The sequence below is a fragment of the Pleurodeles waltl genome, chromosome 7 (assembly GCF_031143425.1).
Source record: "Pleurodeles waltl isolate 20211129_DDA chromosome 7, aPleWal1.hap1.20221129, whole genome shotgun sequence".
In the NCBI taxonomy this organism is placed as follows: Eukaryota; Metazoa; Chordata; class Amphibia; order Caudata; family Salamandridae; genus Pleurodeles; species Pleurodeles waltl.
In genome coordinates, this window is record NC_090446.1 from 282,749,532 (window position 1) to 282,821,620 (window position 72,089).

Consider the following 72,089-nt stretch of genomic DNA (forward strand, 5'->3'; position numbering starts at 1 on the left):
TTTTGATTAAAGGATGTTTGTGAAGTTAGTGCAGTGATGATTGTTTTAGTTGTGATGATTAGTAGAAAGTGTTCAAATAAAGCCTGCCACACAAATGGAATAGTTGAAACTCTTTTACATAATTATAAATGTACAAATGGCATTAAGAGGAAGCTTGTGAAAAGGTCAAAACTACATGTTATGTGATTTTCCTAACACACCTTTTGAAGATTCATAACAGAAAATCTCCCCCACTAATGTGGCAAGAGGTTTTAATAATATTAAAGACACTGAGGCGAGAATTATGTCTTATAGTTTTTTACTGAAATCTTTAGCAGCAAAGAAAAAATATACAATTAAACAGAAAAATCCAACATGGATGACACAATACTAGTACACTTAAACCAGAGGTTAGCAGTCTGTAGTCTATATGACCTCGCTGTAAGGCCACCAATCATAGAGCATGACCTAGTATATCATACTCTGCAGAGAAGTACATTCCCCGTTCATTGCTCTAAACCAAATTTCCATCGAAGTAAACCTCTGGTAATCAAAGGCTTGAGCACATCCTTGAAGTAACTGGAAACCACAAACTGAGATGGAAAAGTAGAATCCATATAGAAAAAATGGCAGCCAAGGGTGAAGATTCCCCTCTGGGAAATGAACTCCAGATCAGACTGAAAAGAAAAACAAAAAATGTAAACACAGGGTGGTGTAGAGTGGGATTATTTGTCACATTAGTGCAGAGGATTTTCCATTTCCATTGTATTGCAAATTTAGAGGCTCAATTATATGACTTCAAAGCTTTGTAATGATATCGCAAAAACACGCTGTACAGGTTTGTAGTAAAACGTTTTTAAAGTAGATTTAAAATGTCCTGCAGTAGTCCTGACGCATTATAAATTTTAGGCCCCAGAGTTCCCCATGCTGGTTTACCTCCAAAACAGTTATGTCAGGACCTGCTTCACCCATAATCTATCTGACCTATCTGACTCGAGTAAAAAAAGATACTGGATTGAACTGCTTCTTAAACAAAATCAAAAATTGTGAAGCTGAAGGAAGATGTAAAGCAGAAGTTTGTAACTCATAAAAAATAAACACGTAGTAACATATAGCTTATTACACCACAGAAAAGCAGGATTAAAAAAAGAAAAGGATAGAGTCTATGTGTATATACTGGCATAAAAAATACAACTCCTTGTGGAATAAACAACCATTTATCCACACCCAGTGCTCTCACATCTGATACTCTTCTGAATAAACTCAAATAACATGTTCAATTTAGCAGATAAATGTTTCAAAGAAATAAACTCATTATAAATCCAAGTTAAAATAAATCCAGTGCTACCTTCACATGCCAAAAAGATGAATACTTGGGTTTGGGAGGAAGTTTGAAATGGATTGATCTTAATGCCTTGCACACTAGAATATATTTACCAACACATCACACCAGAATATTTTTGCGTTTTCGCCTAGAAGGAGGGATTATGTTTCAGGTGGAATATCTCCTGGGTTGGCAACTTCAGCCAAGGTCGTAATCAGGCCCAACATCTTATTTAGAATCCAATTTTCAGTGAAAGTATTATAACCAATGTGTAATTCCAGTCTACAAAGTTAGAAAAGGAAGATTCACTAAGAATAATATGTACTATAATGGAAATGGGAGGAGGTGCAATACGAGGAATCTCCTCAGGCCACAGATAATGACCACCAGATGAGGGAGGGAGTGCAAAAAAGTTGAACAGTTGAAAAAAAAAAACACACGCTCCTGAAGGGAAGATGGAAGCTGAAAATGTAATATTGTTTTCGGAGTCTCCAATCTGACAGAAGCATCATACTTCAGGTTTACAATGTCCTGCCTGTGAGACAGTTTATTTTTTGTGGTGAGATCACATCCCTAACATGCTTTGCCTTCTTCCCTTGAAAACAGCAGGCTCGCAAATGCCATCACACAAGAATTAAAACGTGGCCCTTTGGGAGGATATGTTGCCTTCTCTAAACAGACCAGCTATTGGGGAATGTCTACCATTTTTAGGTGTGGTAGCCTTTTTCTTATTCTATTCCAAAGCATGCTCACAGTGAGCGCGCACACACAGACACACACACCCAGTCCGAACCACCCCGCACACACACACAAATAGAATTCAGTACAAGACTGCAAGAGAGAGGTCTCATTTCACTGTGTGCATCTTCACATTTGATGTTACAAGACATTGAAACAAGGCATAGCAACAATAGGTTTGCCAAATGGACAAACGTTTGAAGTCTTGGAAGCATGCATCACTCTTGTCCCCCTTTATGAAAATGCTGAAAATGGTGAGGCTAGCTAGCAGTGCTTTAAAAACAACCAAATAATCCGATTGTGGTTTTGTTGGAGATTATGACCTCTTCATTGCACTGTTAGAAAGATGTGTTTCTGTTCGAAGAATGAGAGTGCGAATGCATTATGGATTATGCATGCTGTTTGTCACCTATACTAACCTATTTAAAAAAAGTCATGTGGCATTGACAGTAGTATAAGCACTTCTGAGATGTCCGTGAATGTCAGTAATGCACAATACACATAGCTATGTACCTTCAGGGGCTTTGTAGTTGCTGGTGATATCTTCACGTGTAGCGGAGCCCACACTTTTAGTACTTATCTTTTGACCAACAATTCTGGAGTTACTGTCCGCTCTTTCCTTCTTCGATGTGTTCGAATCGATGACCCAAGAGATTACATTTGCATTAACTTCTGCATACACAAAACGTCCATCGTACTTAAAGTCCACTTTTCCTCCCTTTATCGCGCGGACGGAGGATGGGCCACAGCAAAATATTCCTGTTGGGCAGTTAAGAAAAACTTAGTTTTCTAGAGGAGGTCCAAAGAATCAGGTGCTTTAAGACGTATCAAAAACATGTTTTAAGAAAAATGTGATTATTATTGATATTTTAATTACCACCACTAGACTCTTGAGGAGTTGAATCCACCACCTGCCATCCGTCAAAACCCGATCGAAGATCTTTTCGGACCATCCAGCATTCATCCCACACATGAAAATTCCTGCAGAAATGTAGTACGTAAATTATAATATTCTTATGGCTGTAGTTGGTCTGATGTTGAATTCTATTCAAAAAGGGTTATTTCATACTATATGTAAAAGATCAAGGAAAAATAATGAAAATATAAGAAATCGATCATTCTTTTTTCAGGTTTATTTACTGCACTGGCTCCTTTACATGAGAGCTAACAGGCCCTGGCTCCTATTTTATCAAGGAGATGCTGTCACCTTCTTCAATCAAAGTACTGCCATTTAGTTCTTGTCCATTAATTCTAAGGCACGGGGAAGTATAGATTTTTCCAATTTTTAGGGAATGCCTCCCTTGCAAATTTTTTCTCACCAGATCTCACTTGTCCTTGTTGTGGCCACAACCAGACGTGGCTACTGTAGATACATCCGAAGGCCTTCAGACTAATGCTTCTAGATTAATTTGCAGTCTTCGACCCCATGGTGATTACAGAGATAACAGGGACTGCCCCGATCCTAACAGAAGAGATCAAGCAATCTTTGAACCAGGAACTCCAACACCCACTGGGGAGGAAGGAGGGTATCTCAACAAACCACTGCTACTTAAGACAGAGAAAGCCATGTCAAACTTTGCAGAGAATTAAGGGCCTGATTTATGAAAAGTTAGCGCCACCTTTGCGTCATTTTTTGATGCAAAAGTGGCGCAAACTTACAAAATATAATTTGTAAGTTTGCACCGCTTTTGCATCAAAACATTATGCAAAGGCGGCGCTAACTTTTCATAAATCAGGCCCTAAGTGTTTGGGCCAGTTGGCTTTCCCTGTCAATTTTCTGTAGCATTTCACAAAGTTTTTAGTGCCATATGTCAGAAATTACAAGGAAACACTAAAGCGAGAGCATCTGCGCCGAACACCTAGAGAAACCCAGATAATTGCGCTTCTGAAAGCATGCAAACTGGCCAGCATCGTTTTTTGTATGAACTTCTGTGCCTAATTGTTAGACCTGACAGCCTTAGAGTGGTCACACTAGATACTGTTTTTGCTGGTTTTAGGACTCTGCACTTTACCACTGCTAACCAGTGCTAAAGTGCATATGCTCTCTCACTTTAAACATGGTAACCTTGGATCATACCCAATTGGACTTTTTAATTTACTTATAAGTTCCTAGTAGGTTGCACTATATGTGCCCAGGGCCTGTAGATTAAATGCTACTAGTGGTCCTGCAGCACGGATTCTGCCACCAACTTAAGTAGCCCCTTAACCTTGTCTCAGGCATGCCAGTGCAAGGCCTGTGTGTGCAGTTTCACTGCCAATTCGACTTGGCATTTAAAAGTACTTGCCAAGCCTAAATCTCCCCTTTTTCTAACTCCTAAGGTATGCCCTAGGTAACCCATAGAGCAGGTCGCTGTGTAGGCAAAAGGCTGGACATGTACCTGTGTAGTTTACATGTCCTGGTAGTGTAAAACTCCTAAATTCGTTTTTACAGTACTGCGAGGCCTGCTCCCTTCATAGGCTAACATTGGGGCTGCCCATATACATTGTTTGGGTGGTAGCTGCTGATCTGAAAGGAGTAGGAAGGTCATATTTAGAATGGCCAGAATGGTGATACAAAACCTTGCTGACTGGTGAAGTTGGATTTAATATTACTATTTTCGAAATGCCACTCTTAAAAAGTGAGCATTTCTCGGCACTTAAATCCTTCTGTGTCTTACAATCCATGCCTGGCTAGGCTTAGTTGACAGCTCCCTTGTGCATTTACTCAGACACACCCCAAACACAGGATACTCAGCCTGACATGCATACATCTGCATTTTGAATCGGTCTTCCTGGGCTGGGAGGGTGGAGGGCCTGACACTTGCATTTCAAAGGACAGTAGCCTGCCCTCACACAAAGGACTGCCATACCCCCTACTGGGACTCTGGCGGACAGGATTGAACTGAAAGGGGACATTGTGCATTTCTAAACCACTCTGAAGTTTCCCCCACTTAAAAGGCACATTTGGGTATTTAAACAGAGCCTCTGCCCCCACCAACTCAGACACTTCCTGGAGAAGAGAACCTGAACCAGAACCTGCATCCTGCCAAGAAGACCTGCCTGGCTGCTCAAAGGACTCACCTGTCTGCTTTCTGTGAAGGACTGCTGCCTTGCTGTTGCCCTGCTGCCTTGTTTCTCTCTGGCTGTGGTGAAGAAGTGCTCTTCAAGGGCTTGGGTAGAGCTTGCCTCTTGTTTCCTGAAGTCTCAAGCCCAAAAAGACTTCATCTCCACAAGAAGGACTCCTTGTGCGGTGAAATTCGATGCACAGCCTGCCAGAAACGACGCACAGCCTGCACCGTGGTGAAAATTTCACTGCACGCCGAACCGGAACGACGCAGCCCGACTTTGCAACAAGAAGATCGATGCAGTGCCAGCGTAGCGACTGGAAATTCGGCGCACGGACTCACCGTATCAACGCACAGCTGAGCCGGAATGACGCAGCCCAACCTCCAGAGAGGAATCGACGCAGTGCCTGCTGTACGGTAGAATATTCAACACAACGCTTACCAGATCGACGCAGCCTCTGTGACTTCGTCTTAGCAGCGTCGGAAATCCATGCATCATCCCTGATGCATCTGAAAACCTCGCAACCCGAAGAGGATCCACGGGCGAGCACTGGAAATCGACGCACAGCCATCCCTGTGTGAAAACTAAACGACGCATCGCCGTGTGCGGCCTGAGAAATCGACGCACACCCTTTTGTTTCCGCGCATCTCCTCCTCTGCGGTTCTTTGCAAGGATTTTTCACGCAAAACGTACTTTGTGCTTGAAAGAGACTTTGTTTGCTTTTAAAAAGACTTAAGACACTTTATATCACTTTTCAGTGATATCTCAACATATCCTTATTGCATTTTAATCGTTTTGACCTGCATCTTACCAAATAAATATTATATAGTTTTCTAAACAATGTGTGGTGTATTTTTGAGGTGCTATATTGTGTTATTGTATGATTTATTGCACAAATACTCTACACATTGCCTTCTAAGTTAAGCCTGACTGCTCACTGCCAAACTACCAGAGGGAGGGCACAGGATAGTTTGGATTGTGTGTGACTTATCCTGACTAGAGTGAGGGTCCTTGCTTGGACAGGGGGTAACCTGACTGCCAACCAGAGACCACATTTCTAACACTAATAAACTTAAAAAGTATGTTGTTTCCAAAGTATTAGTCTTTAGAGTGCTCCCTCTTATACCACTACTTGTCAATCCAGTCCAGTCCACATTTATCCCTGGCCGCATGACCTTGCATTACTTGAGATGGGTCTTTGCAACGTGCCACAATGACAACTCAGAGGTCAAGAAGGAGCCATGTAAGTAGAGGAATTAGCACAGAGAAAGACTGGAATATGTGTTTTTAATCAGGGCTATACATAACATTGTCCAAATGACTCCCACTGACTGATAACACCGATATTGTGGACCAACATCTAGGCTTGGAATGGATAAGAAATTAAAATAAATATCTGGGCATGAGTATTACCCGAAGCCTAGATGTGCTAGTTAGGAGTAAAATAAAAAATGATCATAAATTGATTTGCAATGTTGGTCGAGATATTGACCCAGCCAGTGTATCTTAATGAATGTCTTCTGTCTTGAGGATGGTTGCCTTTCCCAGGATCTTGTATTTCTTCTCAGATATTTCCAATGTGCCGCATGGATGAGCTTATTTCTAGACTGAGTATGGCTTGCAATGGCCTGGTCTGGTGAATGAGAGAGCTGGCGCTGGAGCACGACATATATAACCTTGTGGCTCATGGTCAGTTGGCCTCATACTGTTTTACACTGAGCTGACCTCCTGCATGTTTGCACAAAGCAAGCATTAGTGTTCTCAGTGATGGAGCACTTTCAGGGAAGTCACAGATGCCAAAGACAGATAGTAATATGTGAAGCATGAGAGGAGAGGGATGAAGAAGATGAGTAGCTCAGGAGGATCTTAAAATAGCACAGTCCCTCAAATTACCCTACTTAATCTTCTCTAGTTTCCTGGTTACATTATAATATGAGCAGCACCACCTTACAACCAAATTTCCATTAAAACTGTAGGTTATTTCTTCAGGCATAAAGCCTATTTTACACTGGAGAGGTCCAATGATGTTGAGGTAGTAAGTGCACTGGAAATATTTATTTATATACATCTCAAACAGCTCAAATATACAATGTCCAAAAGAAGTCCCTTAATCCGGCCATTTTATAGCAAGCACACTGGGATTTTAGATCTATTAGTAAATAACAAACTAAAACATGCTGAGGGGCCTATGGACAATATACAGAATCTGGGATTTGGCTAGCTTAGTCCATCAACACAACACATCACACACATACCTTTTACTCACATTGGAGAAGACAAAGGTCCCAATATCATGGTTGGATAATTTCCAGAAAACTGTATGTAGCAGTCTTAAACTAAGTATTATCAATGTTTCGCAGAGTGTTGGCAGGAGAAGCACTCTGTGCAGCGCTGGACCCGAAACCAAAATCAATCTTGGCAAAATTGTTCAAACCAGCCAAAACTGCAGAAAGGCCACAACTGAAAAATTTTATCGTTCACTCACGGCCAAAACTACTGGAATTATGCAGCAATTAAGGAAAAATGGAAGGGGTTGACTAAATAATGCAGCAAGGATAGACAATTTCATGGTGTGATAAGTCAAAAAATGGGGCAACATTATGCCACAAAGTCATTTTAGCACAAATTGTGCTAGCTGGGCAACAGTTTGACCTTAATTTCAACAGTTTAATGTGAATATAGCAAAATTGGTAAACAGTCAAGTTAAAGATAGGGCGCACTATTCCTATTTGCACCTCATAGCACCTTTAGCAGGATGAAACGGGCATAACCAGAGATAGTGCAGCCTATCATAGAAAATGCACTGCCCACCCAGCAGAATAGAGCTTGCTGCTGCCTTCTGGGCACCTCATTAGTGAAAGGCACAGCAGTTGTTTGAAGCAGCCATTCAGTCTTTGATAGTGCAGTCTGGGCCAAACCTACACTGGAAAGGGGGGGGGGGCAGAAATCCCCCTGAGGGAGAGTGCAGTGAGTGACTACACATGCCTGCATGACAATGTTGTGGGGTTACATGACACCCCTTTTAGTCCCCTTGCAGTGGCATGAGAGTTTAGCATTGATTCAATAATAATTACTCAGATGTCTGAGTATCTTTTGTTGCCTGTGCACTTTGCTAGAATTTAGTCATTTTGATACTGCTTTACAGTGGGAATCTACTCCAGTATTGGAATCTTACGAGGAACATCAATCTCACCATATGCTATCATGGGTTTCTTTCTCAAGTTCTTTCCCATCTTTGTCGTAGAAAATGTCTACATCCAGATTTCCATCTGTGTCATGGGCGGATTCAAAATTGGTCACCACTCGTGTTGGAATTCCCAGGCACCTCATTACTGCAAAGGAAAAGTAGAATGTTACATCAGTAGTTGAGTCACTCATTTGATCCAAAACACTTGATATGCCCATGGTTAGGACAAGATGCTGGTTTTGGAGAGGGCTCCTGCTTACTCGTGCATCATTTATGAACTTAGAGTATGAGTAGATAAAGCTTTTGATTAATTACATTTGACCAAACAAGCCAGTAATATACCAGTATGACTTAAAACTGTAAATTGCAAATGAAACATTTTCTGTTCTCTTGATTTAAGGTTGATAATTATATTGAATTTGCTTTAGGATATCATTTTTACTGCTATATTGCTAGTTTTAAAGTTTTTCAAGTTTAATATTGTTAATGGTTTTGTCCCATCTAGTCCTAAGAAAGTGAATGAATATTTTGTCTCTAGTTCCTGGTATGTAGCTCTGACAGTTATGGAAGGTTTGAGATGTATAATTCCTTGCATTACAAGAAGTAATTGGAAATTAACTTTATATATAGTCCTAGACATGCCTATGACATCGTCAACCAATCATGGTCTTCTAAAACTCTATCATTTCCATGACTCTTTTCTTCATTATATTGAGTTTAGTAAACGAAAACTAGTGAGTGAGATCCAGACGTTTTCTGTCTCTCCCTGATGCACTGTGTTCCATCAGCAGGCATGTCAACTCACTCACTGTCATAGTGTATCACATAATACAGACTTTCTTTAAATGGCCTCCCGGTGAAATGCAAATATTTCACAATGGTAGGGAAAGTGAGTTGGAAACCCCTGCACTTAGTGGGTTTTCAGCTTGTTTTTGCATTCTTTAATCTGCTGATGTTTATTAAAGGGGTGTGAAAACACCCAAGGACTTCGGCAGCAGCCTGGGCAAGCTTTTTAAGTTTTTTCGAAAGGGGGATCGGTACCCCCCCTCCCCCCATGCACATGTATAGGGCAGTTCGTGTTCCAGTGGTGCAGATTGACAATGTGGAAATGATATTACAAAAAAATCATGTAGAGAAACTGCAATATGGAGACGAGTAGACCTCTGAAATACAAATACACAGTTAGTCAGGACATTTGGACAGAATGCTGTTGGAAAAGGCTTTCTTCAAAAATAAATTTGCAGGTTTTATGTTCATAACATAGATACTCTTGAGCCTGTCTCTGAGAGTTTAGAAGCTCCCTTTAACAGTTCTATAGCAACTTACCAGTGATTTCATTATATAGGTTTCCCTTGTACATGTGCTAAACTGCCTCTGTGCCTTCAGTTCAGCCTTTAACCAAATAATACAGTTTGGCTTCTGATCCCATGGCTAGTTACAGAGATTCAGGACAGAACCTTAAAACATTTCAAGTTAAACTCAAAATTATTTCTCTTCACTGTGTAAAATGTCATCCTTTACAGTAGTCTTTTGACACGCTTGTTGCCTTCAGTGTTCAGCTAGTCGATTAAAGTTATGATTAGAACTGGTTTACTGGTTGTTTTCTGACATTGAGAGAGAGTTTGATTAAACTCGTCCCTTGGCATTGGAAAGGTGTGTGGAATAGAGTTCCAGTTCATCGTGACCTTTATCTTACTGGCATCTTTTCCCTTAGCAGGGAATAGATTATATAACATTGTAAAGAACAGAAAGGGTGTTTATGTGATAGACTTTAGAGAAATGTAAAATATCCTCTCACGTTTATCCTTACTCAAGTAGTAATGTCCTACATTTTATGTTATGTTTTAATAATGCATGTCTTCATACAGGTTATGGTAAACCCTGCACACAATTCCTTGCACATGATTGGTTTAAGGCTTTTTTTGTTGACAAAAGGACAACATTGGCTCATTTTGAACACCATGAATACTTTTCTAATTGTTGCCTAGTCTTTCAAGAGGGATCCCAACATATGTTTAAAATCCTAGGATACACTTTTCGTCAAGCTTTAAGCACATTATTCTTAACATATCTCACTTCAAATGTCTGGCTTCCTCCTGTTTGTCAGTACATAATACAGGTAAATTAACCTTCAAGTCTAAATAATGTCAATGATAGATAATGCCAGATAGAAACAGGTTGATATTATGAACATACAGTAATTCATGACTTCATTGTCATCAAAACTGCATCTTAATCACTAGATTGTCCTACCAATCTTCTCCCCCGTGTTTTATGCACACTTTACTGAAATTACCTTGCATGACCTTGTTGAATTGAGGTCCACCAGCTTCACATTTAATACACAAATACACCAAGAAAGTTTCTTTCGTTATTCATGAACTTACATGGTTCTTCTTAAAGTTAATCATACTTTCAAAACAATTTTCCCCTGAAAGATACTTCAATAATATATTTGCGATCATCAAATCTGTGAGAGAGAAATCCAGACTATTCCCCCAGAGCAAAAAAATAGCATAAGTGCCATTCTAAAATATTGCTATTAGAGAAACGAACAGGTAGCTTACCTTGGGCATTCTCAACTTCATCTGTAGACCTTAGTCTCAGAATGTAAGATGGCGAACCGGTGATTGGTTTTCCCAGGCTTATGTCTTTTCCACTCACACCTGGTTTGGCCTATATTCTTTAAACTTTGTAAATGTGGTTTAACTTTCTATCCTGGTTTGAAATTCTACTTCTCTTAACATCCTCACTCCTTATGATTCACAATGTCTTCCTGCATCTCTAAATGTAATTAATATGTGTTCCATCCAGTGGTCTGTCTTATTTAGAAACATACTTGAAGGGCACATGCAGCGGAAGGGATTGAAATGTACATGTTTTGAAATGGAAGTACTTTATTTAGTTGAGAAACCTAAGTTGTCAAAAGATGATTGTTCCCTTTTTTGAATGCATCTATGAAGTGACATATATCTAAGTGTGTAACTTGTGTCCAGTGGAGTACAGCAGGTGTGTGTCTTGCATCTAGTATTGTGCTGTACTAGGGTATCGCGTTTATTTGAGCTCCACTGTTTTCTGTGGTGTGTCTAGTAGAATACTAAAGTGGTCTATGATGTCTACCCTGGTGTCCCATGAATGTAGGAAAAATAGAAAAAATGTGCATGGAAATCTTAAACTAATCTCAGCTACTGACAATTACCAGTCCATTTTGCCCGCTATACTATCCTGGATGGGACCAGATATATATAGGGCTGTCCACACCCAAACTGATATGCCACACTGGTCTGTGCTGAGATCAGTAAAATTCTATTGATGACATTTTGAACTTAGAATGATGGTAAATTGTGAAATTACAGCTGGAGTTTTAGTATTGTCAGGTAGTTCTGCAAAGGCAATTTATCTGATTATCAGAGAATCACAGCATCCGCTGTTTAATGAAGTCCTGCAGGGTATGTTGCTAGTGTTTGTCCATAGTTTGCTCTTTGAAGCACATAACAGATATTTCCAGGAGTGGCAAATTGGCAGAAAAAAGTGTCTCAAAGAGTTAATAGTGTTGAAACTGCAGTGAATTCTGACAAATACAGTAAGGTGGACAGAAATTTCATTTAGATGTAGGTCCGAGTAAAATTACAATTCAACCAGTGTAATTCACATAATTTTTTTGAAATTCATACGTGAAATTCCTGAAATTACACCAAGTCACGCAATTATAGGGGCATATTTAAACTATGTTTGTGCTGAATTAGCGTCATTTTTTAATGCAAATTCAGCGCAAACATAACTCCATATTTATATTTTGACTCTAGACCCATCTAGCCTCAAAATATTGGAGTTAATGTAATTTTTGGAATGCGTGAAACCTCCTTGCGTCATTGAGATGCAAGGTAGGCGTTCCCATCCAAATAATTACTCAAAGCCACTAACGCCTTATTTATCCTCCTGTGCAAAATTGGTGCATGGGGGGAGGCGGGCATAAATAATGGCGCTAAACCTGCTTAGTGCCATTAATTAATGCCTGGGTCATAGCAGGCGTTAGGGGACCTATGGACCCATTTCATGGTCAATACCATGGAAAGAGCCCACAGGTGCCCTCCCCAAGCCCCAGGAACACCCCACCCACACCAGAGGAACACCAGAGAATGAGGGGACCCCATCCCAGGTAAGTAGGGTAATTGGTCCCCCCGACATAGGACTGGGTGCAATGGCCATGCCCAGAGGACACTTGACCCCTGTGCTGGCCATTGGTGATGGTGGACATGACTCCTGTCTTTTATAAGACAGGAGTCATATGGAATGGATGGTTTTGCATCAGGAAATGATGCTAGGCTGGTTAACGGCATTTTTTTTCCCTCTAACCGTCCTAGTGTCATTTTTTGTGGTAAAACCCCCTTCCCTCGTACCGCCACGCCCACCCGGCTAATGTCTTTTTCCCAGGCGCTAGCCCACCCTTTGCGCCGGCGTGTGGGATTCCATAAATTTGACTCCCGGCTGGCGCTCTGGATTGACACAAGCCGGCGCTATACTTTTAGATACAAAACTGCGTTTGCGCAGTTTTGCATCAAAAAGTATAAATATGGGCCATAGTGTGTTTGCTGCAAAGTTATAGTGTTTGAGTTCAGAAATAATTTGAACAACGAGAGTGGCTGTTTTTACGACACTTGTGTAGTAAGTGCTATTTTTTAGCTAGAAGTGCAACCTCTGGTCCAAAACGGACACAAGAGCGCATTTCAAGATAAAAAACGTTGCTCTAATTGCTAGATTTGCATCATTCCACGTTATTTATCCTAGTTTTCCTGAAATTCCACGTAATTATACAATAGAAAATTACACGAATTTCACAGGCTGCTATGTAGAAGGTAAAATATATTTTTATTAGCAAACATTCCTTTTAAAAGAAGGAATGCTGTAATATTCTTTTAGAGCTTGATTAGCTAACCCTGGACTCGTAGGTTCAGTTTTGTGATACACCAATAACACTGGACAAAAGCCCAAGGACAAAGAGAGTGGGGACAAGGGCAGTACAGGAACATTATGGATAGTATTGTTTGTACAAAAAGAAGTCTGAAAGCCAAGGAATGTTACCAACTAGCAAAGGTGGCGCCTACTAATGAATCTCCTTTCATAATTTTCAGCCATTCTGCATTGCCTCAACTTTGGGGTTTAATTGAGGTGAAACACTTAACATTCAAGTTAGTTACTGTAGGGCAAGTGGTTGCATATAAAGGTGGCATCTTTCGTATCCCACCATAGGCTTAGTTTAAAAATGTTCACTTAGATCATCCAGATGCAAAACAGAGCCTGAATCGATTCTCATTTATGCATTTCTTTCTTATCGGCACAAAGGTTCTTTAGCCCATAAAATGGAACCTCTCAATGGTCTAAAAACAAAGCTAGTACCTGTACACAAGACGGATGCAAATACCCAGCACTGTCCATATTTCACTCCCTGGAATCCCGACGAGGCCCACTGTCGCAATATGGCCACACTGCTGTTCCAATCTGTTGGGTTTTTTCCATCTTTGTACTCTCCACTCCAATTGCCTTCAACCACCCCATTGTCATCATTAGCATTTACCTGGAGAGTGAAAAATTAAGAACTTAGGCAGAGGGAAAAGGTGACAGAAAAATGAAAAAAAAAACTACTGTTGTTAATCATATAATATTGCAGAATTTACGCAGAGCGCCATACTCCTGATGAGACCACAAAGTTCATTTTATACATTTTGATAAATTTGTAGATTTTTTTGCATAGCCCCAGGCTATCCAAGGTTAGTTCTCGAGGGCCAGATTCTTTAGAGCATTTTCAGTATAGTCACGTAAGTTTATACGTAGAAGTCATCTAAATGGAAATGATATAGTTGGTGGTTGTCCTGAAAAATGTGGTATGGATCCAGCCCTCTTGATCCAAAGATATAGTCCACTCCTTTCTCCCTTATTCTTCTGCAGAATGTTTAATTGGACTACAAACACTCATTGGAAATGGCAATAGCTATTGCTTCAAAGGAATGGTGTATGGTAATATGAAGCATTGCAAACCAGACCTAAAAATCCATGTAGGTTATTGATGGCCCTCCTCCTAACTGTACCTCAGCCAGAGAAAAACAACGTAAATGATTTAGTTATCTAAGACACTGGAACAGCATTCCAATGTCATGTGTGTGCACCCAAAGTTGAATATATATACAAAATGATGAGAGCTATGTAGATGGGGGGGGAGGGGCAAGCACGTTTTTTGTGGAAGCACACAACTTCTGCCCAATCAAAACATGTACTTCTGGCTCCCAACATGCGGACGGAGGCAAAGCCCCTATCTTTCTATTCGTTTGGAGAAAGCTGCACTGTCCTTTAACAGGAATGTTTTGCTGACAATATAGAAATAGTTTCCGAACATTCCAAGCAAGGCAGTATTAAATCTGTTTTTAGGAATAATAGGCAGCAATAATTAACTTTCTTCTGCAAATCAAGTTCTAAGAGATGGAACGTGTTTGTTGGTAACTATAATTGATACCTGTTATTGTTTTAAATTGTTTAAATTTAAACTGCTTTCCTACTATGATAATATGGGAATTTCCCTTCATTACCTGTTGTTAATTTCAAAATGGATAGAACGTGTGCATGTGCCCTTTTTTGTCAATCTGGTAAATTTTAGGGATGTGCCAATCCCCCTTTGCCCATGCACAAATTGTAGTTGCTAACACACCTTATTTGCTCATGCCGTGCAAGCCACTAAGCATATCTGAATTTCCAGTGTGGGTGCCATTTTGCATTTTGTTTATAGAAGTAGGCATACGGACCGTCTCTTTCGGTGCTCATGATTCCTTATTTTCCAGTGAGTGTGATGAAAAGAGGCACACACACCTGTTTTGACTCCCAAACATTGACATTTAAGTATAACATTTTTGAATGATCTATAATTGGAATGAACGCTATGTTGTAGACAGTTTATGGAAACTATCAGCTTTCCTTTTAGCTGCAGATGTACACTATACTTAAATACAGTTATTCAAGCTTCTGATAACTTATGTTGTTTGGAATGTTTGGAAACTATTTCTATATTTATATTTCTCCTCGTTTTTTGATTTTTCTATGTGTGCTGCATTCTGCAACACACATAGAAAGAACAAATTGTCACTGAAGATTGTTTTGTGCAGGAAGGATCCCCTTCCTGCCCAAAAACAATCTCCCCTGCAATGCAGCCATCCATGCACCATGGCACAAGGGTGGCTGGCGTTGGCGCTAGGCAGCTAATTTAGTAGCGGCGCAGGGGGAAACAGAGGGATGTGCCATATTTTTGTAAATACAGTGCATCCCTGCATTTCAGATCTGACGCAGTACGGTGCTACCAATTTTGGCACTGCGCTGCGCCAGTTGTTTGTAAATATGACCCTTGGTTTTAAGAAATCTGATCTACGATCGATTTATGGTGCTTTTAACCATAAATAAACATGGCACACAAGAGGATGACAGGGTAAATATTGCTGCAATAATATTGCATCAGAAATGTACCTGGTTTTGATTATTTTGATTTAATACAAATTCAGTAAATTCAGTCTCTGAAAAAGTTAGCTTCTCAACGTCACGCGCAAAGAGTCCAGTTTGTAGTGGAGGAGGCCACGAGGAGGAGAGAGAGAGTCACACATTGTCATCGCTGTAGTGCAAAGAGCAGGCCAGATGTTGTGCATGGTCATCGCTGTAGCACGATGGTCCTGTTGGGTATCGCAGACGTTTTTTTGCTGGAGTTCTGCATTGGTGGTCACAGCAGACTGTCGATGCTGTAGCACGCAGTGCAGAACTCGCATTGCCAGTCATCGCTGGTGGTCACTGTAGTGCAAAGAGTTGGGTTCACCGGAGCTTCATGTTGGTGGTCGACATGGGCAACAAGATCTTGGTGCAAAAGGGAATGTTTGCAGTCACAAGGAGCCCAGAACTTTAGGATTTCTCCTTTCCTTCCAGGAGGAGCTCAACTGATGCCACTTCAAGGGCCCAATACCTTTTGAGACACATCTTGGGGATCAGGAATTCACTCCAGCAGAGACCAGCAGAGCTCAGGCAGGTCCAGATGCAGGTCCAGGCAGGGCCAGTGCAGGAGGTCAGCTGGACAGTTGCAAGGAGGCCTCTGGACCTTGTTGTGTCCCTGTAGCTCAGAACAGAAGGCCAGATAACTAGCCCTTGGAATCACTCAGGTAGGCTGGGACGAAGCGCAAAGTGCCAATCACACTTATCTGGTCATGCAAAACTGGGTGAAAGTCACATGGTCAAGCCCACTGCATTGGAGCATGGGCTGGATGCAGGGGCCGGGTTAGTCCCTCTGAAAAAGTTACCTTCTCAAAGACAGGCGTGAAGAGTCCAGTTTGTGGTGGAGAAGGCAGAGAGGAGAAGGGAATCACAAATGGTCATTGCTGTAGTGGAAAGAGCCAGCCAGGTGTTGCAAATGGGCCCAGAACTTCAGGATTTCTCCTTTTCTTCTAGGAGGAGGTCAACTGATGCCACACCAAGGGCCCCGTACCTGAGAGACACCTCTTGGGGCTCATAAATTCACTCTAGCAGAGGTCTGGACAGCTCAGGCAGGTCGAGTGGCAGGCCAGGCAGTTCTAATGCAGCAGGGCAGCTGGGAAGGTGCAGGAAGGCCTCTGGAGCTTGTTGTGTCCCTGTAGCTCGGAACAGGAGGCCAGCTAACTAGCCCTTGGCTGGGATGAAGGGAGGAGGTTCTGTCTTCCATCTCAGACAGCAGACAGGCCTCAAGCAGCAGGGAAGTCCTCTGGCAGCAGGGTGGTCCTTCTTCTGTACTGTCGACAGGTCCAGGAGTGCACTTAAGAGTGAGTCTGAAAGTCTCATTTTTACACCTGATGACAGCTTTGAAGTTGGAGAAGTTTCTGGTGTTTCCTTCCAGAGAAGTCTCTGGAATTTTCTGTATCTCTGCCCTGGTCTCTGACTGCAGTCACAATAGACTAGAAGGAAGTCCTTTATGCGTGAGCTGAGACAGTATCTTTGAAGTGCAGGTGTGACCAGTGAGAGCTCCATGCCTCTCACCAAGTCAGAGTGGACCATCCTATCAACACTCATATCCTTTGTTGTGATACTGTCTGCAAGAAATACACAAAGCCCAACTGCCAACTACATGTAGTCATGTGACCAGTATACAGGCTGCAGGCACCAAATAGTTAGGACAAGAAAATGCCAACTAACTAAATGTGGCATTTTCCGGACTGGAAGTTGGAAATTGACTTTACCATTAAAGACTCTTTTTAAATTACAATTTCTCAGACACCAAATATCAAATTCATATCTGCTTCCAAAAATAAGCCATCACATATTCGACATAATAAGGTATCCCAATGTTAACCAATGGGAGAGGAAGGGCTTGACATAGTGAAAAAACAATTTGAGAGTGTTTCAGTACCAGGACATGTAAAACTTAAAAGTACATGTCTAAATCATTAAATACAATGCACCCTACCCTAAGGGCTGTTTAGGGGCTACTTTAGGGGTGATGTGTATGTATTAAAGAGGATGGTTTAGGCATGGCAAAAGGTTTATTGTACTCAATCAAATTCAGTTTAAAACTGAACACACAGGCTACAATGGCAGGCCTGAGGCATGTTTTAAATGGCTACTTAATTGGGTCGCAGTGCTGCAGGCCCACTAGTGCCGTTAAATTTACAAGCCCTGGGCATCTGTAGTACTACTTTAGTAGGAACTTACAAGTAAACTAAATATACTAATTGGGTGTCAGACAATTTTTCCATGTTTAGAGGAGAGACCATAGGCCTTTAAGCAGTGGTTAGAAGGAGTAAAGTGAGCAGAGCCCTAAAGCTGACAAAATGGGTTTCAGAAAACAGGAGAGGACCATGTCTAACAAACTGCAAAACCACAGCATAGCCCCTGTCCTCACCTCCAGTGCCCCATCCATACACATGGACAAAGCTAAATATCATGGACTATGTTGATGTAGGGAACCTGCAACAAGGTTTTAACCAGTAGCACCACCTTCCACACCTATACATGCACAATTTTAGAAAGAAGAGGTGAGCACATAGGAAAAAACAATTCAAAATAAAGAACACAATAAAGAACAATACCTGCTGTGAAAGTATTTAGAGTTTCAGACACAATAGTGAAGCCATGAACAATCCACCTCGTATTCAAGAACAAAAGGCCTCACATCACGGCTATGGAGACCATGCTACTGAGTGTACCGTACTACTCTATCAAGATGCACCTGTTAAGAGACATCAGAGGTTTAATAGATATCTCACAACCATGTCTGCAGAGCTAAATGGCAAATAAATGATATATTTCATCCTGTAGAACAGGTTATGTCACCACAGGAGATCTCATAATTTAAATGACTTTCATTCACTATAATTGTTATTGTTCGTTGACTGACATGAACGTCAAAGAGGCACCCTTTCATTTACTTCAGGTGTGAAGGATAAACCAGACTTAATATTTAGCATATGATGCTGGCCTATCCCTTGCTGCACATTCTAAGTGCTGCCAGGGTTTAAGGCATGATTTTACATCTCAAGAAATGCAGGCATTTGGATTATATACTCCATGTAAATTGATGAGCACAATTTGTAGCATGGTAATTTAAAACTTTTGTTCTCAAGCAGCTACTGACTGGAGGATTTTTTCAAAATCCTCATAGGATCGTCATTTGAAACACTCAGAATTGATGTCCAAAGTTCAATTGCACTATATTTCCACCAGCATCTTCAATGCAGTAAAGTTCAACTCTAGGCTGTAGTATGCTTTATTGGAGATCTTTAAAAGTATTACAGGACTACCCTTACCCTCAAAGAACCATATTAGCTCCTAGTGGCTGAATGAAACATGTTCAAGAGATGTTGCACCATCTTCATGATAGTTAGCTATGCCACTCTGCCATACCTGACAACCAAGATTAAGATGACCAGTAGAACATTGATGAGATGCAGTAGCAGCACAACCATCCACTGGAAGGCTACTTAGTTCAAATGTCCTTTCACAGTTTAACAGCTACGACTTAGTTGTGATATCTTTGACTCCTGTGGATGGCATACCCTAGCTTGATATGCTAACCATTCCAGCATGATGTCAAAGATGGAGTTTGTATGTATCCAATGTGTAGTTAAATATGACATAATAATCAACAATGCATTTGCTTACCATGGCACTGACGACTCTGCTCACATAGACCGGGTTCTTTCTATTGGAAATGTCTGCAGATGGGTTGTTACGGTAATTCAAACTTTTGTCAAGGAGCTGCAGGCAGATTTCCAAAATACCTTCTTCAAACTAGAATGGAAGATGGAGGAAACAACACAGATGTTTAAAATACAGGCACTCAAGTATAGATAATGAAAGCACATGGCCAGCTGATGCAGTGTGCATCCACATCACAACAATGATAGATCAATATAAATTGGTACGCTGTCTTTCTCCTTTAGTCTCTTCCCTCGGGTTCTACAGAAACATTTTAGTCCCATCATCCCCTAAGGGACCAAGTTTGTTGCATAATTGAAACTACAATAAAAAACAAAAATGCAGAGGAAAAAAAGAGCTTCAATTTAAGGGTAAAGACAGAGGTAGGGTTGCTAGAAGAAATATATTTTAATTTTATGTAATCTGCTGGAGGGTGGGGGCTAGTTGAATCTGAAATAGTCAAACTGACCATAAGTAAACAATATCCACAAAAAGTGTAGAAAATGAATCTAGAATGAATAACATTCATGACATGAGCATAACATTATTACAGGCTACTGTAACCTTAAGGTATCAAATATTCAGAAACTTTTCTAAAATCAAAGACAGGTGAATCAGTGATACATGTGTCATCTGTGAATTTTGTTTCCTCTTGTTCTTTGTACTGAAGATGAATCTTGCAGCATTATAAGGAATTAATGTGGACTCTGATGTCAATGGAAAACGGTCGTTAAGCAGTCTTGAGAACTGTTAAAATAATGTCTGTATTCAGAAAGCCTTGGCAGAAGACTAGTTCTACTTGATACAGAATTACCTATTTGTCTCTAAATATTCATTTATGTCCAAGGTACTTAGATATGCAGCTGTATAGTTAAGAATAGTAAATGTATACTGACCTATGTTTATTACCTTGATAATATAGTGGTAATTGATATTTAGGGTTCAATATTGGTGTAGGTTAATGTAAAAACTCAGGGGTCTAGTCACAAAGGTAACTTACATTGTGAGTAATTTACATGTGTAATTTACTCTTACACATTTGATTAGCTTTACTATTTTTGGCTATTCACAAACTCAGAGTGTAACGTTACTCAAAAGTGTAGATTTACAGGGGTCCACCACCTGAAAAAGGGGTAGAACCAAATGTACATAGTACGTTACTACTGCCAAAATGAAACAGTAATAAGTACAAACCATTACACATGGCCAGCTACTGTTTCTACAACACCCTACCAAAGAAAATTACAAAGATGGGAACTTAAAATAAAACCCCATAGATTTTTTTTTTAGTTAATGTATAAATAAATATGATTATATATATATATATATATATATATACATATATATATATATATATATATATATATATATATATATATATATATATATATAAATTTATATATGTCATATATTATATATTATATATATATGAAGCATAAATTGTTTAGCTGTAAAGTATTTTAGCAACTTTTTTATAAAAAGTGTTCATTGTTTACTTTTACTTTAAGTTGGAATTTATTTTATAATTTAAACTCCAGCAAAATAATAATTATTTAATTTTATGTGTTAAAAGTAACTAAAATTATGATTCCAAGCTAAGGCCCTGATTACCAGTACTGCTATCCTGGGTCCTTCAGACGCCTGGTGGTGGTCCGCCTCCTCCTCGGCAGTCCGACCATCAGATTACGAAGATGGCGGTCGGACTGCCACAAGACCGTAGCAAAGGGCAGGATCCTCCTGTGGCTGTCGTAGGGAAAGCCGTGATCAATCGCAGTGGTGCCGGCTTCACAACCTGCCTTTCCACCAAGCTTTTCATGGCGGGGACCTCGCCATGAAAAGCTCTACTAAAAGGCAGGGAAGGGGACCCAAGCAGGGCCCTGGGGCCATTTTAAGCCCATTTGACAGTGTGGCTGGAGGCACATGTTGTGCCCCCCTATGCCTGCACTATCGGTGCAAACCATTTGCCATGCATAATATTGTGCATGGCAACAGTGCGGCCGAGGTTCATCTGGCTCTGCACTGTGGCGGCACGTGCTTTAGGCACGCTTTATGAGGTGAAGCATGCCACTGCAGTGCCATAGACACACTGCCAGCCCTGCGATAGCATTGTAATGCGGCGGTCGGGATGGTGCCGGCTTGGCGCCTTTCTCCTGACCGCTGCAACAGTGGTATGGCGGCAGGACCACCAAAATCGTAACCGGGCCCTAAGTTACTAGTGCTGTAACATTTTTTCCTTTTGTTCTACATTTACAATACATAAATGAAATTAATTTGCAATATAATTTTAATATGAATATATTTTACTACCTTTGTTGAAGTTTAATAAACTTTTTTAGTTTTCCCTGTATTTCACCGAAGAGGATTTTCATCACAACTGCTGAGTCTCCCTACTGTAAAGTATACAGACGTGTTTAAAAGTTTATTTAAACCAAATTATTACAAATAATCTTAGGTTAAATAATCTTAGTGCTTTTGTTCTGCTTACACTTGAAGTGCAGGCACTGTTGCCCAGATAGAGCAGCCCCACTCCAGACTGCTTTCACCCAGAATCTTTGTCCCCGCTCTTTGCCCTGGAGACTAGATCGTGTCTGGTGAGCCCTCTACATTACCCCAGCCACCTGTGCATATAGAGTGCTTTAGGTACTGTATCACTTGGTGAGAGCTGTATCATTTCAGCACATGGTGAGCGCTTTTTAGGGTCGAGCCTGCGTTGCATGCGCTCGCGCATGCGTATCGCAGCGAGACGCTTTAGTTATTAGAAAAGGGCTCGGAGCCCTGTCCATGTCACGTCAGTGTGTTTGATTGGTTCATGGGCTTGCCTAGTAAAATCGACTTGCTTTCATTAGTGGAAGGCATGCACACGTCATGCCTTTTCCGGTGGTTAGCCCTCCTGGAGCGTAGTGACCAAGTACCGAAAACATGCGAGGCTCGCTGTTTTCTATCCGGCTCGTGGACTACTTTTTCTCTATTTTCCTAGCGCGATTTCGCTTGGCAGAAGTCGAGCTTTTACACAGTTAAACACTTTTGCCGATAGATGAAAAGTCGGGTTAGGAGTTTACAACGCGATCAGCTCTAACATGAGCAAACGCGAGACCCGTTGCATTGCAAATGCTTGTTCACTTTGGAACCAGATCAGCCTGTGTTGAATGCTTTTGTCAAGCAAAGCCTCTGTTGCCTGCAATACTGCCCTCCCGGCTGGGGAGACTGTGACATGCGACCACTGACGGGGATGCACTGTGCAAGGCAACATCCACCTGCCAGAGAAGGTCGTCAGTTGCCGGCCATTCAAGACCCTCCAGTGGGACCCCTTCTGCGGGAAAGCTGCCGTGCTGGGAGAGAATCACACTTGTTAAAGCCTTCTGCTCCTGCCACTGCTGTTGGCCCAGATACCGCAGGTCTCCAGGGAAGCGAGGACCGCTCTCATCATACCAGAAGTACTGAAGGTCAGCCGGGCCCTGGGTTTTTTTTTGTAGCTGACCCGCAATTCCTACTTGAGCAGTGATTTCCAGCATTGTTTCTGATGCTGCTGTAGTTGTCTGAGAGGCCCAGGAGGACTTCGGACTTGCTGTACTTGGGGGCCTTAGCTTCACTGACTACATCATGGGGTTTGACCTCGACAACGGCCCCCTCGAATGCTAGGAACTTGTCCTAATTAGTTCCCCAGTGGTTACAGTGTCACCTACAAAAGGCAAGCAGATGCCCCTGTTGCCGCATCTGGACTGCAGTGCTGGGCCCTATATTCTGATGGTGTCACGGGATTTCTGATTGAGTTGACATGTATTACATTATCTGTTCATTAGGTGTGGTGACCTGAGGTAATTTATGTGTTTATTTTAATATTCCGGGATCTATGTGGTCCCTAACCTAATTGCTGCATTTAATACCCTGGCGTTGTAATGTTTGATTCTGGCACATTCATGATAGTGAGTACTATATCAGGATTACATATGGTACACAGTACTTATGACTCATGCTGTTTTTATTCTATGATTTGTATTACAATGTAGACTATATATTTTATGCACCCAGTGTGGAGTCTCCTTTGTGGTGTATTTATTGTGTCACTGGTGCGAATGTGTTGCACAAACGCTTTACACATTGCCTCTGGGGATAAGCTTGACTGCCCTGTGCCAAGCGACCAGGGGGTGAGCACAGGTTATTTTTGGTGTGTAACTTACGTGCCCTGAATAGGGTGATGGGTTTTGCCTGGATTAGGTGCATACATAAATATATGCGACCACTTCCTTTGTATTTTGGAGGAGTTGGTGTGTTATATATATGGATTGCTGGATCCACGCTCGGACCGCCACCATTTTGAGCTTCGGGATTCCGGCATTTGAGTTAGGGGATATATATATCACCTATATTTATATCTATACACACAAATACTTGTACGTGTATTTGTTTAAAAAGTCAAAATTAATTTAATTGTTTATCATTATTTCCTATGGTGTTTAAGTATAGGTAACTGCCTACATTATTTTCTATGGATGGTGTTGCAGTACTTCTGGGTGGTGTTAGACCTACTCCAGGTATGAGCTGGAGAACATTTACTACTCTTTTGGGGCCTTTTTAGCACTAATAGATGTAAAAGCGCAGTTTATGAATAGCAATGGGCTTACTCTGTGGGTGGGTGTCTGTCTCTTCTTAAACCCTTCCTTACTATTCCCTAAACCCCACCTATTTAGCAGTAAGAACGACTTATTTTCCAACCTCTCCCCCGTCCCTTGGACATTTACTACTAAGGAGTAAACATACATGTTACAACATAGGAGTGAAGGGAGATGAAGGTAGAGATTTACACTCGTAGGTTTGTGAGTAGCATTTTATAGTACTCTAGTAATACTATTGTAGTACTACCAAACACACTACAAAATGCAGTTTGTTAATATGCCCCTTGGTATTTTGATATACAACCATCAAAAAACAGTCTGCTAATTCTGCAGCATACTGTATCACTGAATCATTGTGTCCCACATCTCTCTCCCGGCGCCACAGATCAAGTCAGATAGCCAAAGCAAAGGGCCTGGTAGTCATGAAAACGGTCCCACAGACCTGACACTGAATCAATAGACCACAATGAGAAACTTTGCTGCAAAATCACACATTGGATCACTGAGTGAAATAAACCCAGCCCCACACTTTGGCAAATGATTAATAAAGCTGAACTCAGAGCTTTCCAGTTCATCCATGAAACTGACGCTCTATACATAAGTTTGAGGACCTGGAAGCTGGACTAGTTAGTGCCCACTCCTTGTCCCTTTCTCAGTTTCTTATAGGGGAACCTGACATTCATGTATTCAGCTAGAAATGTAGAAATGCCTCTTTAGAATCTAACATACAAACACTTTGCAACAAACAAACCCTTTCTGCGCTTTATGTATTAGAATTTAGGGTAGCGCACTGTTTCCATATATTAGAGGTGTGAGGCACGGGTTCCGAATAATTTGATCCATGCCAGAATTTCAGGATAGCAACATAGGATACATTTACAGTCAGAGAATATCAATTGCACTCACTTGCATAGTCAGAACTAATTCTTCAAACTCTGTCATAGATCCAGCATTCATATTTCTTGTTGGCGCTCATAGTAAATATCCATGTGATATGAATATTGGTGATTTTTTATTACCCTTAGAGAAAACCACAATTTATTCTTCCAGATTCTGAAGGTACAGTTGGAATGCCAGGCAAATGAGTGATTCAAAAGAAGCCAATAAAAACATTTTGGAAAAGGCACCTTACCTGTCCAAAAATCCATGAACGAGCTGTAATATACTTGGAGTGTCCAGTGAACAAGATACCATTTTCGTTTAGGACATATTCGGACCGCTCAGCTTGATTGTTCAGAAAGACATCATCAGCTGAGTAAAATTGAAACGCAGAAGTGAGTAGGTGCTCATCAACAGATTGTATCCAAGGACAGTGTGTTATATTTTGTGCATAAATATGTTGTTTTGCTATATTCAGATGCTGGGGGTGTAATCCTCTCAATGAGGATGCTGATGTCTGAACTCAATCACTAGTGCAATGCAGTGTGAGCCATATCATATCTACTTTGAAGTACAAATGTAATCATCCACATACTGGAGTGGGAAGCCTGATCTTGGTGTTCTGGAGTGGGATGATATTTTTCACATTCATGGGCATAAAACAATCCCTTTCACGTGTCTGGAAAAAGAAACATTCTTCTACATTCAAAGATGCAAAACATATTTTTCTTCTTCTCAAACATGAAACCATTCATCCACATTGATGACGACGAAATCGTGTGTCTCCATTTACAAATACAGAACTATTTTCCACATTCATTAAATTAGATATATTCATTCAGATTCATGAACATTTTTTGTTCTCCTTCATTCATCGACAGACAACCATTCTTACAGAATCATGGCACAGAACCATTCAGCCAGATTAATAGAAACATAACCTTTATCCCTCACTCATCTTGAAGACCCAGTCTTCTTCATTGAGGAACAATCTTCCACATTCAAGTACTGAAAACCATTCTTTCATGTTCATGGGCACGGAACAACTACACTTCACTCATGGCCACTGAACCATTCTTCAAACTTTATTGGAGAAAGAACCATTCATCCAGATTCATGGAAGGATAACAGATCTCCCCATTCATAGACACTGAACCACCCTTCCACATTCCTAGTCAGAGAACTAATCATTCACATAAATACGCTTAGTGTTTTTTTCCATATTTTCTATTCTTTTCACATACACATACGTTCTTCGGAACCCTATCAGAATAGTTTATGATATTCATTATACCTATGCCCACTTTTATCTCAAAAACATGGTTAATTCGGTTCTACCTGGACACCAAGGGTTGAAGAGCAAGATGAAGTCCCCAAGCTTGTGAGAAGAATTCCGATTCTTGCTGGTGATCTCAAGTGACAAAGAGTACCATCCTATGATGGCATTGCCTGGCGTGAACAGTGAGACTTCCAGGGAACTGCCATTGCTGCTTTTCACAGTTGCACCCCAGTTATTGGTTGGTTTCTGCGTCGAGAGTGAAGCCTTTGCCTTTACTCCAGGTCCTTCGGAAGAAAAACTGGATTAGTCTGATGAAGCGTATTTAACTTTAAGCTTAAAACTTGAATTGTATGCATGATTGATTTATTTTAATTGTTTCGTTTTGCAAATATCAATTGTTTAGATACATGCTTAATCTTCTGTACTTAAAATGTCAATAAATTAAACTGAAACAACCTACAGAAGGAGACATTGTGGTATAAACCCAGCACTCTGCTGCATGAGAGATTGAAACTTCCTTGAATCAGTCAAGGTTACAAAATAGGTAAATGTATTTTGAGTTGCATGAGTTGCAGGAGGTTGATGACGGATTAACTAGCACATGCTTTATACCTTGTTTGACAATTGTCTTTTGGGTAAAGGCGTTTGACAGGGTTAGTTTCACTATACTGGAGTTAGAAATGATTATGCTGTAGCCATCGCAGGAGTGTGAATATTTTGAAAAGCATGTTGTATTGTGCGAGAATGTTTGTCTTTAGAAGTGTAATTTTAGTAAGAAAGCTGACTTTAAGAAACAGCAAATGTTGCCAAACTTACCACTAAATTGTGAATTTAAAATATGAGTTGACACCAAGCAATGAAGGGAACAAGCTTTAAAGGGCCAAACACTGTACGAAACTCTGATTAGATGGGTGGATGAGAAGGATAAACCTCGTGCATCTGTGCTGTTGAATTGGTGGTGGTAGATCTCCTGCTCAGTCATGCATTCGATTTAGCATGATTTGGTTTTATAACATTGTCTTGTTTGATATTCACATTTGTTTAGCAATTTGTTTGAGGTGTCTTGTTTATTTTTGTTAAGTGTTTGATGTTAAGAATCTCATGCAAATGAACAGAGTTAAATATACAAATTTGAAAAGTACATTTAAACAAAAACAAGACTAGTACACAGTCGCTGCTCTGCTATTTATTCTTGTAATTCTTTTCTTTGATTTCTAAGAGCTGCCTGTTGTGGTTGTATGTTAGAATATCTTCAACATTAGTAATATTATGTCTCAAACCTGGCTAGTCAAATACGTTTACTGTGCTATTAGTGCTGGGACACCCTTCTAGGATAGCTGTTGCATATTATAAAAACATATCAACCTCATCACCTTTACCAAATATAGGGCCAGATTTACAAGGCCTTAGCTCCTCCTTGTGCCACACTAGCAGTTTTTTTACGCTATTGTGGCTCAAGGAGGAAATGTTAATCGCACCATATTTGCAAAGTGGCACAATGCATGCATTGTGTCACTTTGCAACAACTAGCGTCACAGTATGCCTGCATCAGGCATAATGTATGCATGGATGGAGTTCCAGCATTAGGAGGCCCACAAAAATGGTGCAGTGAAATTTACAAGATTTCATCATTTTTGGCATCATTTTTGGTCAGTTTTAACACCTACTCAGATCAGGCGTTAAAATGAAGCACCCATTGAAATCAATGGGCCTTCTTGCACTTTACTGCACTAGCGTCAACATTTTTGACGCTAGTGTGGCAATGCACCACACTAGTGCGCCATATGATAAATACGGTGCACACGTTATTCTTAGGTGGGGCAAGAGCCATGCAAGAACAGTGTTGCATCAGTACTGTACTTGTAAATCTGGCGTATAGTTTCTGAAAATATCGTCCCATTGGGTGTATAGTTACATCATTAACTCCAATGGAACAACATTTTATGTGCCTGACAATATACTCGGACATTATTATGGTACTATATCACCTGATGTTGATGATTCTTAGCTCGTTTGAAAGATTTGGAATAATATACGGACAATATAATCTGTGTGATTTGTATTACGGCTCTCCGTGGAACACATACTTCTATGAAAAGTTTTATTTTCCTGCAGAAATGGATGTATTCCGACAAGTGTGCTTGTTTAATACATGTGATGTGAATAACAGCCACATAAAGACAATGAACCTTGTACTCAAAGCATCACTATAAAGTGGTCCTTCAATTGCAACTCTCCGCGAAGAGATGCTCACGTTTCCTCTTTGATATATTCACATCATTCCAGTGAGATTCGCAGTGTGCCATTTACTGTTATTGGTCTAGTTGACCCAGCCCCCTCCCCTTTGTCAGTGTCATTGCGCCTCTTCTTTGATGGGACCCTTGTGTATGAATCATTCTTTAATTGAATGCTTTATCTTCCTCTCGTGTCTCCTTGAAATTGTTCTTCAGAAGGATACACCAGCTGTGAAATGCCCGACCTTAGTGGCAGCCACGCTGAGCACAACAATCTCCTGCAGTTCTGAATTCTCAGGCAGCTGTGCTGTACTTACAACACAACAGGCTGCATTTGTGCCTACACACCACTGCGTGCAGCAGTGCAGATGCATGTGCTCGCTGCTAACAGCACCCCTGCCCCAAATGCTAGAACCTTTCATGCCCTGTTATCTCTCTATATTTTCGGAAAGCATACATTTCCGTTTGTGTAGTGCATTCTTCTGAGAGTCTACATCTTCTGATCGATTACCCGACTAAACTGGCAAATTACACGCATCTAGGTTTTGACCTATATATTCAAATTACGTAGACGCTCACTTTAAAGAGCATCAGAAGTAAACAAGGTAGAGTGAAACGTGCTGCCAGCCAATTACTACAGATTTAATAAGTTTTTGCAACTTAAAGCAGCACTCTATAGTCTATTTATTACTCAGGATAGTTCGAGTGTAAAGGTCCTTGTATGTTAGTAAAATTGCTTGTGGGGTGTTTTTAGGGGGGCGGGGGGGGGGGGGGGGGTGAACCACTGCTATTCCTAACATTTCAGTCATGTGAGTTACAGAACTAACGACGTCAAAATGTGTGTTAGAGGAGGCTCAGCCTCCGACGGGGCGGGGTTTTGTGCGGAGCTCGGCATAAACCCCACCTCTGCTGCCTCCCACTCTTTCTTTCCCACAGCACTCCACACCCCACATAAAACACACAAAACACACAATCTTGCTAAGGGTGCCACCCATATCTTCGGGTGTTTACAAAACTCATAATGGACAACAGCTGGCAGATCCTCCAAAGCGGAGGTGGAAACCAACTTCAGAGCAGAGATTCCCGGATCGCCTCCCCTTTCAGCATCTGACATCGACCCTTCACCGAGGACCCTGCTAAGGGAGACAATATTGTGTGACGCACGAGGCAATCATGTATGTTTCACAGGTTTCGAGTGGCTTCACCGTTAAAAACATCGTTGTGTCCAATATGCTCGCTTGCCCACATAGTTAAGGATCACAAAATATAATGTTCTTCAGGCAGTCTTGCAGAGAGGTTCTATAAAGTAATCTTGAGTCAAGGCACAAGAATCCTTCGAGCCCCAAGACGTTTCGCGAAGCATTTAATTTGCAAGGAAAATTAATACGTACATGGGCCAAAGTTTGACTGGAGAACCTGCCATAGACACTGCCATAAGCCAGTATTGCCGGATACCAAGTCTGCCCAGTTTTGATTCCACCTTGTACTGCTTTCTTTCACCATCCCAGGCGCTCTCGCGAGCTCCTTTTCATCCCCGATTTCTACGCGTGCTCCTGTTATCCTAACGTGTCCTCCACCCTTATCTCCTCTTTCTGCCTTTCTTTCTATTTCTTTTTGTCAAAGTCTGGTCATTAAAAATAGGTCATGATTCCAAGCTCCACAAGTTAAGCGCTGGTTTCCTGAGTTCTTAGAATATTTTAGACTGTTAGAAAAGTGAAAAACGTAGTTACAAGCATAAACTCTGCAGTGTGTGAATATGTTGTTAATCCTAGACGTGGTAAAAGTTGTTTTTCTTTGCCTTGACCATTTCGTTTTTTAAAAGCCTTTCTAGCTTCGTTCACTTCATCAAGTTAAAAAAACAAAGAGAAATCACTGTTTGCTACAGGAAGAAAAGAAAACCCGTATTCAAAGACAATGTTTCTACAAAATAAAAGGTTTTGCAGGAATAACTCCCTGCGGTCGAGTTGGTGTAAAGTCTGCAAACTTTCCAACTTTATGAGGTTGAAATTATGAACGATGAATCACTCCACATGCAGGTTTTAAATTCTTTATAGCTCTAGAAGATTATACTTACCGGTGAAGTGTGCTCCATGGAAAGCAGAGTAGAAGAGGTTGTAAGAAGTACTTTGTTGATTTGTGGGCCTGTGGAAGACATTATCTGTATCTGATGAGGATGTGCTGGAGTTCCACGTGCACCCTAATAAAGCATTATAGCCTGATCCTAAAAGCCATTCCTATTATTAAATATTATTCTTCCCAAGCCTCACGGATAATGAAGCAGAAGGGATTAAATACTGGTAAAGCTAAGACAGAAGGACTGTAATTCAAATATAATATTCTACCCACTGAGGGTACACTATTCCAAAGTAAACAATGAGATACAGAAATACAGATAGTGGAGCAGATCTATATCAGCCATTATTTGCCCTTTGCCACTCCTTTGTCTTCAAAGGAGTCCCCAACATTCCAATTTTCTGATCCCATTGGCAACATTTCTTTTTAGCAATTACCGGTCTCCATGATGAACGTGAGCCGATCCACATCATCTTGGAGTCCTCTACTTAACTGAAGGCCGATGGCAAATTCTTGTCCTCTTCTCAGTATCAGGTTCTTGGTGTTAATTTCATGGGTGGAATGTGCCTTGCCATTAAGGCTGATTTTAAAGTCTGCAGATTTGAATTCCAGTGCTGAAAGTTAAAAGAGAGGATGTGGTTACTAAACATTCACAGTTAAGATGCTATTTTATTTACCCCTTTATTTCTATAACTAAACATCAACATATCTGACAAGTTGGCAGGATGTGCACCATACTATTTGCAAAGAAGTTGGTTATGGACATATTAATTGCATTTAAACCTTGTTAAAACTTAGATTTTTAAAACCTGTAATTAATATTTTTTTGGATTTGTTATAGGTGCTGAAGTTAATCTGATTCATGGATAAATCATAGAAAGGTTAACATACAATTTAAGATCGTATCTACTGTCAAATTATTTTCTTACTTGTTTGAGAATTGATACATAAAGTTTAAAGTGACAACAGATTAAAGACCAAGATCTCAAGGTCAATTGAGGGAGATGCTTAGGTCATACATTTTCAATTCCATCCTCTCAAGCTTGTAAATTTACCTGCACTTACATAATGGGCAAAAAGGACCTACTAGGCTTGATCACAGCTCTTGCGATAATGTAACAAAGTAGAAGCATTGTCAGCCACAGCAGATATATCTTATTGTGAAATAAGAATTTGCTATGTAATATGTCTTGCATTTGCTTGAGTTATAGCTACTGGCACTGTAAATGCATAACTGGACTTTTCTTGCCACATAAATTGGTCAACCCTGCTGCATAATTTTGTCCTCTCTAACACATAATTCCAGTGGCCCTGCATAAAACTAAAGCACTTCCAATGAACTTCTTCCTTTATCTGCGTGTATTCCGAAAATGGGAAACACATGAAATACATCAAAACATCGGCAGGAAAATCTACTTAAGGGCATATTTATTCTAAGCAGCAGGAACAAGTTTAAGAAATGCTATATTCGGTTAGTGTGTGCATAGTGGTGCTAATGCGACACCTGAAACAGTAAAGGACAGACATTGATCATAGGTCAACTTACAAGCTTGAGAGGATGGAATTGAAAATGTATGACCTATGCATCTCCCTCAATTGACCTTGAGATCTTGGTCTATAGGAGTTCCTTAGACCAGTAAGCAAACAAAGAAGAAGTTGAAGTTCTAGAATGTCATCAGTCATACACTACTAAACTCAGATATCTATGTAATTAAGTTTGTTAGGTGACCAAGAAGACAAGGTGTAATGGCTCAGTGAACTGATATACTACAAGGATATATGTTTGACCTGACAGTCACAAGTACAAATTCTGGTGGGTCTACTTAGGCTTTCATACTTCTGAAGTTGATAAAATGCACATTAACTCTGATGGTCCATCTTCTAGACCATAAATTATGTTGTCAAAGGGTCAGCAGTGGGAGCTCAGCCCTTCTCACCTAAGCAACTGGTCCATGAGTCTAACCCGGCCCTTATCTAGGTGCATCTTGCACCGTTATTACTAATAATATCTTAAGGAATGAAGTGGGGTCACATCTGATTTGCTACAAAAATGTGCAAAACATTTCCCTCTGCATAATGATACATAGGCTTAGGCTTCGGAACCTCATACTACTTTTCCTCTCTTCCTTCCAAGACAGACTTCTACCAGCTCCTCTTTGCTTGCATCCACAGTTAGAACATGCAAAAGAGTGGTGAGAAGGTTTCCTTCTCTCTGTCTTGTTAATGTACGTGTCAGGAAACATGGAGTTTCTAAGCTGAAAGCATTGTAAACAGGTACTTTATCTCTCAGTTTGTCTCCTTTTCTAGGCTCTAAGACTATTACAAACATTGTTTAATATTAAATGCTGTCATGTTTACATTACATCAGTATTGCGTGTAACATTGATTGTTATTAAACGACACCACCACATATGACAATAGTTCTGTGCTTCCTTTTTAATTCTTTAGGTTATGACAAGTTGCTTTTATTATATGTATCCTGACATTTCTGGTTACGTGCTATAAATGCAAATATGCTAGTCTATCCTAAGGTCTCCATTCGGATTCCTTTGGTATTGGTGCAATATTAATCACACTTGGAATATAATGATACCCCAGGGATTGCTACTATTTTAATGGGATAAATAGTAACAATTACGAACTTTCCCAAAATAATCGGCAATATCATGAGGATTTTAGTGTTTACTGCTCCAAACTCCTCATGTCTCAGTATTTTTCAAGTGTTTTTCTCCCAATAAGTATTGTCAGGTTTCATCAGCTATTTTGTTCTGGAAAACTCCAAAGGGCCAAAGACTCCTGTGAAAACATGGATTTGCACAGGAACCTCAATTTAACACAGCACTCATAACTGAGGCTGAAGAGGTGTAGTTCACCTATCCGCATCATAGCATATTTCTGCTCCCTTGTTCACACACAGCGCTGTGCAGCTAGATAGTGAAGTCGACTGTATATTTGCCTAGAGCCACAATATCTTGGTGCTTACCCTCCATGCAGTGTACTTGTCGGTCGGAAAGTATTTTTCTTGGCCTACCTCCAGTGCCTTTTATCTTGATCTGTGGGTTACTTGGACAATTTGAACAGAGATCCATCACCATAACAACATGGAAAATAGGGGCAGGAAAATAGATTCCCAGGGACATTTCAGGAGATGACAAAATCACTAAAGGTGCTGAGTTGTCCTTTGCTGGAACCTTTCATGGTCATGGTTAACAAAAGACTGTAGCGGGTCTGGTTGTGGGGGGTGAGCCTTGCATGGGTCTCAAGAAGTAATACTTGAAAGTGTAGATTACAGACAAAAGGAGTGTTTTAGCAGGAAACTTCAATCAATCTGATTAACTCTTTTGGGACTGTCTAGGACAACACCCAAACTTCATTAAAGAATGTAGACCTATAGTTAAAGGAAGAGGTTCAATTTGTGAAATTACTTCTGACAAGCAAGGAGAAGAAGGAAGAGTCAGACACAGTAGCTCTACAGGAAACAGGAGAGTTTTCAGGACATGATGGTTCTGCTGCCACCTGATAGAGATGCAGCAGGGTTATTCTACATCTAGTAGGAAGATTAGAGATTACAGCAAATGAAGGGGCCTTTGAAGGACCTGGAGGGACTGCAACACAGTCAGACATGGGAGGCCTGTAGGATGCTGGAAGCGTAGGGTATGGTGGTGCTTCTGCATACTGTCTTTACAGGGTACGTGCCCAGTGTATCCAGCAATCTTCGTATGAGAGTACATCCTGAGCCACCATCACTGAGACAAACCTACACCCTCATCCGCATTCAGTGAAAGACAAGCAGAGACAGGAGCAGCTATTTACATTCACATTGTAGATAGATGGATGTGTGTAACCTAGTCTTTCACACAGTGGTAATACCCTGAGCATCACTCATGCCATTCTCTTCAATGTAAGAAGCACTGGGTATTTTCATGCTGAGCACTACTGCTACGGGATGTTTTCCTATTAGCCGCACACACAATCTTTGCCAGCGATGCTTCCAAAAACGGTGTGACCCCTTCTAACAGTAGGAGTGGAGGCTAGACAGAATAATAGTGAGGGAGTAATTGTTCAACTACTAAAATAGGCAGTGTCAGTAAAAATATTATTCATGTGAGTACGCTGAATATAAATACCAAATACTGACTCATATTGACACATGTTGATGGAAATGAAATACGTTCTTGAAAGAATTCTAATTGATATTCTGCGGTGGTGAAACAATATTGTTCAAATATCGGTTATAGCAGATCATTAAAAATGTGATGCATGCTCACTGTATCATATCGTGGTCGGAGATGTACTCCATGCATAGGGCGTAGTACCTCTATTCCAGAGTGGAAAGGAGAATCAGTCACCTCCAAACCTGTTGGGGTTATAGAGAAGTGGGTTGTTCCCGCTGAGAAATATTTTCCCATGCTGAACAACAAGAAAATAAAATAAATAGGCATTTGCACAGCAGCTCAGTGTTTCTAATGTATACACTATGTGCAATTGGGCACTGTGGATGTAGGATCACAGAAAATATGTCAGATAAAATTCTACTAGCATGTCAGGAAAACTGTGACTCGCACAGGTGTTGAGGCCTACTAAAAGGGCCAGCCTGGAAATCAGAACTAGCCACACACTCTGAAAGGAGGCTTTTACATGGGGAAATGGATAGATGGATCATGGTAGCCCATCTTGCTCTGAAAGCACCCCCCTAGCCTGCAACCTACCAGGGAATTGTCAGAGTGGCAGTATAGCCACGTCTCCTCTGAAATTGTGAACAAACAACTTCGCAGTGCTCTAAAATGGCTGCTGGAATTGTCCCTCTATGCAGGGTCACCCCCAAACATTTTGACTTTACCCTCCACTATTTGCTGAAATTCCTTTTTGTTGGCCTTAGGACTCTGTCCAATTTACCATGGCTAACCACTGCTAAAGTGCTTGGGCTCTCCCCTCTAAGCATGGTAAAATTGGTTTATACCTGATTGCCATCTTTAATTTACTTATAAGTCGTTTGTAGAGTTGTATAACATATACCCAGGGCCTGGAAATTAAATGCACTTATTCTGCCACCCGCTTACGTAGCCCATTAAAACATGTCACTGGCATGCCATTGCAGCCTGAATGCAGTTTTAAACTGCCAATTCGAGTTAGCAAATATCTCTCTTGCCAAGCCTTAAATTCCTCTTTTATTGCGTATAGGTCACCCCTTGGGTTGGCGGTAGGTACCCAGTGGGGCAGCGTGCATTGTGTTTCATTGATTGGACATGGACTTTCACGTTCTACATGTCCTGGTAATAAAAAAAACTCCTCAATTCGTTTATCACTACTGTGATGCCTACCTTTCCTTTATGACATTTAGTAAGTGCCAACTTTTGATTGGGAACAGGTGAACATTTTGCAATTGGTGTCTTAAAAATTGTAATTATAAATTGTCTTTAATGGTAAAGTGGGATTTTTGGTTACAGTTTTTAAAATGTCACTTATAGACAGTTGACATTTTCCTGCTGTAACTATTTTGTACCTGTATCATGTTCCTGGGTCACATAACTGGGTATAATTGGCTTTGTTTATTTATCAAGGACAGCCACACAATAGAGGGACTAGGTGTGCCTGGATAGGCCATCAGCCTGCAGGATGGGGAGGCGGAGCTAGGTACAGCCCCACTTGCAACTGAATAGGCTGTTCTCTGCCTTCACAGAAAGAACTTGTCACCCCTCCCTTGTCATGCAGTCAGCTTGAAGCCAGGGCAAAGGAAGCAGGAAACTTCAAGCACTTCAATGCGAATCCTCTATAAATGTCTCGTACTTCAAAGAAGGCACCATGAGTAAAAAGGGGAACCGCAGACCCACTCTACAGTTTACTTTCTGGAGCTGCGGAACAACTCTCAGAGGACTGCTTTCTGCTGTGGCCTACTGTGTACTTCAGAAGATTGCCATGCTTCACCTAGAAGGGCTGCTTTGCTGCCTGAAGTCTTCCTTGAGCCCTCAGTTGCCTGCAGTGCTGTTGGAGCCCTGCTACTGTTCAATGACTACCAGAATGACTCCAAGAGCTAGTTGGCTGGCCTCCTGATCAGAGGGTCAGAGACAGTAAAGGATCCAACCATCTTGAACCCACACCTGAGCCTAGCCTGAGTGAGTCCTAACCCCCGCAAGTGGTACCCCTCCAGCCCTGGGTCCTTGTTGGTGGTGATAAAGGTGACCAGTTAGCCAAATTCAAACTATGGGATGTACAATTTTTGGCATAAAAAATAACTAGTCTGAGAAATGAGAGAAGACTGTGACCAATCTCCTTGTCTATCTGCCCAGGATGCATTGCTGATCGCCAGAAGTTCATGGCAACTCCCATAGTGTTCCTCTCCACAGCAGCAAATCCTTTTCAGCATTCCTTTGGCAAAGGGCTATCCAGTCTCCTGAAAGTCTCGTTGACTACAGCCTCCAGCTTTGTCCCACTGGAGAGTTTTGACTTCCAAAAAAGTGACTTCCTACTTGGACATTGCATGTAACCTAGCCTCGATGAACTTTACCTCCCAAGAACATTTTTCTCAGAATTTCTTCTAAGCCAAAGGTAAGTGCAGACCAGACCCACGCTCCATCACGGTTGGCCATATATTCTAACTTTGACCTGGTTTCGCGCAATTAGATGTCCGAGGCTGGGTCTTTATTCTTTAAGGTGCTAATTTTTACCTTAAATTTAAAAAAATCATAACTTTGGTTCTAGTAATTAGATTTTTGTTATTTTGGTTTCAAATCATTTATTAAAATGTACTCTATTTTTCCAAATTGTTGGGGGGGTTATTCTTGTGTTGCGTTTTCACTTTATTACTTTTTGTGTGTTGCATAAATAATTTATGTAGTGCCTCTAAGTTAAGCCTGACTGCTATTGTGCCAATCTACCAGACGGTTAAGCACAGGTTAATTTATTGATTTTTGTGGTTCTTCCAGACAGGGATTGTGGCTGTTGCGTAAACAGGGGTCACTCCCATAAATTCAACCAGCAACCGCATGTCTCCCATTGACTGTGTTATTGTACAAAATAAAGGTTAATGGTTACTCTACAGAATTGTAGACAGATATGGCAGTTAGGGTATGCACCGTTTGTGCTGTGTTCCTGACTGTAGGAAAGTGCCCTTTTCTGCACGGTCACCCTCCCACTTTTTGTCCCAGTGTAGATGTTTATGAATCTGTTAGTGCACTGGAGCCTGCTAACCACGCCCCAGTGGTTGTGCTCTCTCCCAAACTTTTTTGTGCTCTGGCGCCCGCGCTTCCCCTTGCCTGCCCCAGCCAAGACAGTGTTCTGACCTCCTGCCAGGTAGTGTGGGGACTCTCAGGACTCAGAGACAAAGCCTGAGGCAGGAAGGAGGTCACACCTCTTGACCCCCAGCCGGGCTGGTAAATAGGCACTTCATGGCAGTGAACTTCAAGGGCTTCACCTCCTGTGATAGCCATCTGTTCTGTCTTCCAGAGAAGATAGCAACCCTCCTGCTTCTCCCAGCCACATTTGCTTGTGGCCAGGCAGTAAATTAGTTATGTAGGGCAGTGCAAACCCCCAGCACGCTGACCAGACCTCTAGGGTGGCAGCCTGGTCTGTGCACTAAATTTTGATTTGTGCCAGTTTTGGAGTGGCAGAACAGAGGGTTCTAGGTAGCAAAAGGTGATCCACCCCACCGGATGTGGTCACCTCAGAGGTGGATTAGATGCCCATGGGCCACTAGCCTCCACACCCTTAACTCCCCTAAATCCAGGATTTAAGGGACACCCCTGACACCAGAACCTCAGATCTGAAAAACTGACTTCAAACAAGAACCAAGAGGAGCCCTGTGCTTCCAATAACTAGATTTTGCTCACTGCATCAAAGCAAAAGAGGCATAATCTGTCCCTGAGGCAACAGACTGGGACCTGCACAAATGACCCATGTCCTTGGCTCAGACTCGGCACTCCTGACTAGAAGAATCCCTGTGGATGCCAAAAGCACCCCAAGTCTCCCTTGGCCTAGAAGCACTAGTCCTCTGGAAGCTGCAGGTAAAAACCCTCAAAGGAACCGAAGATTCACTTCCTATCGGGCCCTCCTTTGGATCACCCAAATAAGGTGGTCCAGTGTCTTCTCAGAGCTGTAGTCTAGCCTGCCTTGAAGTTTAAAGTCACTACATCACTCCCCCGGACCTGGTGAAGTTCCCAAAGCTTTTCGTCACCTTTACCACTGCCAAAGCTTGTTGGTTGTCAGTCTAGTAACTGACCCCCAAAATTGGTGCTACAACTACAGGGCACACCATGCAGTCTGCATCTGGCATTGTCAACCCAGCTGTTCTTTTGCATCCCCTTTTCTGCAACATTGTGTAAGCGCCACTGAGAGTCTTGTTCAGCACCACGGACAGCCAGGACAACTCTACACCAGATGCCACAAGTTAGGTAAACCTGAACTGACTGTTGTGGCCTGGTCCTAGGACATGTTAAGGGTTCCACATAACTCGAGCTCCGAGTGGTCTTTTTTGTTATTCGTTTTTTTTTTGCCATTGACTGAAATGCAGTGTTTAAATGCCATTTTTCTGTAATTTAATTTTGCTTCAAAAATCCATAACTCCGGTTGTACTCATCCAATTCTGTTTTGTGTTTTAATGTCTAAATTAAGAGAAAATAAGCTCTATTTTTATAATTTGGTTTTGGATTTATCTCGAGCTGTGTCAATTACTTATTTTCCATGTTAGTGCTCTGAAATGATTAACACGTGTTCCTCTAGTAAAGCCTGACTGCTCTTTGCTACTCTACCAGAAATGAGCTAAGAATTTATTAGTGTGAATTCAAAGATCATCTCTGGGGTGTTGTGAGAGTATTACATGGTGAGCACTAACCCCCTCACCACATAATACTCCATTTTCCTACATTGGCGTACTACATAATTAAACAGCATTACACATGCAGGGGGTGAAATGCTATGGCAGGGTGTCAAGAAGAAGCATAGGCATGGTGGACACTCCTGTTAAAGCAAAAATAAAAAAGAACAGGCGAAGTGGAAGAGGTGGCAAAATCACCCGGGTCTAGTGCACCCGTGTTTGTTTCATGGTGAAATATCTGCAAATTCTGTTTTGGTACTCAAGTAGCCATGTACAGCTCCTGCTCCACTCATTTCATCCAAAGTTCAGGGCAACTAATGGAAATGGCTTGTTCTGGGTACAAGGGCATCCAGATACATTCACTTAGATTAAGCTTTCTTAGACTTGATTGAATAACCCTCTTTTCCTTTGGTGGTCCAAGTTCTACCTTCTTGAGGCATCTCTTCCTTCATGCTCAACAATGCTGGACTGATAAGTGCTTACAATTTACTGATCAGACCATCCCTTTTGATATCACCTCATAACTTCCATTCACAAAGATTTTTCTCACATTTTCTCCTTTTGTGTAAATGTATACAATATTTAATTTAAATTTCCATTCACAAAGATTTTTCTCACATTTTCTCCTTTTGTGTAAATGTATACAATATGTAATTTAAATGTTTTAATGATACTCAAATGTGTCTGATCTACACTTTATAAAAGACTAAATGAACATGCGAATAGAAGAAGAACATTTATTCAGTATGGAATAAATCAACCCTTACAAAACATAAATAACAATAAATAAGTCATAATAACAATACCATAGTAAACATCAATGATCATAATATTAAAAACAGATAAAACCGCATTACCTAAAATAACAATCGAAAAGTTTCCTTAAAAAAACTCTACCTTGCTGCGCCAAGTAATGGCTCCCCTCAGGAACAGTCCCACTCCCCTCCATATCAATGCATCTGAAGCCATTTGCAGCCACAGAAAAGCCGGACAGTATTGCATGAAACCCTTTGGCCTCAGCAGGGGTAATAAATAACGACTTCTAAAAGGTGCATAAAAGACACAAAACAGTATAAAATGGAGCAAGGTCTGCAGGGACACCCCGTCACAAGGGCAAGGCCTGATAGATTTTTCACCATACTGACCTAACGGGAAACAGAGTAATTAGAGTCCTTTCTCTTAGATCATTTATTGCTAAATAGTAGGGCTCAGGACCCGCCCCCATCTTTAACATAACAAAGTCCCTGACTTTTTTTTTAGTTCCATCCCCTCTCTTTTAGCCCCCCGGATTCTTAAGAAATTCTCCTTGACCCAATATTTATCCCGGCTAGTCAGCCCCTCAGGAGTGTTAAACAGATCCGGCCGCCCCAATTCCTGAGCTACCTTTCTTATATACATCAGCCAGGGGATATATTTAGCATTATCACAGGCCAAACAGTCCTTTAAGATCTCTCTATTAAAGGAGGCATATTCATTACTCCAAATCGAGATCCATAACAAGAGGGGAGCCAGCTGGATAGTGTCTTACACACACTCAAGATCTAGTTCTAAATGTAGGCAAAAACCAGAGGTACTTTGGCCAACACCCAATAATCTTCTGCAAAAATGATTTTCTTCAACGTGGGGGGCGCGGGTATCCCTGTCCCCCCAGAGTGCTGCACTGTACAAGAGGACAGGGAGACATTTCGCCTGTAGATTTCAAGCATGGTGAATAAATAAAGAAATAAATAAGACTTCTGTCATTCCATCTCTGGTCAAAGGTTGCGAGATTGAGAACCATTAATTTGCGGAATGTATCAGTCCTCAAGTCACCTTCTCTTCATCCTCATAACTTTTTTGTCAAATTCTCCCTTTGTCCTCTTTTCAGTGTAAAATGAGATGGCATATTTTGTTTTGTTGACAGATGAAAGGACTCATCAAAAATAATCCTATATGTCTTGATTATCTTTCATTTGCTTCAAATGCCTTTCTGTAAATTGTCACACAGGTTCTTAATATTGGGCTTCTACATGCTTCACTTCCTGTGGCATAGAGCAGAGGGCATTGTATTTCACCATGTTTATATAAGCATTTTTAATTATTTGGAAGTTGCCACCTGATGATGACTTGGACAAATATTTTATTGAATCTAAGCATTAAGCACATTTAGGCAAAGTATGAGGGACGCTACAACTGCTCCCCTTAGTAGGATCCAGCCCTTCACTGGACCACCACTTTCTCATATCGCTTAAATTCCGCTACCCACCCCCTGGGGAACAGCAGCCCAGGATTATGGAAGGGCCTATGTGCAACCAAATGCATAATTCGAGAGCAGAAGAAAAAATTCCCCTGCACTACATTACCTTCTTCTGACCTTTTGGCTTCCACACCCGATCCCAACCAACTCTCCTGACGAATTTGGTGCCAACTCTGAGCAGGTGGAATAAGTAAGTGGATTTGTCCTCGGAATCAGGGATAAACACATATAAATAACTCTGTCCATGTTGTTATCCCACAGTTGGGGGGCAAAGCATTAAACTGCCAGATTTTGATGCAGATTTACTAGCCAGAATTGGAGATTCTAGCCTCCTGTTGACCCAGCACCAAAATCTAACAAACTCATGATCAGGGCCTATGATGTTGTTTTGGTATTCTACCAGAATTTTGACTAGCAACATTGTGGGGCCCAAAATATTGTAGCAAAGATACCAAGGGCCAAAATATTGTGAGTTTAAAGTAAGCATAGATCTACAATATATATATTGTCAAGGTATGTAGATGTTGAGGTAAGAACAGGAAATCTATACTTACAAATATGCACTTACCTTTTCTATATTTTGGTCTTTGGTATTTTTGCCATGATATTTTGGCCCCACAATATTTTTGTCCTCAGTATACTGTTTTGAACCTTTGCCTTTGTATATGTTGCACACTTTACCAAATTGATTCTATGTTCTCCCAAAATTGACATTCAGTAAAAAGGTGTATTGTAGATCAAACTGACTTTAAATCATACATATTGCTTACTAGCTAAACTAATATTTGAACCTACGTTTTATAGTCACGCAGTCTGCAATTCAGCTTCAGTCAATCTATCCGCTTCTCATATTTTACAAAATAGAACAAACCTTCTATTTTCTTCTCTTTCAACAGCTAATTCAATATGCTTTTTTCAATAAACTGAACTTTACATTCTGATACTATATATATTTTTTCTAGATACTAGTTAGATAAAGCAACTATGGTTTAGTCTTAATTTCATAAATTGCAAGATAATGAATAATGGAACATACAAAGGATCCATAACATTCAAGATGCATCTCTGTTGTTTTCTTAAATTCTAAAGAAATTGAGAGTATGGCAGATTCTTCTGACATGTATTATTATATCTATGGATGCCCCTAATTTCACAAACCAAAATATTTCAGGAGATGTCTAGCATTTTAGGGACTGATTTAGATATTGCCAGACAGGTTTCTCTGTCACAAAGGTGACGGATATCCCATCTGCTGAAATCTAAATCCCATAGGAACTAATGTAGTTTCGGTGGATGGGATATCTGTCACTGTTGTGACGTAGTAACCCATCTGCCAATATCTAAATCAGGTCCTAAGATGCTAGTTACAATTTTTATTAACTGTATCACTGAAATGCAGCTCTAATCTGTATGAATATCACCACAAGTGTCTGTCTGATATCGTCCTTGTAATCATAATATATATATATATATATATATTGTTTTTTTCACTAAGAAAAACAAAGGTTACAAAAACGTTATAGTAAGGTTCTGAATTTACTCACTTAAAATCACAAAAATTCAGCAGTTAACTAACTATAACTCACACCCTAAGGTACCTATAACGTGCGCCCCCGCCATTCACAGTTTTATCATCAATAATTTTATTACAAATGTTGCTGTGATAATATCAACTATGCCATAGAAGGTGTCATAAATGATGTAATACGTGGAGTAATTAGCTGTGCATTCCAAAGGCATGAGTTATAGTTACCTTAGGGCGCAAGTTATTGATACTTGAGTTAACCATAACTATAAATGCTGAATTTGTGTGGTTTGTGTGAGTAAATTCTGAACCTAACAATAACGTCCCTGTAACCTTTGTTTTTTTCGGTGAATTTCTATGCAAACATGTAATTTTAACCAGCACTGCACACAGCCTTTGCCCCTGCAGAGCAGGGGTTGACCGAAGGCCTGGCCTATGGCCGGGCCTATTGCCAAACCCTCCTGTAGGCACCCAAATCCTAGCTGCACGTGGAGGTTGGATGCTGTGGGTGTTTTTTTTCAACTTTTCTCTGGATCCACTTGTGGATCCGCGATCGGATTGTAAAATTGGGCAATTATTTGCCCATGAGGGAGGGACCCCTCTATGGGTCCTTTGGGGTCAGCATACATGTATCCTAACCCCTTATGTGTTTTTGCTCTCTTTTTTCCTGCCCTCCAGCTGATGAGACAAACAAAATGGTGGCCACAACTTTTCTGTCAGGTTATGACCAGCCAATAAGGGCCTTGCTTTTAAACCTGGATCCACAAATGCAAGTCCAGATTCATAGATCAAGATCCACTGAGAATCCGCATCCCTATATCTATATTTTTAAACTCTATTATCTCAGAAACTACTGAAATACTAAATCACAAAAAGTATGCTTTGTGGACCAAGAGCTATCTTTTTGCCACATCTGGAGTAATTCCGTCCAGTGGTTCAGGCTGTAGTCGTGTTCAAAATTCCTGTTGGAAAATGCGTTTGGGACCTCCCTCCTACTTGTTATCCTCCCCAGCTTGACGGATCATCCCAAAACCTTCAAGGAAGCAGCTGAACCGACTGTCATATTCGTTTTGAAAATGTTTCGAATGTTCATTGAGCAGCACCAAAGTTATATGCAAAACAAAAACACTCTTCCTATGGAAAGTATGTCCTGACTATAACTACCTACCAGCGACTGTCAGTAGGTAACATATATATATATATGTATATATATATATATATATATATATATATATATATATATATATGTGTGTGTGTGTGTGTGTGTTTATATATATATATATGTGTGTGTGTGTGTGTATATATATATATATATATATATATATATATATATATATGTAAATGTATTATGTTCTCATTCAAAAAGAAGGGTGGCTTAGAGGGAACACAACCTGCTAATAATAAGTGCAGTCCACTCCACTAAACAACCATATTCCCAGCTGTCCTGCCTTAAACAGCCCAATTATTTAACAGTTCTGTCTGCTCTCCTCGCCCTGCCATCAGTAATTTTCTTCATGTACTTATTATGGCACAAGTGATTTTCAGTGTACCGGAAGTAAATAGACCTACCTTTTTCCTATTTTTGAAAATCGATTATTAACAGGTATATTGGGAACTGGGTGTCTAGCACGGGCTTTACTTTGGATAGCGAGCTGGATTAAAGTCCCCAAAAATAGCTTTCCATTGGCCTCTATGTCAACTGTAATAGAGGACGACTGATTTGAACCCACCAGTGAGAAGTCAGATCGAGTCTTCATCACGGAGTGCAAAGAGCATGCATCGTATGAATTGCAGCACAGCAGAGAAGTGCTGGTAGTCTCAGTTTAAAAAAAAAAGGAGCACAGGTACTCAATACCTGACAGTACCAGCCCACTTAAAGCATCGAAGACGGCAAATTATACTGTTGCACACATAAGAATGCAGTTACACACGCACTGACACTGAAAGCAACACCTGCCTAGCGTTAGGATGTATTTCAGACGTGAAAGAGCGCGCAGACACTGACCTGAAAGAGACAGTTCCCCAACGATCAGAACGCCGGTGTTACCATGAATAGAAGAGACAGAGCCTGCAGGCGGAGGACAAGCTTTTAAATTAGAAGATAGATCACGCTGGAGCGAACACCCCGGATACAGAGCTTTCCAGCGGCTAGAAACCAGAGATCGAAGTGTGTTTGCAAAGAGTAGAGGGGCAGCGCCCTAATGCTGACAGTGAAGGTCCTGAGGCAAGTAGAGGCGACATTCCTATTCTTCAGAGTTATGGCAGGCGCCTTGAAGTTATCGAAATGCACAAAATATTATGAAGAGAGAAAACGGGGGTTGGCACTGGAATCAATAATATTCCTAGTCTGAAAACACAATTCCAAAGAAGAGAAAGAGACCAAGTCTGAATAGAAGAGACAGGATAGGACCAAGGACAAGGTGTGGTGGCTGCAATCGGCAGGATGGCGTCACTGCCAGGATTAAGGGCAGAGGTGTTGAGATGTGAAGAGACAGGGTAGCACGAGAATTGAGAGCACTGAGGCTGAGACTGAAAGAGACAGGGTGGTGCCATGGCTTACAATGTAAATGCTGAGCCTGGAAGAGAGAAGATGGCTCGAGGGCTGAGACTGCAGGTGCTGATGATGGAAGAGACAGGGTGGTGCCGGGGCCGACAGCGTGAGTGCTGAGAGTGGAACTGGCAGGGTGTCTCGAGAGCTGAGACTGCAAGTGCTGAGTCTGGAACAGACAGGATGGTACCAAGGCTAAGAATGTATGTTTTGAAACCGGAAGCGATGAAGTGACTCGAGAGCTGAGACTGCCGGTACAGAAACTGGTAGTAGAGACAGGACGAGAGAGGGTGGCGCTGGCGAGAAGGACCCAGGTACTGTCACTGAAAGAGACAAATCCAGGAGAAAGTGCAGGCGCTTCTTCTCTCTATGCTTGGGCAATTCATTCTAATGCAACTGCTAAAACTCTTAGAGGATGTGCAATTCGTCTGAGGTAGCCTTTCCCCCTACAGGTGCTGTTTAACACATAATCTTTAAATTACTAATTGACACCGGCACGTGGTTTCTTCGAGTGACACATACTTAGAGAAAATAATTGGCTCTAATTATTTGTACAATCACGCCGTTGCACCACAGCTTAGAGGAAATGCATGGAGTAATTACAGAAACGTGGCTTCAGACGACACAGTAATGCGTTTAGTAATGTGACACCAGCCATTAGAAACGGTAAGTACACGCCCATTTAAACATTTTCCATTTTGTTTCCAAAATTCCTGTTTCAAAAATATAGAACTACTTTGAGTTATTAGCATTACATTTTTTAAATATATTCTAGTGTTTGTATAGCATGGATCTCACGAGGTGCTTTATTTATCCCTGTCCTTGACTATACATATGCTCTCCTCTGTTCTCTTACCACAGGTTGTTGCTACTTTTTCAGCTCCTTCTCAGTACTCACCGTCAGCCATAGATAGATTGCCTCGCAGTCTTGTTGTGCAAGCTTATTTGGTCCCCGGGCCTTCTTCCCAGATGGTCAGATCAGATCGTACCCGAAGTAGGTTAAGTGTGACAGTAATTGAGTGTCCTCTTATATGCCTTAGGCTGGACCTACTGTGAGGGAGGAGCCCTTCTCGGGTGCTTCCTCCTCGCATTCTTGAGAAGTGACTGTCCAAGGTGGATTTCCCGCATACATGTTACATCTACTCCTCTTCCAAATACTAGCAAGGCCACATCACAACCTGGTCACTCACACATCATAGGCAAAAACATTTTCCAAATGTGAAAATGTAGTCCTTGCTCTACAATTAAAATTTTGCAGCTCTCAAATAAAAATCTTGATTTTTGGCTTTTCGCTGGAACCTTTCTACATTTCATTATTTCTAGCCACAGTTCCTATGAGTACTCCTAGCCACCTTCAACAGGTCTCAAAGCCTCTCCTTCTAAGAATGGATGACAACCCATTTCCTCTCTCAGTTCACCGTGGCATGGCAGTTCATTGGCCCCACCTTGGACGAAATTTCCTGGTAATACGTGGTTCTGTTTCTGTCTCCCCTGCTTCAGCGATTAGTTGACATTACCAGCCATTGCTATTCTTTTCTTTCAAAAATGTACTACCTATTGTATAAGAGGACCATTACAGTTTTTTCTGTGCAACATTTCTGTTCTGAAGCCACCATTACAAATAAATTAAAGGAAAAAGTATTGTTCTTTTGGCCCTATCATCAGTTTTTCCATTTGCCAGCTGTTGATAAGGACTTAATATCAGGCTGAGAACATCATGGGCTTCCAGTACCAATTTTAAAACACGTCATTCTGACATTCTCGGGGCTGCCTCTAGGCACATACAAGTGAGAAGCGCATCCAGCCGGCCAAAATCGTTGCTGTCAGGATTTGCCTCTGGCCGTGGTCAACAGATCTTATCCTGAAGTTTGGCTTACTGAAAAATAGTGAACCGACAGGATAGAATGCCACAAGTTGCTCTTTGATAAACGAAGCCTCAATCCATTTTAACAACGCTGTTAATAATAATAGTATTAGTAAAATTATTTTTGGATTACTCCATAAAAAATAACTTGCAACATTCCTTTTAATCCTTGACATATTGGGGTAGTTTTTAAAGCACATCTAAGATTCATTGATCTCATTAGATACCTGAACAGTACTTTAACATTAGAAGAATCTACAAGGAATTTAAAGTCCAGAAAAATTGTGGGTATAAAAATAGCTTTTATCCTCATTGCTATTCATCTCACGTATTAAATCTACTTCTACAATTACTATTACCATACTACCACCAATAGCACTACAGTTGCCACAATTACTATATTACTTCAATTATGACTACTATTTTACTATAGCCATTACTACTATATTATTAGTACTATTAGAATTAGTACAACGATTACAATTTCCACTACTACAACTCCATATTATTATTACAATTTGCAGTACTACTATACTACGGCCATCTACATCTGCTACTACAATTGCTACAACTATACTACTACTACTACAACTACTATACTAGTACACTATCTACTACAATGATTACTACTGCTACAATGATTACTGCTGCTATAACACTACTACTACAATTACTACTACTAGACTGCTACTAAAATTACTATACTACCACCACAACAACTACTAATATACTACTACTAATAACAGCAATCAGAATATCAAGAACTACAGCCTTTTCTCTTCACAGTTCCGTGTTTCCTAGGCCCTGCAAATAGTATGTGCAGTGTTGTGTGTATGGATGATTAAATCTTCTCACTACGATTCTGGATCCCCTTTCATCCTAATAAGCGGAAGGGTGAGCTGCCCCAGTCAGGCGCAGCCATGTGCTTGGCTTTACATAGAGCCAATGCCCATAATTCCCAATAATTGTTCAGGATGTCCAAATTCCTTAAATGATCTGTCTATTCTCCTCCACACCACAGTTGTGAGCCATGGGAAGTTAATGGCGACCATAAGCTAATCTCCAATATATGTTGTAAGCTTTTATTTTATTTTTAATGCCATTTAGAGAACAATTTAGTGTTAGGGGTTGACCTTGGCTGTTGTCAGTACCACCAAACATACCTGGAACTTCCTCTGCCATCACACTCAGGAACAAATATGTTTATCCCTTGTCATCAGACTTGTTACTAAGGGTTAGCTACACCCTGGTACCAAAATACCCCTTGCCACTAGACTGTACTGCTACATCCTGGCACCACAGTCTGGTGACAAGGGGTAAACATATTCAATTATGAATGTGTTAGGGAGAGTATAGATAAAATAAGCAGTGCCACAAATAAGCATGACAACTGGGTTGAAAGAGGGACCGATTTGTAGTGTGAAGAAAACACTATAAGAAGACTACTTTATTGGTTGTAGGCTGGTGGGTTCGGTCCCAGTGAATGAGCTTGAAATCCCACTGCACAAACAGGAGAGTAAGAAATAACACATAGAGGATTTACAGAAAAGGGAAGGTTTTTAACAAGTTCCTCCGTGTTAATAGATGATGGGGTTTCCAGATAGATATGGGGGTAAACGTATTGAAGGTATCACAACCAATAAAGCTTCCGAAGTAGTTTAATTAAAAACAAATTTTATTGGTTTTATGACATACAAAGCCAGAGGTCCGACAGTCTAAAGTCGTTTTGGACACTTGGTTTTCATTGATTGTGAGCCTGGCTGAAAATGGAATATTCTCAAATGTTGATTAGATGGAAAATCACTTTGGATGTGCCGATGAACCAGTTCATGTTGGGGTGGGACCAGCCATTGAGAGGCTACTTCAGACTTCACCTTGCACTCACAGAACAAACCTAGCTGCAGCAGCTGCTCGGGATATTTTCTCATAACCCAGCTTCTTTAGTATCACTGTGGCATAGTAATGTTTTTAAACGGCACCAACATCTAGTGGGAGTGCCAGACTGAATATTCTCCAAAGATAGATGCATTTTTAAAAAACTGCCCAAGTCATGCATTTAAGACTGTTGCGAATGAACTACAATTTCCTTAAGTGAGAGCTCTTAAAGGAAAAAGAAAAGCATTCATTTGGTAAATATGTTTCAGGCCCAAGAGACATGATACTTGCACAGCAAAAAGGTGACTGATGGAAGTGCTTCAAACATTTAGAACTATTCCTTTCCATTGTATGTAGCCTATCTATGACCCAAGAAACGTGCCATTCAGATTTTGCCTTATGCCAGAGGGGAACAGTCCTGCGCAGACTGCTCGGTCCACCATCACTTTTATGCTGTGAAGTTGCTTCCTAAATCTAAAAGGGCAAATGAAGGTGTGGGTTCCTACCTTGCTATGCCACAATGACTCAAAGTTCACCCAACAAATGAGGCTGAGCAAGGGTGAGACTTTTTCGGGCTGCTTGTGTTCTCGTTCAGCGTAGACATGCGTTGTTAGTTAAGAAGGCTTTAAGCGGGCACGCAGTGATCAAAGCGTTGGGAACTATTACATAGACTTACCCATTTGAAAGTCTGTGGGCACACCACATAGTTGCACAGCGCCAATGTTTTACGTGGAAAATCCTTAGTAAACAACCCCGAGGTCTAGCAGTTTGTGTTGTACTGTCCCTTTAATGGTGTATCAAGACTTATTTGCATATGTTTGTTCCGTCTGTGGAAATTTCATTTACAAGTTGAAATGACATGCATCCAATTAAGTTCCAGAGGAACTGGCTGATTCAATCATCTCTTTCAATAATTATTATTTCTGACTGACGATAAGGTAGATCCTTACTTGCCACTTGGTCTAGAACAAAAAACAGCAACAATTAGCCTGTCTTCTAAGTTTGATTACTTTGGGAGCCTCAGTCATAGATAGAGCTTGAACCTGGATATTACCATCAACTATACAGGCGCACAGAGAGCTGGGAAAAGAAGCTCAACTAATTGGTTTTAATAAAATAAAGTATCTTGGGAATGGGGCACATTGTATTGCATTTAATGTTGAGTAAGTAGCTCTATTAAATATGGATTTGTATTCTGACATATTTGGAGTGATATTTAACAAAAAGCTGATAATTGTTAGGGTTATAAATTAGTTTACTTGTGCAGTCCATCTACATGCACTTCACAACAGATGATGTGCACGCCTATTTCAAACTCTTATCAAACATCTGAGAAAAGGCGGAATTTAGAACAAGATAAAAAAAGCAGAAAAAGTAACTCCCCCAAATTGTAGATGGATCGGCCAAAATAAACCTAAACCACATAATGGGCATTCCTGCCAAAACAGAGAAAATTATGGTAAAATTACAACTCATCATCTGGGACAGCTCATGAGAAATCACTGATGAGTGATCTCTGTAAGGGATCCACCCAGACTTCTGAGGACTGAGCAACAATGTGCACACCATGGCAGCAGACACTTGAGCTTGGGAGGGAATTTAATGTCAGTGAGAGGCCCAGTGCAGGCAAATTATGGGGGATTTATACTACCTTTCTGGGGTGTTGAAGGTCTGTTTTCTTTGCCACAGCTCCTATGACATTGTTGCAACATTCATCTGAACAGTAATAGTTTTGTGCCTTTCACTGAGATACTTGACCTATGAGCACACCTTTATGTTTTTACTGTTATATAAGCAAATATAATATGAAAAAAGAACACATTTGCTTTTTGTGCAGGGTTTCACTTTCTTGTCTGGAAAATTTAAGGTTAATGAGAAAAAAGCCTTTGCAGTTATTAAAAAAAGATGAATTGTACTGGACATCACAGCCAGAAAATTTCAATTTTAATGTCTACCTTATTTTACTTTCATCAGCACTCAATGTGAGCATATTATAGACGCCCGAGAGTGTAAGATAGACCCCTGAAAGGAAATCAAACACTGAAAAGTTGTACGGGCTGTATGAACTCACTGAAGACATACTTTTAAGACTGAAGAAGCTTCACTCCACGGAACCAGAGCAGGGTCGGATTGCTAGCCAAAACCAGGCCATGCATGTTTTTCAAACTAGCCCTGAGTTGCACCACATAAGAGAGGGGTGTGTTAACTCAAAAAGGATATATTTTTTAAACTGCTCCATACAGTGCATATTTCAACACATTTTCAAAATTATTGCCTAAAAAAAACCATGATTTAACCCCTTCGCTGCCAGGCCTTTTCCCCCTCCTGTGCCGAGCCTTTTTTTTGGCTATTTGGGGCAGTTCGCGCTTAGGCCCTCATAACTTTTTGTTCACATAAGCTACCCATGCCAAATTTGCGTCCTTTTTTTCCAACATCCTAGGGATTCGAGAGGTACCCAGACTTTGTGGGTTCCCCTGAAGGAGACCAAGAAATTAGCCAAAATACAGTGAAAAGTTTTTTATTTATTTTTTTAAATGGGAAAAAAGGGCTGCAGAAGGCAGCTCGTGTTTTCTTTCCCTGAAAATGGCATCAACAAAGGGTTTGCGGTGGCAAGATCACCATCTTCCCAGCTTTCAGGAACAGGCAGACTTGAATTAGAAAACCCAATTTTCAATACAATTTTGACATTTTACTGGGACATACCCCATTTTTACTATTTTTTGTGCGTTCAGCCTCCTTCCAGTTAGTGACCAAAATGGGTAAGAAACCAATGCTGGATCCCAGAAAGCTAAACATTTCTGAAAAGTAGACAACATTCTGAATTCAGCAAGGGGTCATTTGTGTACATCCTACAAGTGTTCCCTACAGAAAAAAAACAGCTGAAATAATCAAATATTGAAATTGAGGTGAAAAAAAAAGCAATTTTTCTCCACGTTTTACTCTGTAACTTTTTCCTGCGATGTCAGTACGTCAGTTGGACTATTCTTGTTCGGGATATATAGGGCTTGTAGGTTCATCAAGAACTCTAGGTACCCAGAGCCAATAAATTAGCTGCACCTTGCAATGGGTTTTTATTCTATACCGGGTATGCAGCAATTCATTTGCTGAAATATAAAAAGTGAAAAATAGGAATCAAGAAAACCTTTGTATTTCCAAAATGGCCACAAGATAAGGTGTTGAGAAGCAGTGGTTATTTGCACATCTCTGAATTCCTGGGTGCCCATACTAGCATGTGAATTACAGGGCATTTCTCAAATAGGCGTCTTTTTTACACACTGCCTTACATTTGGAAGGAAAAAATGTAGAAAAAGACAAGGGGCAATAACACTTGTTTTGCTATTCTGTGTTCCCCTAAGTATCCTGATAAAAATGGTACCTCACTTGTGTGGGTAGGCCTAGCGCCCACGAAAGGAAATGGCTCAAAACACAACGTGGACACATCACATTTTTTCACAGAAAACAGAGGTGTTTTTTGCAAAGTGCCTACCTGTGGATTTTGGCCTCTAGCTCAGTCGGCACCTGGGAAAACCTAGCAAACCAGTGCATTTTTGAAAACTAGCACCTAGGGGAATCCAAGATAGGGTGACTTGTGGGGATCTGACCAGGTTCTGTTACCCAGAATCCTTTGCAAACCTCAAAATGTTGACAAAAAAACACTTTTTCCTCTCATCTTGGTGACAGAAAGTTCTGGAATCAGAGAGGAGCCACAAATTTCCTTCCACCCAGCGTTCCCCCAAGTCTCCCGATAAAAATGGTACCTCACTTGTGTGGGTAGGCCTAGCGCCCACGCAAGGAAATGGCCCAAAACACAACTTGGACACCTCACATTTTTTCCCAGAAAACAGAGGTGTTTTTTACAAAGTGCCTACCTGTAGATTTTGGCCTCTAGCTCAGCAGGCACCTGGGGAAACCTAGCAAACCAGTGCATTCATGAAAACTAGACACCTAGGGGAATCCAAGATGGGGCGACTTGTGGGGCTCTGACCAGGCTCTGTTACCCAGAATCCTTTCCAAACCTCAAAATTTGACAAAATAAAACTTTTTCCTCTCATTTCGGTGACAGAAAGTTCTGGAATCTGAGAGGAGCCACAAATTTCCTTCCACCCAGCGTTCCTCCAAGCCTCCCGATAAAAATGGTACCTCACTTGTGTAGGTAGGCCTAGCGCCCACGAAAGGAAATGGCCCAAAACCCAACGTGGACACATCACATTTTTTCACAGAAAACAGAGGTGTTTTTTACAAAGTGCCTACCTGTGGATTTTGGCCTCTAGCTCAGCCGGCACCTGGGGAAAAAAAATATTCATATATTTTAATTAAATGCTAATACCTCTGACAAGATTAAAAACAATAAATAGGGATATAGTATAATAATGTCTACACTCCCCATAAAAAAGAAGAATTTCTAATTACAGCTACTAACTCTCACACTGGGGAGTAGTAAAAACGAAAAAAGTGAACACAGGATCCCCTGTGTTACTCTACATCACAGGTCAACATGTTTCTCACTGATTTTTAGTCAATACATGATCTAATGCGATTCGTCAGGACCTTAAAGACGTACCTAATCCTTTAAACACTTGGACATCCCATACTAGGGAGGACAGAGCCCTCCAAAAATTAAATGTAGGGCCTCATCAGGGAAAGCATCGAGTTGAAGCAATCCACTGTGGTTTCTCAGCGGATCCGACCATGCCGGACGACCTACTTTCGTTGAGGCTCCCCGGAACTGGGAATCCTTTGCAAACCTCAAAATGTGACCAAAAAAACACTTTTTCCTCTCATTTCGGTGACAGAAAGTTCTGGAATCTGAGAGGAGCCACAAATTTCCTTCCACCCCGCGTTTCCTCAAGTCTCCCAATAAAAATGGTACCTCACTTGTGTGGGTAGGCCTAGTGCCCACGAAAGGAAATGACCAAAAACACCACGTGGACACATCACATTTTTTCACAGAAAACAGAGGTGTTTTTTACAAAGTGCCTACCTGTGGATTTTGGCCTCTGGCTCAGCCGGCACCTGGGGAAACCTAGCCAACTAGCACATTTTTGAAAGCTAGACACCTAGGGGAATCCAAGATGGGGTGACTTGTGGGGCTCTGAGCAGGCTCTGTTACCCAGAATCCTTTGCAAACCTCAAAATTTGACCAGAAAAACACTTTTTCCTCTCATTTCGGTGAAAGAAAGTTCTGGAATCTGAGAGGAGCCACAAATTTCCTTCCACCCAGCGTTCCCCCAAGTCTCCCGATAAAAATGGTACCTCACTTGTGTGGGTAGGCCTAGCGCCCACGAATGGAAATGCCCCAAAACACTATCTGGACATATCAAAATGATCAAATACAAAACTACCTGTTATAGCAGGGGGGCACCTGCGTTTTTGGTCCTGGGCTCAGCAGCCTTCTAGGGAAACCTACCAATCCCAGACATTTCTGAAAACTAGACACCCGATGGAGTCCAGTGAGGTGAGACTTGCGTGGATCCCCCAATGTTTTCTTACCCTGAATCCTCAGCAAACCTCAAATTTAGCTAAAACATCAAATTTTTCCCAAATTTCTGTGTGGGATCACTGCAATGGGATACATTTCATACCACCCAATGTTCTCCTCAGTCTCCCGGTAAAAATGATACCTCATTTGTGTAGGTGGGCCAAGTGCTTGTGAAAGGGAAGAGCCAAAAGCATGTCGATATTGAGGGGGAACAAAGGGGGTCCAAAAGGGCAGTTTTCAAAAAACATTTTTAGGTTGACAAGTGCAGCAGAATTTTATTATCGGTATAGATGAGACAATGCTGGGTGTTAGGAATTTTGTGGATTCCTGCAGATTCCGGAAGGTTCCGTAAAAAAAAAGTGGGAAAAATTTGTGATTTCCAGCAAAGTTGGAGGTTTGCAGGAGATTGTGGGTACAAAAATGGTGGGGGTGCATGTGAAACACATCACCCTGGAATCACCCAGATGTTTAGTTTTCAGAAGTGTCTAGGTCTTGTGGATTTTTCTAAATGGCAGCGTCCCAAAGTCCATAAAGTGCAGCCCTCACCATTCCAAGTGGGACGATTTTGTGAGTAAGACAAGTTCTCATGGCCCAAATGTAAAACTAAAACCCAAAATAATCAAATGTCTTCTTGCTTGCTGTGGGATAAGATGTTTTAGAGTGCGGGGAGAGCTGGAAGACTGTTACCCCCTTCAGTTGAGGTGGGGGCGTGTCAACACCAGAGCATTATGTGCTCTATTGGCGACAAGAATGCAAAAACCCAGCACTCTCAAAACACCGTACTGTATGCATTTTGCTGATATGTTGTGGTTTAACCTTTTGCATTGCAGAGTTCAATCCTGAAGACTGATTTTTAATATGCTTACAAATACTGTTCCTTTGCAATGTATTGTTGCAGGTTTTCAAAGTGTGTTAGGGTGTGGCCCCTTTCCAGGGTCTTCCAGAGACTTCCCTGCAGCATGCCTGGGCGTGGTTGTGGGCTGGGCCAAGACTCTATAAAAGGAGAGCCAGCCCACCTCCCAGTGCTCACTATTCAGAGGTGCCGGTGCGGAACAGCAGCTATTTCCAGAGTTCCTGTCCCGGTGGCCTATTTGATCTTCCAGATCTCTGCTTTTCATGGTTCATTGGTGAACCTTGTTCTGGGCGGTAAGATGGTAGTTGGGTTTACTCCCCAACGCCGTTTATTTTGAGAACTCTCATATTCTTGAGTCTAATTCTTTATTTGATTAACAAATTACTTTGAGCTCTTGAAAAGTGCACTTGAGTGTTTATAATATTTACATGGAGGTTTATGAATCGGCAAGACGTGCGATTCGTTTTATTAAAATTTAGAACTTGTGTTTCATTACGGCCTACCTTTTGTTTAAACATGTACATGGACGCTTACGAATCGCCAAGACGCGCGATTCGTTTTATGGAGATTTAAAGCTTGTTGTTTATTGCGCGCAACCATTTCTTGACATTTACATGGAGGCTTACGAATGGGAAAGACACACGATTCGTTTCATGATGATTTAAACCTTGTTATTTATTACACGCTACCATTTCTTGACATTTTGCATGGTGACATTCGAATCAGTAAGACGCACAATTTTCTCATCAAGCCTATTTCACGTTGTTCATTGTATGCTACCATTCTAGGACATTTGTTTGGTAGTATTCGAGTTGGCAAGTGTGTGATTTATTTCTTGAACTCATATAGTGTTAGTCATTGAAGCACAATTCTTCCATAGTGTTTACTATACATAAATATATATCTGCAAAGTGTGTAATCTGTGTTGAATCATTTCTAGAAAACCCAAAAGGCCGGAGTTTCTAAATGTAATATTGTATGCTTCTATTATGCATTCTTATAAAAAGGATTCATACGACTGATTTAAAATTTAGTCAGAATGTTTTTTTCTGATTCTCATGTAAAGGAAAATGCTTGAATAAGAAAGTTTTCATTTAATTCATCTTGATTCCCTTACAGGTATCCGGCCATCTTGAAACTTAGTCCTTTTAAACTTCATTCTTAGATTGTTCACGTTTTCAGAATGACTATGCTTAAAATCATAGTCTAGTATTGATTTCAGGAATTATAATTGCATATTGTGTGTTCTAACCTTTTTTCTTACTACAGGTCTCGTTCCCAGCTGTTCCCTTCCTAATCCCCTCTTCCCCTCTTGAACTCTCTTAGCCTCTGTGATTTATCTATCAGAGTCTTGGAGCTGTTAAGTGGTGGATGTGTTGGGAACGTGCGCAGACCCCAAGGATCTGGTGACTCTGACAGGGGCATAACCAGGCCCATACTGGTTGGTAGCCACCACCCCAATATTTTTTTTATTTTTATTCCCTGGCATCTAGTAGACTTTCTGCCCCGGGGTGTGGATCAGGGGTAATTGCCCCATCTGCCCACTGGTGGGCAGAACAACTTTGGCCCCATTTATTTGGGGTGGGGGTATGGCCATACCTCCACCATCTTATCTTTGAAAAACTTCCCTGCCTCTGGTGGGCTTTCTGGGGGGGCAGATATGGCCAACAGTAATGTGCCCCCATGGGGAGTGAACCTTACCCAAGGGCCTGCCCCCCCTAATGAAAACACAAGCATACACACACACCAATCCCTGGTGCCTAAGTGGTTTCTGCCCCCATGGGGCAGATTGGCCTAACAAAAATCGGCCGATCTGCCCCCAAGGGGGGCAGAAATTATCTAAATACAATTTGCCCACAAGGGGAGCGACCCTTGCCTAATGGGTCGCTCCCCATCTCTGAAAAAACAAAAAAAAAAAAACAAAAAAAAAAAAAGAATTTACCCTGGCACCTAGAGGTTTCTGCCCCGAGGGCAGATCGACCTAATAACAGTAGGCTGAATTGCCCCCGGGGGGCAGAAATGGCCTAAAACAAATATGCCCCCCAAACCCCCGGGGAGCGACCCTTGCCTACGGGGTCACTCCCCTTGCGTGACATTGGTGCAAAAAAAAAAATGATCCCCGGTTCCTAGTTGTTTCTGCCCCCCTTGGGGGCAGATTGACCTAAACTTTACCTAAAATCGGCCGATCTGCTCCCATGGGGGGCAGAAATGGTCTAAATACAATTTGCCCCCCAGGGGAGCGACCCTTACCTAATGTGTCGCTCCCCGTCTCTAAAAAAATAAACCAACAAACAAAAAAGAAAACACAAAAAAAAAATTAGCCCTGGCGCCTAGAGGTTTCTGCTCAGGGGCAGAAATGGCCTAAAATAAATTTGCCCCCCGCCCCCCCCACCCCCCTGGGGTGCGGCCCTTGCCTACGGGGTCGCTCCCCTTGCGTGACATTGGCGCAAATAAAAAGATCCCCAGTGCCTAGTTGTTTCTGCCCCCCTTGGGGGCCGGGTGACCTAAAATCGGCCGACCTGCCCCTAAGGGTGGCAGAAATGGTCTAAATACAACTTGCCCCCCCATGGGAGCGACCCTTGCCTATTGGGTCGCTCCCCATCTCTAAAAAAACAAACAAAAAAAAAACACCAAAAAAAATAGCCCTGGCGCCTAGAGGTTTCTGCCCCCCTGGGGGCAGATCGGCCTAATAACAATAGGCCGATCTGCCCCCAGGGGTGGCAGAAATGGCCTAAAATAAATTTGCCCCCCGCCCCCCAACTCCCCGGGGAACGACCCTTACCTACGGGGTCGCTCCCCTTGCCTGACATTGGCGCAAAAAAAAATCCCCAGTGCCTAATTGTTTCTGCCCCCCTTGAGGTCAGATTGACCTAAAATCGGCCGAATGGTCTAACTGCAATTTGCCCCCCAGGGGAGTGACCCTTGCCTAATGGGTCGCTCCCCGTCTCTAAAAAAACAAACAAACAAAAAAGAAAACACAATTTTTTTTTTAGCCCTGGCGCCTAGAGGTTTCTTCCCCCCCCGGGGGCAGATCGGCCTAATAACAATAGGCCGATTTGCCCCCAGGGGGGCCAGAAATGGCCTAAAATAAATTTGCCCCCACCCCCCCAGGGAGCGACCCTTGCCTACGGGGTCGCTCCCCTTGAGTGACAATGGCCCAAAAAAAAAGATCCCTGGTGCCTAGTGGTTCCTGCCTCCCTTGGGGGCAGATTGACCAGAAATCGGCCGATCTGCCCCCAAAGGGGGCAGAAAAATGGCCTAAATACAATTTGCCCCCCATCTGTACAACAACAACAAAAAAAATCCCTGGTGCCTAGTGGTTTCTACCCCCCTTGGGGGCAGATCGTCCTAATTAAAATAGGCTGATCGGCCCCCCAAGGAGGGCAGAAATGGCCTAAATATAATTTGCCCCATAGGAGAGCGACCCTTGCCTAAGGGGTCGCTCCCCACCTCTAAAAAAAAAAAAAAAAAAGAATATATATATATATATATCCCTGGTGCCTAGAGGGGGGGCAGAAAAGGCCTTTCTTAAAACAAATGCCCCCCCCTGGGAGCAACCCTTGCCCAAGGGGTCGCTCCCTCATGCCAATTTCCTGTACAAAAATAAAACCCTGGTGTCTAGTGGGCGTTTTACCAGCCGGATTGCTTGCAAACCGGCTGCTAAAACGCTCAGAGAGACTTCAAAGGGAAGGAAATGTCTTTCCTTCCCTTTGAAGCCTCTGCGGCCTCCTCCACATGATGCTTTGCATTTCTCTTCCGATCGCGCTGGAAGCTGAGCTTCCAGCGCAATGGGAGGGGGCCTCTGTGATTGTCAGCGCGCCACCTTCCATCCCTGCCTTGGGGGGGGTGGTGGGGAACCCCACAGAGGGAGCACTAGTGCTTCCTCTGGGCTCTGTGCCCAGGACTTAATGGTTACGTCCTGGGCACAGGAGCACTTTGCCTCAGGACGTAACCATTACGACCTGGGCACAGAAGGGGTTAAAGGCATGAGGAAGGAAAGCTAGCTAAATACTGGAAAACCTTAGGCACTTCTGTAGTACAGAGACCTAATATTTCACAGCAATAGAAAATCATTTATGTACCTGGGACCGAAGTCTGTGCCAGATGCAGGAAGAAGTGATGCAAAGTAGACAGACGTTTCTACTCTGTGCCAGCAATAAGTAAATGCGCATACAGATTCCAAGGAATGCCACCTATTTTGAAATGGTTTGCCAAGTTGTAATACCCGTCATCCTTAGTGTGCTACTTAAGTGGTCATCAAATAGTGTGTCTCATAATCATGTGGTGTTAGGTATGCTAGCATATGCCTGAATACTGCTCATTAAGCTAAGCTGTATATAATGTGATCAGTAACGCATAGAGGCCAGACCAGCTCATTGTGGCTGAAAACATCTCACTCTGCCGCTGACCTTTTATGGTGTCAAAGGCAGAGGCGGCTCCTCCGCTAAGGCGGAGAAGCGTTGCCCTGCTTATTTTAAGCAGAAGGTGATGGAAAAATAAAATGATAATAAGGAACGCTTATTATCATTTTATTTTTCCTGGGACCTGGTTAGGGATGGGTGGGGCTGGGCTGGAGGGGGTTGGCGGAGGGCTGCAGGGAGGAGTGGAGTGCACAATAAGAGTGCATGTCTCTTTGGCCAGCTTTGTTGGGGCGGCCAAACAGACATGCACACTATGCTTTTCTCCACCCAGCTGTATTTTGTCACCCTTTACCCATCTTGTACCATCTGTGGATCATGGCAATCTGTTCTTATCAGCATTTTAAGATGATGCACTAATGTCTTAAAAATAAAGAGAATATTTTCCCAGCATGTGGATAAACCAGATATTGGAAACCAGATTCGAATGTCTGGTTCTATAAACATGAGCTGGACAAAACTCATTTTGGGATGCCAATATTGATACCACAACACACATGTCAATCAGTTCACTTATTGATATGAAGGTAGTTAACACGTGGTTGAGTAGATAATAGTCCATACATCCAAGGATTAGTCAGTAGAAGTCGAACTCTTAACGTACTTCAGAGTACATATATCTTTTAGACAAGCAGCCAACACGTGTTTTGTCACAAGTGACTTTTTCAAGGCTGAAAAAGATAAGGTTTAAATACACATAAAAACTGAAATTATGTTCTTATTACTTATCTTTACATGTGAAAAGGTTGTAGTACTAGACCCCTCATACCAAGAAGTGAACAGAGAAAGTACTAGCAGAATAGTCAATGTGCCAAGCAACAAGTGAGAGCAGAAGGTATTCACAACAAAATTGATCTCAGTGGAAGGTCCGGCACGAAACAGTGAAAGTACCAAACATAACAGACTTGTAAAGATAGTATAATGTGCTACAAACACAAAGAGATCTGATAGGCTCCAAGTGTTTATAAATGAAAATAATAGACTTGCCTCAGAGAACCACGCCGTACATCAATAGCGAATATAATAGTTTGATCCCTATGTTGCTATAGGAGAAAAAGGGAGAAAAACACCTAATATAATTTTATGTGATGATAAGGAGTATGGTGAAAGGTGGCACTGGTAAAGTCAACTGTGGTACAATTGATGTGTAAATATAGCACGGTACTCCAGTCAAAGGGTAAACTGAATAAGAAAGATCCACATACGTTATAGCTGAATGTAATTCATGTGAGCTGAAGTCACTAAAAGGCAAAACAAACTAATTAGTCTACCCGGCTCTAGTAGCGAGAAAAGGATATCAAGTCACATAGTAAGATAAACCTGTAGTCTTTAGGCATGCACTATATTGTGCCAACAAGTGCCATCCAGGTACGGTATAGCTGAGATCAATATATGTGGTTGAAGTCACTAAAAAACAAGATACACTAGTTAGCCTAACAAGGTCTAAAAGCAGGAGGAGGGATAGAATGTTTGTAACAACTCACATAGCATGGTAAAACTGTAATCCTGATGCATGTGCATTACAGTGCGAACAATGGTGTTGGAGTGAAGGATAACATTGTGAACCAGAAATTCAGTCATCCTAGTAAATTATGGAAATCGATAATCCAAAATGAAATAAAACAAATGGTGAGTAATCGCAGCATAGTAAGGTAAGTATATGGGGACCTTATGGAGATACTTGTTTGCGGTATAGTAAGAAATAAAATGCAGGACGCCAAGCTGTCAAACTGATAAGTGTGCCTACGACATGTTTGTGGTATAGTAAGAAATAGACTGGAGAATAAAAGCCTCAGCGTGCTCATGCACATGTCACAATAACATGAGGACGCCAAGCTATCAGCTTCTTAAGTGTGCCAAAGTTTAATACAACAGATTCATTTTTTAAGTTTGAGTTTATTAAAAATAAGAAAATGAACAGTGATACAATAATACAAATTCTATTAACACTAAATATAGATGAAAGTAGTAGATATATATTGCAATACATGTGAAAACAAATTATCAAATGTTTATATAACTGTAAAAGATATAAATACCATGCTGTTCAAAAACTATATAAATAAATATAGAATACGGGGGGGAGTAGGAAGAAGAGGAACAATATGTGATTGCATTTTATAAATCAGAAAAGTGATAAATGGAAACTTTATAAATTAGAAAAAACTGATAAATGGAAACTGTAGACTTAAAAAGAAGAAAAGTAAACATCATACATATAAGTCTGTAAAATTATATACATTCACTAACAGTATAACAAAGACACCAGGGTGAGATTTATGCTGGCTTCCATACTTCAACTGATATATTGATAATTTTATTAGTAGATGAGGTGGAATGGGATAGATAGTTAATGGAAGCCATAAGAGGTCCCTCTTTATATCTACAGATACAGGAGAGACATAATAAGTATCTAATCTGTGATGAAAGCAAATGGTGTTCCAAAAGGACTTAAAAGTAATATTTTGAGCTTGTTTCCATTTTGATGCTATTAAGTGAAAAGCAACAGCCAATAACAGATCTATCAGTTAATAATTTAGGGTTGTGCAAGGCCACTGGGATGACAAACTAACTGAAAAGATATTGGTTAAGGAAAAAGGGATAGTTGCTTTAACAATTTTATTAATTTGACTGCAGACCAATTTCCAGAATTGATGAATAGGTGGGCAGTCAAACAGTCAAATAACATCTTTTAAATCAGAAGTTGAGCACGAACAGGACCAACAAGAATAGATTCTATTTGGGGAAAATGATTTTTGAGTGACAATGGCAGACAAAATAGAGGGACTGTGTATTAGTTCCAGCTCATGTAATTTTGTGAAGTTTAAGCCATAGCTTGTCCCATAAAGTAATAGGTCAACATTGCATTAAATCTTTTTCCCTAGCCAGCTCAGTCATTGATTTGGCTCTGTCCGGAGGCAATTGTGAGGATTTGTAAATAGTAGATGCAGATAGGGATTTATCTAATAATGAAAATAGTGTAGTGGAAATGGAAGGTGAGCAGGACATAATTGGCAATGTGAGACCATATTGGTTTAGAAAAACAGTATGTGATGGCCCAATAAATTTGCTTTTTGGTTTTGATAGCTAACATGACATATCAGGAAGTTTTAGCAGAAAAGTCTGAAAGCAGACGTCGGATCAGAGCCCTCGGTGTTTGCCGGAAGCTATTTCTTAATCCAAATGAGAAATATGTGAACTTGAAATCTGAAGAGAATATGTTTTTGTTCTACCACTAGAACTTGTGATTCCAAAGAAGACTGTTTTTCATCCAGATGTTGTAATGTCTTGTTAGTTTCTTCTATGAAGGTTTTTAATGCATACACTTCTTCAAGAATCACATCCATGGAAGTTGGAATGGATTTCACTGGAAAAAGGTGATCTTTTTTGGCCTTTTTTGGAACCTACAGGCATTTTACCTTGCAATTATGTTTTTTGAATGGTACCTGGATGAGATTCACATTTGTAGGGATGTGCATCTTCCACTTCATTGTAATTAGAGTCTGAATCTGATAATGTATTGTTGTTAGAGGTATCAATGAGTTTAAGATTTCTTATTTTCCCTATAGGTAGGGAAATGCAGGAGAATTCACATTTTCAACGAGAATAAGAGGTAAAACACATTAGAAGCTTTGATAATTGAGGACAAACCATAGGTATAAACATTAAAGTGGAGAAGTAAAAAAAAAACAGTTCTTATGTCCCTTTGAAAAAAGATAATTCAGTCATGAGATGTAAAGAAGCAAACTGAAGGCTCAGGAACATTAAGAATATGTTTAGGTAAGTATATTGGCGATGTCAGACAGCACTGTCCAGGAAGCAGCCATATGTAGTAAAAACCCACAAAGTTTCCCACACAACCATACAAATGACTGAAGGGATTTAATTTCTTAATGAGAAAGAAAATCATTACCAGTCACAGAGTCCATGTAAATGTATATACATTGTGAGTTAGAGTAGAAATTCTATATAGCAAGTAAACTAAAGTAGTAACTGCCCAAGTAGTAAGAGAAGGACCACCGAGGTTAGTATGTTCTTAGATGTTAAAAGAGTGTAACAATTAACAGCCAGTATCTACAGGGTAAACAAAATATTTTTAATAGTTCTAGATATCACACATCTGGTCCTAAAGGATCATTCAAATTATGTGGTCTTTGAATTTATCAATACCGACAAGATTAGTAAATAATAACAAAGGTATTTAGAACAAATGTCATACAAGTTAAATTATTTACATACTAATACAGTATTGCATTCTCAGTAGTATGCATGTACTTCGCAGCATACTATATGACAGCATTTAGGACAACCAAAATATTGTAGAAAGTTGTATGATCTATATAAATCATTGAGGAAAAGTAGATTAAACATCAAGATTTGAAACCCAAATAGGATGTTGAAATGTATATGTGCCGCAAGATCAACTTCTGTTAATCTTTGGTGGACAGAGTAAAGGGGTTCCATCAGAAAATTGTCCATGTCTTTTAAGAAAGTGGAAACACTGGATATAAATTGAAATATGTATGAATACACATAAATATCCGGTTGTCTATCTACATACTTATCCGATACTACTTTGACATTTAGTCACTAAGAAAACATGCAATTCTCTATCAGTAATCAGTCCCTTTTCCACAGCCTGGAGTTTAATGATCCATTTTGTTTCCAATCACCTGAGAACCAGAATTCTGTCCGCTCCTCTAGGTCCTGCCTCAGCCACCGCAATCCCATGGAACCCAATGTTAATGATCTCAGAGCCCACATCGTGCGTAGTGTAGTGAACAGCCAGTGGGTAATTAGTATTATTGTTTCTGATGGCCCTACTATGTTCTTGAATTCTCTCTTTGAGATGTCTTATAGTGCTGCCCACACAGATATGTTGACAATATTTTGCAGACTTTTTCTACATTGGTGGATGATGAAGAATTTCATGAAGATTTATCAAGGGGGTGCCGAGAAAAAAGGGGGTGGTCTCACGTGCATCTTGGCCCCAACGCATTTCACACAGTCTTTGTACACATGTATAGTGGTCAAACACCCAGTGGGGTTTACAAGACATTTGGCAGGATTATGTTTTATGATGTGGATGTGCAGGTGATCATTTTGGGTACTTAAGGCATGTAGGGTAAATGTTTTAAATTTATAATGTGTTTTAACTTAGTGATAACTGTTGTTGCGGTAGTTTTGTGACATTTTGTGGCATTTCACAAAACTACCACAGTACATAGCGACAACAAGGAATTATGTAATTTGCTAATGACTGAATTAACTAAGTTGAAGTGAGCCATGTGTTTTTTAAGTACAGTTTGGCTTAGTTCTGTTTTACAACCTTCGATGTAAGTAACTATTAGGTTTTATAGTTTTCCCCACCTATTGCCACTTTATTTGAGTGATAATAGGTAGGGAATATTATTTATAAGTTTCTAAATATTTTAAAAAAATGTATGGTGTGCCCCAGTACTACCTAGGAAGTACTACAGTACTTCAAAAATGTTTTAAAAATATGTTAAAAACTTTAAAAATACACTGGACAACATTATATGGTACAACTATAGTGTACAACAGTGTAATTTCAATTTTTTAACCTATTTAATTCTTTACAAAAACTATACAAAGTAATGCTGTTATACCTACAGATCACTGCACTACTTAAAAAAACATAAAATAAATGTGGTTCTCTTTATAGTGATGTAAAAATGTATAGACAATATGAATACATTTCTCTATCTATTACCACTTTAATAAAGTGGTACTAGTTGGGAAACAACAATAAAACCTACTACTTACCCGTTTTTAAAGCCCAACCCAGAACACAGTGAAAGTGTGTTGAAAGCTACACAGCTGTCCTTTGACATGTTGTAAAGACAGCTGTTGTACTGGATTCTGCCCCACCAGTACGCCCAGATATTTTGCTTTTCTGATCACCTGTTTTTTAGACTTTTTCTGTGGGTGCACCTCACTAACGGTGCCTCACCCACTGTAATGAAACGGTAAACTGACTGTGTGTGTTTATCACCAGTGTCTGCCTTTTAAGATAAGACCACTGTGATGCAGCAAGGGTAAGGGGAACTTGGCTGTTTACGAGTGAACATGTGTGCACACGAGTGTACGCACATGTGTGGACTGTGTGTGGGAGACTACTGTCATGCGCAGCCAGTAGCAGCACACAGGTAGCTTGGCACAATGGGGGCTCTGCAGGGATAGGTATTCACCTGAGATAGGCATTGTGTGGGTAGTGTACACTATTAGGGAAAGTCAGTGTTCTTTACAGTTTTAACTATAGTGATACTCCATTATACACATAGGGCCAGATGTATCAAAGGGTTTTTCCCATTCTGTGTCAATGGGAAAATGTGTCGTACATATGGCTCATAGAGAGAGAACTGCCTTAGAGTGTAGTATCCCTTCTCCTGGACCTACAGAGTCCCTTGACAACATGAATTAGAGTGTAACTTGCGCAAGAAAACAAAATATGTAACTTCTAAAATGATAACTGTACATTTTGCGGGCCATTCAGAGTTTAAATGTTTTTCTGGCTCACCTCAGGATTAGAGTCCAGGGGTTCTGTTACACTGCTGTCCAGTAATTAGATTTTCTCCAGCAGCAGGAACATAGGCTGCCCTCACACAAAAGGAGCAATTAGCAGTACTTCTTCTAGCTACTGAGGAGGAAAGGGGTGGTGCGGATGATCTGTATCCATCACTAAGCTGTCACACTGCATGAAGGATGGGCCTGCCCAAACCCACTGAACAAAAGAGAATGCCCAGACAGCTGGAGCCAAACCACTGCAGTGCCACCATTGAAATTCTAGTGTGCAAGCCCCTGGCAGTGATGTCAGTGAGGGATGGCGCTGAGGCCCTAGGCACTGATGTGACAAGGAGTAAAATGAGCCCAGGATCGTCCAAATCAGCTCCAAAGGGCAGGAGTCATGGCATTCTAAAGTTTGCCCATCACTTTCCCCGGGGGTGGAGCAGGCCCCGGGGGATGGTGTGAAGGAGCTGCATGCTGTGTTATACCATTGGGGAAAACAGGAATTCTTCCCTGGTCTTATAATTTGCCCTGGGACCCAATCCCCTGGCCAGATTCATGATCAGAGGGCCCAGGCCCCATTCCCAACCCTGAGTGCCAAAGCGTTGTGGTGAAGTGCCGTCACACTTCTACAAGGTCTCACGAGTGTGGGACAGAGGACCCCATCCCTGGGCCCTGCATAGCTCGAGGGGAAGGGGGAGTACTGCCAAATCCCCCCACCACATGGTCCAACCTCCCTGCTCCCCATGCTCATGTCTGGGGGGGGGGAGTGGGAGGCAGCCACCACTACACACGTCTGCCCGCTGGAGCAGACAGACGCGCAAAAGGACTGCCAGCTCCCATGCTAGCACTTGGGAGGGCTGCTTGTGCAGTGACCCAATGAGGGCAGCCAGGGGTGGGCTTTTCAAGCTGCCCCCCTACAGTGGCTACCTCTAGGGTGCCCAGGTGGGACCGGGCACCCCCTTCAAAAGGGGAAAATAGAGCACAAGGTTGTGATGTAAGAAGAAATACATGGGGAAATTGACACAGCATCACATTTTTGTCCATGGCCCAGCCTGTGATGGCTCTAGAACAATGATACCAACACCAGACAGTACAAGGTGCTCTTTCTTCTCTTCTGGATCCCCACCCTAAGTTGAAGGAGAGCAAAATCATCACCTTTCCCACTTTTTAATACATTTTCAAATTCTCCCATAGCTGGAGCTTTTGCGCTGCAGCTGGGAGTAGTTCACTCCCTCTAGGGGCTTTGTGTATGGTAACATTTTAGAAGTCCTGGAAGGTCTAAAATGTGTAATACATTGTTAATGTAATTACATCCTCTAGGGGCTGTATGTATGGATACACTTCAATGGTTTTCACCATACTGTTTTCATGTGGGTACGACCTCTAGGGGCTGATTATATGGTTACGCTACAATGCTTTCACAACATGCTATTTTACAGTGATGCCCTCTAGGAGCTGTTCTGACCTTCCCAGTTTAATACCAAGTATATGAAAGAACGCATGCACAAATCACAAAGTTTATTTCTGACAAATGTTTTATTGGGTTTTCTTGATGATTGCATATGTTTTATTGACATATCATTGTCATCATTATGACAATGACTCAGGCCTAGGTTATATCTTATGATTACATATAGACTGTTGAAACCCTCTTGATACGTTTGGGAGACCTCTCTAGGGTGTCACCAATGATTACACAAGGTCATCTACGGTAAGTTCCATTTGCCAATGTATTTTTGTAAATTACTGCATAGTATTTAGTAGTGTGTGCGTAATAAATATACTTTTTTTTTAAGAAAACGTTCTGACCGGACAATCATTTAATGAGTGTTATTATTGTGTGTCAGTGATTGGTGCATGCTAGCCCACACCACCTCCCTTGAGTAGGCCTTAGACTGCTCCGGCTCGCTACCCTGTTAGAGCCAAGCCCTACAATGTGGTGTTTGGTTCTCACCGAGGACAACTGGAGAACTATTACTTGTGCTGGCCACACAATTCATCAACAGCCATTAGCCTATCACATGCTACCTTATTGTATTTTGGTATACTGTGATACACAATATAGAGCTAAGTAGTTCAATACTTAACTTTAACACTATTTACACCTACTACCAATTACTGCTTACACCTCTTGATTTAAATTCCCACCACATTACATCTACATTCATTTACCCACTCTCATGCTAGGTCTCTTTAAGGTACCATAATCCATTCTATGCCACTGCACTTTATGTCCCTCCACTGTATGCTATTACACTCTACGCCACTCCACTTTATATCACTCAACTATACACCACTACATTCTATGCTAATCCACTGTACACCACTCTGCTATACCCCACTCCACTCAATGCCAAACTACGCTATACCATTCTGTAGTAAGCCATTGGACTCACTTTATTCTATGGCACTCCATGATACTCCACTCCACTCCACTCTATTACACTCTACCCTATTCCGCTGTACAACTTAATGCTATTCCACTACATGGAATTAGCTGAATTGTTGTTTCCGTGAGTTCTGCATACCAGTGATACAACAGAAAGGTTCAGTTCCAATTTCACTGATAATTATAAAGGGTCTAGACTAGGAACTCTAAGCCATTGGAATACCAAATATTTGATCTGACACGCAGGGTTAATCAATGGATTGAAGGATAGTATACACATGTAACATGTTTAAATATTTGTAAGTGAATACAAAGCTTCTGTATACCTTTAACACATTATAATAGTTCTTCACTGGATTAAGGACTTGATGGGCGCAAGAAGTACAAACCTATTTGTTGGTTGGAAACTTACTTGGAGTGTGCAACATCGAAACAGGTTTTTACTGTCTGAATCCTGTTTCAGGAATCTGTAAACTTTTACAAACTCCTGAAATATGATTAAGACTGGATACCGATTTGGTATTTGGAAGGGTCGTGTCATGGTCATCCATTCCAAATGTTGAGTAGGTGGTCAATGTGTCAATGGTTTGCATCTATATTAGCGATTGCAAGACATTAAAAAGTTACCGACTCCCAAGTAGGAGTGGTAGCACCATAACACAGAGCAAAAGGTCTTCTCTGCCCCCCTTTTCCTTTTTGAGCTTTTTTAAAAGTTTCCTCGTGGAGTTAGCTGTGGACCAGGGCACCACTGCCAACTCTCAATAAACATCTAAAAAAGAACATTTTTTTAAAGCAGGCCAATTTCCTTTAATGAAACTCGGCTGCATTAAAAAAAGTTGAAGGTATTAAAACACAATTACAGACATGTTGGTCTGCCTCCCATTGCAGACTTCCACCCTTGAGATTGTGCCCAATCAGAGTGAGCATCAATTTAAAATCCAACTCATGAGTAATAATGAAGGTCAGGCAGATGCCCACTCTGATTCAGAATTTTACAATCCGACCTATAAGCACAGAGGACAGTTTGCAAAATGTTGTACTGGTAAAAAAATGGCTTGTTGGGTATTGCAACCACTTTTTGTACCCAGTGCTATAGTACATCTGGCTGTATATGACTGCAACGTTTAGAAATGTTCTTCAATGGATACATGCATTCGAAATTCCTGGAGCATGTTAGAATTGTTCTTGTGTGGATGGAAGGATTCGGCATTTCTGTAAAATGGTACAATTGTTCTGCAGTGGACCCGTTAATGCAGTTCTGTGCAAATTAGCTGAAGCAGGAATAGTTTCAAAACAGTGTTTCCAGAGCCAAAGTTACCAGAACTGGAATCATCAGACATGGATTTAACAGGTTGGCCTCCACAGGTGGTAAAACCACAGGTGGGGAAGGGTATGTCCTTCATCCAGGAGCACAGTCATTCCCCCTCCAACATCACAGGGGGAACAATTAATTGTCCTCCGGCCAAGAAGCCCCAGCCTCCTTACTTTCAGGTGGCCTTCCAGCACCTGCCCAACTGCCAAAACTGCACTGGTCGAGCGCAAACATGTACCACTATTTACCCCTGTGTGGAGAAGGTGGTACATTTCCGCTTTAAAGTCCCAGGGATTGGGTAAAATCTATATTAACGGATCGATAATTTGGGCCTGGCATGTGTTTCCCCATTCCGGGAGTTTAAATTGTGATCACCGTTTACTCACAAGGAGGCAGACACCACCCGCAATTATTAATTCCGGCCTTGCTGCTTTCCCACGAAGATAATAGGGAACTCGGAATGGGACCTAACTGCGCCCACTAGAGACAGAGTTTATTTTATTCACTATGTAGAAACACAGTATGGGAGTAATTGCAGAGTTTACTCGTCACTCAATACATGTTCATTTGCTATGTAGAAGTGTCAGATACGTTTTTATAAAAAAACACCGACCGATTTTAATGAGCTACGTCGCGCTGCATAAATACGGTGTTGGTTGACAAATTTTACTAGATTATGCATTTTTGTGGTTAACCACAAATGAATAGGCGTTTATAATTGTGTTTGGGATTAAGGAAAAAACATGGGGCGTGAAGCGTTTATTGGTTAAAGGGAAACTCTTTCTTCACATGCTATGCATTACCCAGAACGAGAAATGGACAGACATATATTTAACTCTGTATTCAGAGCGTTGACTGGATGTTATGTAAATAGCACCATAGACAGGTATTCATAGCATGCCAGTAATCAGATGTAGCAATGCCCGAAGCATTCATCCATCTGACGCTGTCATAAAATTACAGGTGGCGCTCTGAAATAATAATAGGATGGAAAGAGTTAGGCATTAGATATTTGTTTTATGAGATTCAATCTATGCCTAGGACTTTGATCTCAGAAGTTAAGACTCCACAACAAAACTGCAGGGACATCAGTACAGCTGGAAATTGAGAATCTTAGAAATTAATTAATATTTTTTCACTCTGACCTCTAAATTGCCAAATATATGTAAAATGCATGGGAAAGTGGAAGGGGTAAACAAAAAAAGAAAAGGGTAGTATGTGATTCTGGAAAGAAACGTATGTAAGAAAAGCTTTCTCCACCAACATATTTCCTGAATGTTTCTTTGTGAATGCAGTTGCCAAGATATCAAATCCATTCTCGTGAGTGCCCTTCTGGTCACAAAAATCTCAGGAGTCCTGTTTCTGTGTCACAGGGAAATCCCCACACATCCCTTTGACTTCCTCGAGTCTTTGACTTGTTAGTGAAGGCTACCTATGCACTAGTACCTCTTTTCCTGCCCATACCCTTTTATCTCTATCACAATCTATACCTAAGTGCATATACCCATGCATATAGACAGCACCTTTCAGTTTACCTGCACCCTAGTACCGATGCCCCGCCCTATACCCTAGTACACCTCTATCCCTCCCTATGTCCCAATTCATCTACAAGGCATTTACCATACTGTCCATATAATAAAACCTCTGAATCACCTATAGTCTAGAATCCCTATCCCTGCTTGTGCCCAAGCACCTTTGTCCCTATCAAAAAC

At 41.1% G+C, this 72,089-nt stretch overlaps 1 protein-coding gene across 2 annotated transcripts; it reads right to left on the minus strand.

Moving 5' to 3' along the window:
• Positions 1–281: 281 nt before the first annotated feature.
• On the minus strand, positions 282–46,646 carry LOC138304016 (protein-glutamine gamma-glutamyltransferase Z-like). Of its 2 annotated transcripts, XM_069243663.1 has the most exons (10): positions 46,555–46,646; positions 30,976–31,152; positions 26,291–26,515; positions 25,206–25,324; positions 19,425–19,553; positions 13,671–13,848; positions 8,280–8,418; positions 2,919–3,022; positions 2,555–2,800; positions 282–656 (listed from the first exon to the last, which is right to left on the minus strand). In XM_069243663.1, exons 1-10 carry the CDS (start codon positions 46,562–46,564, stop codon positions 652–654), a joined length of 1,332 nt encoding a protein of 443 aa, XP_069099764.1. In that variant the 5' UTR covers positions 46,565–46,646; the 3' UTR covers positions 282–651. The 2 variants fall into 2 exon arrangements, with proteins under 2 accessions (XP_069099764.1, XP_069099763.1); XM_069243662.1 differs by lacking the exon at positions 282–656 and having other exon boundaries at positions 2,547–2,800.
• Positions 46,647–72,089: the final 25,443 nt, after the last annotated feature.

What these genes read in the sequence shown, in the direction of transcription:
- LOC138304016 (XM_069243662.1), bottom strand. An exon ending in CACGTTCATCATGGAGACCG is followed by an intron (nt 26,516 to 30,975) that starts GTAATTGCTAAA and finishes TTTCTTCCGAAG; the next exon opens with GACCTGGAGTAAAGGCAAAG. An exon ending in GAAACCCATGATAGCATATG is followed by an intron (nt 3,023 to 8,279) that starts GTGAGATTGATG and finishes ACATTTCTGCAG; the next exon opens with GAATTTTCATGTGTGGGATG.